Below are 72,089 nucleotides of genomic sequence, written 5' to 3'. Positions count from 1 at the left end.
GGTGTGCTCCGCCAGGCGGTGATGGGAAAGCAGTAGGTCTGGGAGGAAGCTGGCGCCTAGCGGTGAGTGAATACCGCCAGGCGGTCTAGAATAGTTTCGCCTGGCGGCGTGTGGGCCGAGCCAGGCGGAAATGTTGTTGTTCTCTGCCTTCTGGTGTGTTGTTTTAACTGACGATGATACTTTGCTTGGATCGGGAGATGCTATGCCATGAGCGGGTAGGTTCATGGATGGTGATTGACATGTGATGATATGAGCGGGGAGGTTCATATCAAGTTACTCTCACGTGGGGATACGAGCGAGGTAGGTTCGTATGTTCCGTGCTCACGTTGAGAGATGCCACGTGCGGGGAGGTACGGGGGCTGGTGGATCACATGTGTTGGACTACGGGCGGGCAGGTCCGTAGAGCAGGACTACGAGCGGGGAGGTTCGTAGAGGCAGGACCACGAGCGGGCAGGTTCGTGTGAGCATCATGTTCCCGAGTCCAAGGCTAACCAATTGTATGATTTGAAGACTGATAAGTCTTGGGGTTAAGGTCTTGGCCAAGAATTATATATAATGAATAAAATGGGTATATGATTTATCTTGTGTTTTATATGCTTGTTATTTTATTTTCTCAGCTCACCCTTTCTGTTTGTGTGTGGCGATGATCGTGTAATTCGTTACACGGGAACAGATGTTGATACAGGTGGTGCTGAGGATGTTCAGATGGCGGAGTGAGGGCTAGCCTGGGATTAGATCTAGGATTTTCTCCTACATGTATTATTTTCAGTTTTTATTATGCACACGAATAATGGGAACTTGTAACCATTGACTAATTATGATATAAGTTTTGGCGCGCGTTTTCATGAAATTAAATATTCCCGCGTTGGGATTTTTATCGAGACGACTACTAATATAATTATTTTCTTTTATTATTTATTTTTAAGTAATATTCCCTAGGGATGTTACACCATCCACAAAAAAGACCTAACTTTGACTACGGTTGATTATATCTAAAATGGTCTTGAAGGCAATGAGTTGGTCATAATTCAATCTGTGTACATTGTGAACATCTTCATTAGGTATCTGTATTGATAATTCTTGTATAATTCTTAGTACTGAAATAGTTTCCAAAGCATCATAAGATAAAGGTGGAAAATCAAAATCTTTGATTATTTTACCATGCTGAATTAAAATGTCATTTAAATCCCTCAATAACATAGGAATCAAGTTCTCATTGACAAAAGTGTTGGTTGAAGTATAATCTTCTAGCGTAAAGGTGTGGAACTAATTCCAAAGGCTTATAACATCAGTTGGTTTATAAAAAAATAATATGGTCACAAATAGTCTTTGTAAAGCATATGACATTTGTAAAGTTGATGCTTCAACTAAGCATTCATGAATACTATTGTCACTTTCTAAGAATCCCCATTTCTCAGCCGCCTTTTTAAATGTGTGACAAATGTTTCATTTGGTGATAATAGATATTCCCAACTGGTTGGTCCTCTTATGTGAGAAAGAAAAACCCGCAAGAAAAACTTATCTCCTTCAGGAGGAGATACAATATAAATTCGACCGATAACTTTCTTGTTTGAGTTTCTTAGGTACCATTCCTTGTGTCTATTATTCCAACAATAATGCTTTGGAATTTCTCGATACAAAAATGTTCTAGATTGGGGATCTCTTTGATTAAGGGCAAAAAATTGTGTGAGCATGATTTTGGAGTTGTTATCATCATTCATCACGTCATTGATGTTTTTGTTGCTTATAAAATTGCATTTGCTGTTGATTTGGTAAATGAATTTGCAATCTTTCAACAGCTGGATTCATTCGATAGATTGTAAATCTGAAGATTTTTCGTAAAGCCTCAAGAGCACAAATTCATCTAGCATCGAGATATTGTTGGACTTCATCTATAATAAGTCCTTTATGAATCTCCATTGCTACTCGATCTTGCCCTTTGTAAACATACTTATACAAATATTTAATACTTTTGATGCTGCTGCAGACCTCAACATTTATATGACAGTCGTATTTTAAGAGTAACCAAGGGGTATAAGGAACCATCCATCTATTGTCAACAGTCACATTTCTATTTATGGAAATTGGTTCATCAAAACATCTTCTGTATTCAGGATATGAATCATTACCTTGTCGTGTTTCTTCCAAATAAATATAAATAAGACATTATTACATTTATTTTAATTAGTATGTTTAAAAGAATAAGCAACACTTAAAAAATTGTTTTATCATACTAACGGTAAAAGTGTTGCCTATTGTTATTATAGGCAACCATTTTTTCATTATTTCCTATTGTCATATTTTAGGCATTGGTTTTAAATTTTGTAGCCTAAGTGAAAAAAATTGTTGTCTATAGTATAGCCAATGACCACATAGACAATGACTCAATTTTTTTTTCAATTCATTGCCTAAAGTTTAGGCAACAGTTTTTTCGCTTTAGGTCGTAGTTTTTTCACGATTGCCTAAGTGATTTTTGTTGTAGTGATATATTGTAAAGATCAAATTTGTATATTTGTAAAGTTTCTTTTTGTATTTTTGTAAATTCTAACTTTCCTTTTTCTATTTTGCTCTCACTCAAATCTCAAACAAGAAGTAAGTTCAAGAGTTACAATTTTTCTTGTTTAGAATTTTGTATTTTTTGTTTTTGAGAGGAAATTTCTCTACAGAAAATTTGATTTTTCATCAGGATATAGAATAGTTGAAAAGGAGAATCATGAGAAAGACAAAGAATCATATAAAAGGGAAGGTTTTCTTCAACAAGAAAGATGTTGGATCAAATAAATAAAGGAGATAATAAATTCATCAATCCTCTAAACAGAAAGGACATAAAACTGACGTGAATAAAACTTCCATAAAACTGCATATGCATAACAATTTGCAAATTTCTACGTTGGCGCTGAGCATCACCAAAGGATTGTTGGACGCCAACTTGCGAAATATATTCAAAGATCTTAAGGGTCTTAGTGTTTAGTGTCAACATTATGTTGCTACGCGATATCTCTATGCAACATAAGCACCTATTGTGGTGCTAAGAGGATGATTTGCAAGGGATTTGACTTCTAGTTATGTGAAATGTTTTCAAACACAGTGAAAAGAAAACACTCCTCTTTAAAGGTGTCAATTTGGCCCCTAGCCCATGGGCCAGCCCTAGCCCACTCTTCATAAAGCCCCATTTTAGGGGGCCCCCACATGAGGGGCCAAAGTAAAGCCCCAACCCCCAAAGCCCCCTCTCTAGTGGGTTAGGGCTAGGGCTAAGGTGGTTTAGCCCCCCAAAATAATACTACATTAAGCTAGAGTCAAAGATCAAGTCGAGCGACCCGGACGGGTCCGACGACCTGGACGGGTTCGACGACCCGAACGGGCCCGATAACCAGGATGAGCCCGATGACAAGGACGAGCTCGATGACCAGGATGGGTTCGACGACCATGACGGACATGAAGACACGGATGAGCCTGACGACACGAACGGGCCCGACGACCAAGACGAGACCGACAACACATACTAGCCCGATGCTACGGACGAGACCGATGACACGGACAAGTCCGACGACCCGAACGAGCACGACGACCCAGAATGCCCGATGACCCGGACGACCTACACGGGCTCGATGACCCGGACGACCTCGACGACTAGGACGAACCCGACGACTCAAACGAGCCTGACGACCCGGATGATCCCGACGACCTGGACGGGCTCGACGACCAGGACGAGCCCAATGACCAGAACGGGCTCGATGACAAGGACGAGCCCAACAACACGAACATGCCTGACAACCTGGACGGGCTCAACGACCAAAACAAGCCTGACAACACGGACCAGCCCAATGACACGGACAAGGCTGACGACCCGGACGGGTCCGACCACCCAGACATGCCCGACAACCCGAACAGGCCCAACGACCCCGACGACCCCGACGGGACTGACGACCTGGACGGTCCCAACGACCCTGACATAGAAGGAGTCCTTTTGTTTGTTTTGTCTCCAACTACAAGCTTCAATTGTTCATTGTTTCCAAGTTCTTCTACACTAATTCAACATTGGTATCATCAAGTAAGTATCTTTTAACCTGAAATTTATATTTGACACACTAAAGCTTATGGTTCATTCAAACAGGTGCGGTTGTTCCCCGTTCACAAACTTTGTTCATATTTGAAATGCATGTAGGTTGATGATGTTTCATTGATCAAATAATGCATTTCCTATATAGTAAGGGGACTTCAAATATGTTTTTGGTAGAAATAAAAAAAAAAAGGAAATATTTGTTCATGCATGCTCACTCTTATTATTAGTTCATCCAACATTAAATGAATTATATGTTCTGTCTTAATTTTAAATAAAATGTGATTGGGATGATTCACTAGCATGCATTATGCCCATTTATTAAGAAATATTGCAATATTGTAGTTGCACCATTGATCTCCTACATTGTTGGAAATCCTAGTGTTTAGGATAGTGAACATTACAACTACGAAAATTGAATACTACTTTGTATTTGCATTATCTTTTTTGTTTAGAACTTCAAAGTGCATATGACAGTGATTGAAATGAATTGTGAAATCACTTATGTAGTGTCAATATTTAAAATTATGGTTGCTCCTATTAGGCACCAAAGAAACACAATCATGAGATTCCACTTTCTAAAAAAAGGGAGGATGTCGCACCTCTAAGACATAAAAGGCAATCAAGCCCTATGCTACAAATATCATCTGAAGACACATCTATAGAAAGGACACCCTCTCCATCTCAAGCCATGGAAGACCTTACTGGTGAGGTCATATTGGATATGTGATAACATGTTTCAATGGCAACTACTGAAATAGATCCACCACAACACTTGGTCAAACAAAATAAAGATTTGAAATTATACAAGAGGCCAGTACTAAAACTGGCCAAGCAGATCAAGGAACTATAATTGTATCAGAGGCCAATACTAAAGTTAGTCAAACACATCAAAGAATTGAAATTGTACAAGAGTGGGCAAACAGATGAAAGATTAGAAGTTGTACAAGAGGAAGAGGATTATAAAGCTTCTGAATTTTAAGATGAAGATTTCTTTAACAAAATGATTCGCTCTAAGAGCTAGTAAGTGGAAGAACTTGATGGAGAGAAAGATTCCTCCAAAAATAGAGTTCTTTTTAAATGTTTGAACATTTTAATTTTTGCCTTCAATTTTAGTTTTTAATTTATGTTTTTGCTTTTATTTATAGAGATATGAATATGCATAGACTTTTGAGTGAATATTTTAAGAAGTAGCTGATATTTGGGGATTGCATGTTATATTCTTTTAGATCTTTGTTTGGAACAAGAATTAAAAGCATAAACTAGAAAAAACTTTTCTCTTGAAGCTATAGGGAGTTGCAAAATCAAGAAAAGTGGTTAGTCTTAGTGCTTGAAAGTTTAGTTGCATTACAAACAAAATTCACAGTTTGGAAATTGACAAAATGAGTGAATACACCTAACGAGAAGAGAGAGTCAAACACTAAATGTGAGATGAGTGAGGCATCTTTACTTAGTAATTTTACTGGTTTTGTGTTAGGTGTTTGATTTATACATTAAGCATGAGAAGCACGGAAAGGATCAATGCAAGTTCCTCGTTGAATATTTTTAGCCTAGAGTCAAACAACTATCCCAACACAAACTGAATTATCCTTCACACGCACACGCACACACATACACACACACACACTCCTTACCGATGAGGAAGATAGAACAAAATATGTGTGTTGTCTAAAGAAAAAGAGGGATTTGTTATGAAAAAAAAAAGGACCAAGGTGTTATCAACCAAGTGCAAGAAAATAACAAAATAATGAAAAATAATGAAATGTTCAATTGAAAATAGATAAGTGCAATAAAAAAGACTGAGTGAAAAAGTTGATACACTTGGAAGGTAGAGACGAACACACACACAGCCTAAAAAATGTGAACAAAATGTGTGTGTTGTCTAAAGAAAAAGAAGGAGTTGTTATGGAAAAAAAAAAGGGGCCAAGGGTTTATCAACCAAGTGCAAGAAAAGAACAAAATAATGAAAAATAATGAAATGTTCAATTGAAAATAGATTAGTGCAATAAAAAAGACTGGGTGAAAAATTTGATACACCTACAAGATAGAGAGGAAATATGCCAAACATGGCATGTGCTTATTGTCTTAATCTCCTTTGCCCATGAGCTTTGATTATCCTAAAAAAACTTGCTTTTCTTGATAGTCAAACCACATTACAACCCTTTCAAAGACCTTAGTGATCAATGCTAATTGTGTGTACATAGTGATTAGAAACAAAATACAAAAACTAAGTGGAATGTTAAAAGGTTGCCTATACTTAGTTCGGAGGATAATCTTTTACACTTAAATACCAATTTTCGGGAGAAAAATTATGTTAATTCAATGTCAAAATATTACATTTGTGTTTTGATATTTTGTACATATATAATTTAGTATTGTGAGCAATACCTTGAAATTTGATATTAGTTTTGAGCCAACCAATGTGAAATTGTTTAAAAGCATTCTCTAGAAACTGACTTTGTTGGTAGAGTTGATAAGTGTCTTTTTTACATAATTTGATATATATCTTTGACACTTAAATTGAATGAAATTTATTATTCATATATAGATTATCCTTCATTTAATTTATTATTTTTGTGTATGTATATTAATTATCATATTTATCATATTTAATGAGATTTCATATTAAACTTATAATTATATTTATTGTGATGTAATATTTTATATATATATATACTACAAAAATAATATGGAATATTGCGAGAATATTTATATTAATTTAATATTATTTTCCACTTTAAACCGGAGGAAAAATAGAAAATAATAATAATAATATTTTTAATTGTCTAATAAAAAATAAATGCTTGTAAGAGTATATCAGTGAGCATTGGTTGCATATGTAAACATCAGTGGCTTAACTTTTAAATGTGGTGTGTTAATTTTTGTTTAAATAAAAGAAAATTAGTTTTTGACAAACTATTTTTATAAACTTGACATTTTCATAAATATAATTAAATAGATTAAATTTTTATTTTTTAACCAAATAATAAAATAGTACCTTTTTTTTATCTAAAGAGGTCGTTTGTGAAAATTTGTCAAATTCTTTTTTATTAAACTATCATTTTTCTTAAAAATTATAAAAAACTTAAATGTTTATCTTCATACTTTATTGACATGATTGTATGAAAATGTTATAAGAAAAATGTATATGTGGAAAAGTTTGATAAGAGGAGAGAGTGGGGAATATTTAGGGTTTGAAGAATGATGGAAGTGTGAGTTGGTGGAAATCCCCCACTGCCCGAAATCTGGAAAGAAAGGATTGCGTATGAGAGTCGGTAGTGCTTAACTGCTGTGGATAAGTTCTTCCACTTTTTATCACACACTACTGTTTCTTCATCCTCAACTTTTTCTATCTAATCTAGATTTTCATTTTCATGAGATTTTCCTTTACATTTTTATCTTTTAAACAATTACAATTTTCTATTTAATTCTTAATATATATTTATATTTATCTCTATTACGATAATTTTTTTTCACTTAATACTAACTAGTTATGTTTAATATTCAATGCTTTAAAGATAGATATCTATCTAAGGTTTTTGTTTCTTAAAGGGCAACAATATTCATAAAAGAACTACGATACCCACACATATAATTATCACAGTCCATGAAACATATAAACTCAAACATAAGCATAAATCATGCCAAAAAAGAGAGCTTTGTTCTCTTATGATTTCTTTTTTTGAATTGGAATTCTCCACTTAAAATGAAAATTATACTTAAAAAACAAAAGGAGACGTGTCTCACATTTTTTTTTTTCTTGACGACGATTCCTTACAAGAAAAAATAACAATGAACTAAAATTTTTGTAGTAACCAAAACAAGTATCCCAAGACATTAAAATCAACTAAACAATTACGATATATAATAATAATAAAAAAAAAAATTGTTTCTAGACTTCATTGTTTATTCAAGACTCACGTTTAAAACAAACAGATTCTATTAACTCATTCTTAATTTTACCAATTTCGTAACTAAAAAATAACTTATACTTCAAAATCTGAATATTAATATTCTAAAACAAGTCATTCATATAGACCAATTTAACTTCGTAATAATAAAAAAATATATACAAGTTCTAACCTCAAACAACTATCAATATCTATTAGATTTTCATATTCTTAACTTTAACCAGAAAGCTAAATCATTTTAAATCAAGCAAACAATTAATTCCTTTAATATGATTGTATGATTCTAATAAGATAAGAAAGCAAATCGGATACGATATACATATTTTTCAAGTTTTTTATAATTCTCTCCAATACGATATACAATCACCGGAAACAACACTTTTAAACAGGGAGAGACTCAATTGGAAGAAAAAAAAAATGATACAAAACAAGAATTATAGCAATTATCAGATACTCTCAAGTAGGATGTGATAAGGGTATTTTCTATTATCATCGTACGTGGAGTTGTCAAAATGGATTGGAACCCGCGAGTCAACCCGGCTCACCACGAGTTCGGGTCGGGTTGGGTTGAAATATTTTTACAAATTTCAAACGGGTTGATTTTTAACCCGGCTCAACCTGGCTCATCAGGTTGAACTCGTGGTGAGCCGGGTTGGCTCACCAACCCGCAGATAAAAGGATTACACAAGTGTTTTTTATTTATTTTTTATTAAGTTGGGCTTTACATTTGGGTCTGTTAGGTTGTTTTTTTATCCAACACATAAATAATTTGTATTTTTTTATTTTGGTTTGTATTTGGATTGTATTTAAGTTTATTTAGATTTTAATTAGAATTACAATTTAGTTTTGATTAAAAGATATAAAAAAATGTATTTGTTTTTAATTGAGTGAACCCGTGAGCCAATCTGTTTAACCTGTCAACCCGTGGTGAAACGGGGCGAGTTCGAATTCTTTTGGCTCGCTAAAAGGTGAACCAGGTTGGATTGACTCACTAAATCATCAACCCGTAGTGGGTCGAGCCAGGTCGGGCCGGATTACCCTTTTTGACAGCTCTAATCGTACGTTTTAGCTTAGTCTTGTAGAGTTGGTGTTCATAAGATGATTGCTCATTATTTTCTTTTTCTTTTTTACAAGGGTTAGAACAATCCTATTACTCCATTTTTAATTCATATTTGTTATTATTGATAAAAAAATAAAAAATAAAAAACTCTCAAGTAGAAAAGGCTGAATAGAAAGAAGAACCAATATGTCCACTTGAATGAAGCCAACACCAACATATTATGAAAAGACCAAAATAGAAGAGTATAGCCACTTCCATAATAAATGCACTTAACTACCCATGGTTGTGTCTCTTTGTCTCTATGCCTCTCTATTTTATTTCTTCTTCTCCATGCATCACGTCACTTCTTCTTTTCTACTTCACCATATTAACACCACTTACCATTCTTCTCTATCAATCCTTCACTCATATATGTACCACAATTCATATACCATAACATAGCATAATACTAGTATTTCTGATCACATTAAAGTTAAATAAAAGAAAGAGTAGAGTAATAAACTTACTGCTACTGAACAGAATAATTGGTTATTTATTGCCTAAAGATACAATCAATTATATGTATAAAAAACAGATTTATTGATATCTCTAGAATAACCAACTACCTCATCATGTCATTGATTACTTCAGCTACAAAAGTAATCAAAAGCTAATTTATTAGCTGATCTGTTAGCTATTGTTATTATATGAGTAACTTTTAATTAAAACTCTTGCACTAAATTGCTCAACTTTTTCTATTTTTATGATCTTATGGTTTGTCTTGCTTCGTCAGCCACATAATCTGTTGAACGTATACTTTAGTTTGATAATTATTTTATGGTCATTCTTACATTCAGTTTCATATGCGATCTTTGAAGAGATTGATGTTACAGAAAACAAGTGACAAAAAGACTACACCAACTCCTGCTTTAAAATGGGACTGAGGATATGAGACAACATAGTCCTGTTGATTGTGGTTAGATTCTTCTGTTTTTTACCTAATGTATTTTGTGCTGCTCAACTTCTCAACTTATGTACTTAGCTGTTATTTATTTCAACTTGCACCATACTATAAATAGAAATTGAAAAGGTGGTCAAATGTGTAGACGGCACTTTGTAATATAAAGTCTGCATTTTCATTTGCTTAAAATCTTCACTCATTACTTTAGGTCATTCTATCATTTTATAATCTAGGGGCATTTAGAAGAATTCACTAAATAAATACAATATAGGTAAAAGATTTTACTACAAGAAAATGTTTCATCATTAACAAAGTTTAGTGATCAAAAGTTTAGTCACTATAGTACTCAATTTAAAAAATAAAAAAAATTATTAATTATTAAAATAGTCACTAAATTGGTTAGTAATTAATTAGAGATAAATTTATAAACTAAGTCAATTTGGTAGCTAAAATCTAGATAGCTAATTTTTAGTGATCAATTTTTTTTGGTAGCCAAAACCATGGTAACTAATTTTAAAAACTAATTATATTTTTTTATTCATAATAGTGATTATTTGAGTAGCCAATAATTCTTTACTTTGTGAATTGGTATCAAAATTGCTCACTATAATGACTAACAATTTTTTGTCATTAAAATTGGTTACTAAAGAAATATTTTTTTGTAGTGTTTACACCAATTCTAACATAAAACCTTAAAACATTGATTTTATTGTTGGAAGTCCCACATCGACTAGAAATAAAGCAATTTCATAGTATATAAGTGAGTGCAAATCTCATTTTATAAGCTGATTTTGTGACGTTGAATTAGATTTAAAGTTCACTTTTTAACATTTATAGATATTTTTCTTCAACTATTTTCGTCTCTATCTAATATGAGATTTAAACATTTATAGTGTGATATGTGACGTTGTATAGAATTAGACATTGCAAATGCATAATGCATAGTAGCTATATTGCTATAAAGTACACAGACTTAGGATAAGTTATTAATGTAAGAATGTATAGTTATTATAAGTCCTACTAAAAGGAAGCATGATGGATGTAGCTTAGGGCATTGTAGTGGGTATTAATTTGAATAGGGAAGACTTAGTATTGGTGGATGAGGAGCAGAAGAAAAGTCAAAATAGTGAGAAGCGTTATTGAAGGATATGAAAAGAACAGAATACAGAGTGAGTAGTCTTTGTTCCCTTCAAAATGGGTAATTGTTGCCAACACAAACCAAACAAACATTATGAAAACAGATAGCTGTGGCGCCTTGTCTGACGCATAGACTAGGACAAATAATAGCTCGACATAGTGTTGCATGTGCACAAAACATGATGTTTCTTTTGAAAGATTTGGGGAGAAAGAAAATGAAAGTTCATTATGAATGAAAAAGAGAGAGTAGAAGATGAGTAAGACAGGAGTTTGTGACATAAACATCCATCATACGGTACAAGGAAGGGAGTGGAAACCAAGGATCCTTCCTCTGCTTTCGAAAGGAACTAGGGAGACAACAACAACTCCTTTCATTTTAGTAAAACTGTATAATCTTATGCATTCAAAAATTCTTCCTGCACCCTAATCCCAAGTAAAAAATAAATTTTAGATTCTATAATTAGGGAGTCATTTTATCTTTTGGATTATATAATCTGCAAGTTAAAATTACTTTCAAACTGTACAATTCAATATTTCTCTTCTTCAAAACAATAGTTTTTAAATTATACAATCCAAAAGTTATTTGGCTTCCAAATTGCATAATCAAAAAATTATTTCTGACTTTTAAATTGCACAATTCGAAAGTCAATTTTAACTTTAAGAATGTAGGGTCTAGAAGAGATAAAATGAGAAAAATATTTTGAGGGTGCAAGACAAAAGTTTTGGAGGTGCAGGAAGAAGCTGCCTAATTTACGGCATCATTGACCTGTTTCATTTTTGTACCCCTATAGTTTGTTGCTGCAGTCATGTGGGTGTCTAAAAGACCAAACTGTTTCTCTTATTGTCATCCCTTCCTGCTGCTGCCACTCCCCTGCCATTGTGGTAAAACATTTGAATTCTACTTTAGCAATCTCCTTCAGGTTATGTAATTCAGAAGATACTTCTATGTTACACAATTAAAAGGTCTTTTTCTATGCAAAAGATAACCTCTACTTATCCAATTTGAAAGTATTTTTTGGATTTCGTAATCCAAAATCTCTTATTTTATAAAAAAATAAAAAAAAATTTTGAATTGTATAAATCTAAAAATATATTCTAGGGCACAGTCTATATTCATTTTTTCAAGAAAAAAGCTTCCAAACAAATTACTATACTAGATTATATAATATAATGTATGTTTTTAGGTAGATTATTCAAATCAAAAAGATTTCTAAATTGCAAAATTCGAAAGTAACTTTAAACCATTTGTGGAGAGATAAAGAAGAAAAGCACGGTGGTGCAAAAAGGAAATTCTCCGTTTGATCTTTATGATTATGTATCTTGATTTAGTCGCAAGCCCAAATATAGAGACCGGTTCCCCATAGTAAAAGTGAGTCAAATAGATAAAATTTAGCTGTGATATGATTAGTGGATTGACATTATTTCTTGTTAAAATTGAACTTTTATTCAATTTCTACATATGGTGAAAGTAAATAGTCAGATATAATTCTTATTCCCATTTCCAAAAGTTCATTACCAGATTGAAATTTTGGGACTAGTTGTTTAGTCTTCTGTAATAAAACTGTCAAGACAAAAAGAAACATAAAATATTACTCTTTTTCTAATTTATACCATCCAAATTTATTTGTAAAGCACAAATTAAAAGTCAACCCGAATTTAATTTGGGGCCTTCTGGGCCATTGTTATGCTAAAATTAGGGTACTTTCTTCTTCTTACACACCCATAAGTTTCTTCTCGCACTTTTATTGGTGAAAACTTTCGGAAATCAAAAATAACTTTTGATATAAGTTTTTGAATTGGGCGATTTAGAAGTAAAAGATACTTCTGAATTCTATAATTTCATTTTTTTTTTCTAAAAGGATGATTTTTAGATTACACAATTCAATGACTTTCAGACTGTGTAATCGAAAAATAAAAACTGACTTCCAAAATTTGAGAGTACTTGGATTATGCAATTTAGAAGTTCTTTTAATAGAAAAAGTGGTTTCTAGATTACACAATTCAATTTTGACTTCTGGATTACACAATTTAAAAGTCAAAAAATGAGTTCCAAAAATATGCAAACTGAGAAGAGTTGTTTACCAAAGATATTTGTATGAACTAAAATTCCCATAGACATGATATATTATAAAACTTAATCTAGTTTGGGTGGAAAATGGGCAGGAACAGATTTTTCAAGAATGTGTGACTTTGTATATTATGCATATGTAATATATGAGAAGAAGCATCCTAAATACTTCGATTATAAATATATAATATAATTTGCTGATAGAAAAAGAAAAGTATGTGAACCTAACCTTTTCTTTTTCATAACGTAGTCCTAATACTAATATTAACAATAACAATCATGAGGATATAAAATGACTGAGGCTAGAAATTGAAAAACAATTACATTATTACCTGCTCATATTTTAAAATGATTGACTATGATGAATTTCATCAGTTAAAAGAATAGAAGGTAAAATATTGATAAACTACAGTGAATAAATCATTAACCTTCGTCTAAGAGATGATGATCAGAAGGAATTTGACCAAAAATGTCAGGACATGAGTTCCAATTTCCTTGTTCTCGAGCCTCCCAATACCCTCCCAAGTAGCGGTAGGAACCGCTCTCTTTATCCTTACAAAACCACCGTGGTTCCCAACCGCTCTCTTGCATTTTCCGAGCCTGAATCCCATTCAAACAAATATCAATTTTCTTAATCATTGGTTACCAATTTATTTTTCAAACTCTACTTCTCGCTTACTTTGGAAATTCAAATATATAACTGCAAATCCACTACATTTATTTTAACAATCTCCTCTCCCACAAAGTCAAGGATTGAAAATTTTATAACCTTGTCTGTTTGGACAAACTTCTCCATGAACTTTTCGGAAAAAATAAAATTAACTTTTTCACAATTTAAAATTAATTTATAAACAAGTTACAAGAAGAAGTTTTGAAGAAAATATATGGAAATGTTGTACGAGTAGGTAGATTATGCAAAAATAAATTTTAACTTAGGAAGAAGTTAATTTCACTTTTTTCTTCATATTTTTTTCATCTAAAAGCCAGATTGAAAAATAAAGAAGTCATCGAAACATACCATAGAGCTCATCCTTTACACATCTCATTTAGTTATCGTGAAAACAAAAAGTGTTAATACCATAGCACTGAGAGAGGTTGCACGATCAAAATAGGGAAAAGATCAACTTGCACAAAATGATACTAGGCCAGATAAGTGATCGCACATTCAGAGCAACTCGGTAAAAAATGTTTCTATTAAAAAGTAAAACAGTTAGTGCTACTTTATGAGCAATAGCTATCACTATTAAGGCTTTTTTCCACAAGTAGTTGTATTTGATGAATAGTCAGATTTAAGGCATTCTAACAAGCAAGTGAAGTACTAAGGTATCTTTGGATGAAATTCTTTGTAAGGGATTTATTGAAAAAAAATTTATACTAATTTTCCTATAAATAAAAATAATTTATGCATAAGCTAATTTGTGAAAGTTATCTTAATTTTTCTAAATTCTTATTTTTAAATATGTATAATCTAATTTTAACTTAAGAAACCTTGTTTTTTTTTCTTCTAAGTTCTTATGCAGAAAGTTGTCTAATCGTACCTTAAATAATCTACTCTCACCCTTGGTAGCATTTGACAGTTGACCAACCAACATCAGATGAAATTTGACAGATAAGTTCGGTTCTATTTTGTATTCTATTTTCACCCTTATCACAACTAAGATCTACTTAACATATATATTAAGATTAGCTTGCAAAGGTTAAAAATTGTAACTTTTAAAGAAGTTAATATGATATAAGTCCACTCATGTTTTAATCCCGTTTCAATTTTGTTCTAAACCAAAATATATAACACTCCATATCATGTTCCCACTCTAAAACATATCTATTCAATGTACTCCCTGTGAAGCCAACAAAGGAAACACCACAAAGTAGAATGACATAATTACCTGACGTTGACGCTGTTCAAGTCGCAATTTTTCTGAATTTGCCATCTCATACTCGCCATTTTCCAAATGCCTTTGGTCAGGTCTTAACCTGGAATCAGTTGGTGGCAGCTTATCCTATGTATGCACAAATAAGTGATAATAGATGAGTACAAGTACTCATAATATGCAAAATAATAATATGGATACTTCGGTCCTTTAATGTTAAATTTCAATTATTTCATACTTCATAGCTCTTTCATGATATATAAATGATCACAACATGTCCTTACTGAACGCAACACTCATAATGGGGTTACCGAGTTGGAAAATACGGACTATTTTTATACTATAAAGAAAAAGAATAGGAAGATAAACTGGCTATACAAGAGAAAGTATGAGTTAAAAAAGGGACCTTTAATCCAGGGGTGAGTTCATTTAATGTGATGGCAAACCGAGTGAAGCTATATCTAGTGGGGAACTTGGGTGGCTTGCTCCGCTTCCATATTAAATGGGCATCTGACATTGATTCATAACCTTTTCCCTTCCCACTATAGTCTCCATTTATATAATACATGCTGTCATCCCATTTTCCGAGCAAAGTAGACAATATTTTCCCATTTCTGTCCTGAACAATACCATGAACCTGAGAGAAGTTCACATGTCAAGTACTATATTAGAACAAATTTAATGCCAATCATAAAGTAAAGACAATCAAGATGGACTCCGTGAAACAGATATTGGGCACCTGGTGAGGGTTTCGATCAATTATAGACTGTTCCTTGAATTTCAGTTTACATGAGTAATCTTGATTTCCCTGTATCCGCATTGTACCGTAATGATCACAATACAGCTTTCCCAATATGAGATTGTATATTGATGTAGTAACCTGAACGAAAAGTTCCATATCAGTTTAGAACCAAATCTGCACACAGCATTTTCTTTGAGGCCATTGGATGCATGGTAGTGTGGAAGTAGTTAAAAATACCTTACTCCACTGGAATACTTCACCATCATCAAATTCCAAAGTCAAAATGCCAACAGGATCAAGCTGAATTGACCGACCCCAAAATTTACTCTTTAAGTTGCTATCTCCCCAAAATTTCCAACCTGTACCCTCACAGTGACATGCAACTATCATTGGGTGATGACTGACCTGAGAGAAAGAAGAAATATAATAATTTCAAAATGGAAACAGATATATTAAAAAGGCATAATCATATCCTTTGTTTCAAATTGTACTGCCTTTCATCAAGTTATACATAATTTAAGCACTCAATCACATCAATTGTCATTCATCAAATTAAGAAAGCAGTAGTTTTAAGATTATACTCGAGTTTTTCCTTCAAACCGTGCTTTGGAAACTTTTTTTCCTTTTAATCCAGAAGCAGGAAGTTCTAAGGACTTCAAATAATCATCATTAATGAATACTGATATGTAGGATTTAAACAAACAATAAGTTCAGATCAAAACAGTCACATTTCACACACACAAACACACACCCCTTGTAATTCTCACAGGTGGCCTTTCAATGATAGGTTTATAGGTAAGTCTAGCACTAAGCACTTGCTAGCCTTTACATTCCCAACATTTTTATACCAAAATGCTAATTTGATGCTTTTCACCTTCTTTGTGCAGCATTGCATGATAAAATACATACATACAGACAAATATATATATATATATATATATGATAAAATAATCAAGAAAAAGATCAACTATTCGATAATATCCATGTCAAGCATTAGCTTGGACCTTCTCTGAGAAAAATCGAAAGCCTTTATCCGGAAAGTCAGCCTCATATGTTTCCCCTAGTAATGGGTTAAATGGTTTACAGATTCTTCCTTCAGTCGAAGCATAGGCAGATACAGCAAAAGCAGCAACATTGAGAATTCTCATGAGGCTATTACCCTGCATAACATCATCAACGAACTAAAAGACTTAGAGCATTGCACCGAGAAATACAAATTGAAGAACTAACAGCAAAGTTAAAAACCGGGCAACATGACTTGGGATGCCATATTTAGACTTACCCTTCTTCCCCATTCATATGCTCGGTCTAGAAGATATGAGTATTCCATTTCTTCACAGCATTTTTGCAAAGAGGAGAGAGGCTCATTAAAATAAACAGGAAGGCAAACTTTTGTTAGATCCTTCCCAATATTATCCTTAATCATTGACCAAAGACTGACACCTTTCTCCTTTTCAACAGGATCAGGTAATTTCTTTCGTCGCTTAACGTAAGGATAGTTGAATCCAACAGATTTAATGGAAGGATCTATATCCTCCTCTGATTCAACAGCATAGAGTCCTTCATCGTCAGAAGAGAAAGAGGAGACTCTAATATCAGAAGCATTACTTTTAAAAGAATTCGACGATGACAGAAAATCCCGAGTGTCAAAAAAGGCAGTATCTTCATCATCTGTTTCTTCCTCAGCTGCATCATTTCTCTCATTGTCATCCTCCGACTCAGTTCCACTTTCTTCTGGATCAAAAAGTTTAAATGCAAAAGAAAATGGAAATAATTCATAATAAAACAGGGTATCAAAGATAATAGCATTCATTTAAGTACTTCTATTTTCAACAAAATGCACAACCAAAAACCACGCAATGAAAAGATCTTAATTAAATGAAAGGGTCAACATTCAAGCACTTACCACTAGATTTTTCCTGCCCTAATCCAGAGGAAACCTCTTGATCATTAACCTGTCTTTGGCTTTCGTCAACCACAGTATTCTCCAGATCAACCTTTTCTGTCTACAATAATGAAGTACAGAGAAATTTTTTTACTTCACATGGAGAACAAAATGCTAACCGTAATCAATATATCAACAAGTAAAAAGAAGCAATTAAAACTAAAGATCAAACGGAAACTCTCCACAGTCCGAAGAAAAATATTTTGTTTAAGCTATTGAAATATAGTAATTCAATGGATGGACTCTAGTATTAGAGATCACAAACCTTACCAATAAATATTGAAATAATTTCTGTTTCAAAGTTAACCATGTCCACTGACTCTCTCCGAATGAAAATAAAAATTGCAATTTGGAATTAAAAGGGGGGATGAGTACAATCACAGGAAGGCACATTTGTAAAAACATTAATGCAGAAAACATGGCGATCTATTATTATTTACCTTTGGAAATTTTTGCTTATACATTAAGGTAAACAGGCTAATTGGATGAACAAAAATATAAGAACAGTAAAACTTAGGTATAGCATTTTATGAATACTCAATCTGCTGCGCTCTTGCATGCAGGGCTATTAACTGGTTGAAAACTTCTACAGCCCAGAAATATATCTCGTTAGTGTCTCATTTCCAATTATACAATTTTTTTTTATAAAGAACATTCAGCTGTGCATGTATGATATAAGTTCAACCGTCCAATGATTTATTTCTAACAGAACTCTGCTAGTAATATGATCGAAATTCATTTCAAGTCAAAGAATAAAAAGAGCCTCAAGACCTACTAACCACAACTTATATCCTTTTCGGATTTAAGATTTATAACTTAGACACTATACAATCATACCAAACCCCTACTTGAGGCATCTAACTGGTTAAAGAAAGACTCAATACGAGATAAGGAACTAATAGTCCATTACAAACCAATTCAATACGAAAAGGAAAGAATTTGACAGAAGAACACTGAATATTATTAATTGCTGTAGCACCTATGACAAATGAACTCATGAACACACCATTAGACTTAGCAGTAGATTGTGTACAGCAGTAGAAGAAAAAGCATGGGAAAACTAGAGAAATTACACATATGACATTTGACAGGAAGATAATACACAATTCTCTATTTTCTTTTAAACGAGAAGGAGAAAGACATGGCCCCCTCCTTTCTTTGCCCCTAATCTTAAGAGTACTAAGAATGACCAGCTTTCTGTGCAGTAGTAGAAATCCACCAAGAATAACCAGTTTGATTGGCTTCAAGTTTTCTACTTTTCATTAAAGGTACCTCTAATTGCCGCAAAGTGTCGATTAGAGCCACCTGTTTTTGTTTAAGCAGCAGAAGCTGGTTTTGGAGCGCAGCATACTCATTTTTCATTATCTGTTCACTGTCCCGGATGGCTTCCTCACTCACTCCTTCCTCCATAAGCCGAAGCCTCAGTTTCTCAGTCGAAACAGCCACATTGTCCACTGGAGCCATTAAATCACTGTTTGATATCCGGGGAAACATATCTTTCACTGTCTGCAAGGCCTCCATCCACGCCACCCGATCATCAGAAGTCTCTGCCCTCAAATGGAGTCTCTTAGTCCCAGTGAAGACAGAGAATCGCTTGTCATCGGACCTGCTCTCACGAATAGTCGAAACCTACACAAAAACACCGAGATGAACATAACAAACACAATCCGCCACTCACAACCCCAAGAGAAAGAAAACCGTCACGCCACCCACCACATTGAAGTTTCTATATATAAACTGACATCCCATCTTATAAATTAATAAGCAATGTTTCAAAACGGCCAAAGGGTTTACAATCTCTATGCCAGCAATAGCAGCCACATATGTCTTCATTCCAAACTCACAATTCAAAACTTTCTTTTGATACAAAACCACATGTATCCTCCAGAGAAAGCACTCCGAATAGGATCACATTATAAACTACAAATCTGTGAGGAGTGCATTTTAAAGCTTTATTAATAACTAATTCCATAGATCATCACTTAAAAACTCATCACATAAAGCGGATGTTCAGATTCATATACATACATGTAGAGGCTCAGTAATTACAACTTCTGAATTTTCAATTTCGTAACTGGTACTCTCCCAGAGTCGTAACTCAAACTGAACCGAAATTAAAAGGGGAAAAATACAAATGGAAGAGAATAAAAAAAAAAAACAAATGATGAAACTGACCTTAAGATGGATTTCGCCAATGGGCTTTCTGCGACGATCGACGTGATTCGAATTGCGGTTACGAGAGATCAGTCGCGCAGATTCCTCGCCAATGACCTTCGATCCCTTCTCGGTTTCGGAGTTTACGATGATCTTGTCGGGTCCATGAATCTTGTAGTAGGAGAGGACACCGTCTTGAAGCACGAACCAGCGCGTTCTCCATCCTTTGCCATAGTTCACCCACTTGTGCAGAATCCCGGAGATTCCGTTCCCCACAAGGTCTTTGATCCTGACATCCACCACGGCCGGAACCGGCAGGGGGTGCGCGCGGCCGCTTTCGCCACCGTTGGTGACAGAGTGAAGGGCTTGTCCTGGCCGGTGAGCGGGGTCGGATCTGGGTGCGGCAGGGATAGGGGGCATGTCGAGGGTGATCGGAGAAGAGTGGTCGGAGACGACGGAGACACAGCAGAAAGGATGCATTAAGTGGGAATGAGGGTAGTGGCGATTAAAGAAAGGGTCATGGTATGCGTGTGGTGCTTTGTTGGTGATGATTGAGAATTGGGAGAAGGCAAAGATTGAAGAGTCAAGACGAAGAGGGAGAGGGAGTGCAAGTTCGCGTGAAGGATCCGGAGATTAAAAAACGGTTACGTTTGAAGTGCTTTAACTAAAATAATTATATTTGTTCCTTTCTATTTTATTCATTTCCTTACATATATTTAATCCATAAACAAACACTGGAGTGCACCATAAATGACTTTTATATTCTTATTCAACTTCAAATACAAATTACTATACATATATTGACTTTTATATATATTATAATATATTATAAAAAATTTAACTATTTTTTCTTAACATGAAAAATACAAATAAAGCGCGAGGATCGGATTGAAATTGAGATCGGAAGTGGAATCCTATTTTATATATATATATATATATATATATATATATATATATATATATTTGTTTAGTTTATTTATTTTTAAAATGTTTATTTTAAATTCAAAGTGACTAAATATGTCAATATGCACGTTTTGGTAAATTTTTGCAAAGAATAAGAGGAAAGGAAAGTATAAAACTTTCATCAAGTTTTTGTAAATCCTTTTAGTTATTTTTTACAGTTAATATTTTTAACCAATATTATTGTTTATCCCTGGGCATGTTTATTTAAAGGATTTTATACATGATAAAGTCATATTTTAACTATATCATAAATTGTATATAATAGGTAAATTAAAACTTAGAGAATTATTGTAAAAATATTTGCAACTTAATACTTTTATTTTAAGTAAAATTGGCAATTAGGATTTACGAATTTCAAAAGGAAAATTACACATACCAAATGAAAATATACATACTGACAGCCATATATTTAATTTTCTTATCATTTTTAATAAATAATTATCTCCTTTAAAGTCATACTAAATCATATTTTAAAATGTCAAAATAGTTTCAACTTGTGAGTCAATCTGGCTCATCACCAGATTGAGTGGAATTGGAAAGAATTTTTTTTTTAAATGTGAATCAAGTTGACATGACTCACTTAATCTACGGATTAAACAGATTCCAATAAAGTTGAAGGTGAGTTAATTCACAACCTACCAACAACAACTCTTTATTAATATTTTATCATTTTTCACAATTCTTTTTATTATAATTATTCACTACTTCTAATTGTGTAAATTGACAATTTGATCTTTTGAATAATAGAATGATGTTCATAATGTTTCAATACCCTTTATGTTTAATTTCTTTATTTACCAAATTATGTAAGTTGATACTTTAATCTTCAATTATTATCTTTATAATAATGTTTGATAAAATAGATGAACACTTTAATTGCATTGCTATAAAATAATAAGTCAAGTAAATATATAAAATAATTTAGAAAAAAAAAACATTCTTAAGTGAGTCAATTGTCTAGCCCACCAATTTGTAGTAGGTCAAGTTAGATTACAAAATTTTAAACTCACAAAAAAGTGAATCGGATTAAGCAAATTCATTTTTAACCAAGGTCATGGTGAGCCAACTTGTGTAAGTCGCATTGACTAATTTTGACATCTCTATTCCACTCACATTCTTCTTGATTTTAAAATAAATATTTGTCATTTTCATATTAGATGAAATGACATCTAATTTTTAAATTTATATTTACTTTCTTAATGTTCTTGATAGATTACATTTAGTTATTTATATTACTTAATATTCATTTATCTTATTCTACTTATTGTTAATTAAAATTTTATTTATAAAATTTTCTTTAATATTTATATTTTAAAACTTTAATTTTTAATATTTATATTATTTATATTTTAAAATTTTAAAATTATAAAATTAATAAATTGTAAAATTTTAAAATAATGTGACATAATTAAATAAAATGATGAACAAGATAAGAGACACATAATTCAATTAACACTCATATTACAATTAACATAAAAATTAAACGACAAAAATTTAATTAAAAAATAAGATTTCTCAGTACATAATTGTATTTAATAAAATTATATTTTTAATGACCTTTTAAAAAAATTATCAACATGAGAACATGAAAACTTTACTTTTCACGTACATTTCATACTAAAATTTACACGGGTTAAAAGTAAGTATAATTTTGGATATAATAATTAGTTATAATGCAACTCACTCTTTTTAAATGTTCTAGTTAATATGCAAAACTAAAAACAAATTAACAAATACTTATATACAATAAAAAAATTGATAACTACCTTCTTTAGTGTTTCAAGGCTTCCAAAAATTTAAACCAAACTTCATAAGGGTAGTCATGGATTGGATTTCTAATGATTTAATTTACGTCCATTTTAGATCCAAATAATTGGATTAAATTTTCAATCCAAATTTGTTTTTTCAGCAAAATTAGTTTGAATTTTTTTAAAATCCAAATCCAATATTTGAATCAAGATTTAAATCCAATCCAAATATTTGGATTAAGTTCAAAATCCATAATCCATTTTTTATAAAAGAAATTAAATTGAATTTTCTAAAATTTGTATCTTTAGGGCAAACACAATACAATTTGGCTAGAGTCGTCAATTTGGCTCAGCCCACAAGGCTAAGCCCTAACCCACGTAGGCTAGGTCAGAGTCTAGCCCTATGGGTTAAGGCCCGCTCATGGACTTTCTTCTTAAACATGAAAAAAAAATTATTTTTTAAAATAAATTATTAAATTTTATGTCATCGACCCATGGTCAAAAGGTTTAGGACCCGTCCAGGTCGTCAGGCTAGGCCAAGTCGACCCGTCTAGGTTGTCGGGCCGGCCTGGTCTGTCTGACTCGTTGTGCCAACCTGACACGGTCAAGTTGTCGTGTTGGCCCAGCCCGACGCGCTTGGGTTGTCGGGCCTGCTTGGTCCATCAGGGTTGTTAGGCTTGCCTAGTTCGTACGGGTCATTGAGCCTAACCCGTCCGAGTTGTAGAGTCAACTTAGTTTGTCCGGGTCGTCGGGCACGGCCAGTCGGAGTAGTCAGGCCGACTCAGCTTGTCCGGGTCATTGAGTCGACTTAGTCTCTCTGAGTCGCCGGGCTCGCCTAACCCATCAAGGTCTTCGAGCCTTCCTAGTCTGTACAGGTCGTTGGGCATGACCCATCCGAGTCGTTGAGTTGGCCCAGCCCGTCTGGGTCTTCGAGCCTGCCTCGCCCATTGGGGTCGTCGGTCCCGACCGACTTGTTCGAGTCTTCAAGCCTGACCGACTCATCCGGGTCGTTGAGCCCGCCTAACCTATTTGTGTCTTTAGGCCCACTCGACCCGTTTAGGTCATCCGACCCGATCGATTCGTCCAGGTCGTCGAGCCCACCCAGCCCTTCAGGGTCGTCGGGCCTGCCCGGTCCATACAAGTTGTTAGGCATGACCCATCCAACCTTTAGCCTAGTCCATCTCAACCTTTAGCCTAATCCAACAAAAATTTTAAATGGAAAATTAGGATTGGATTTTTTTGGATTATCCATATTTGAAAATCTTAATTTAGAGAATGGATATTCAGTCCATAAAATATATAAAATGTAGATTAGATTGAAATCCAGATCCGTTAAAATGGATTTTAAATGGATTGGATTTTAAATAAAATGGATTTTAAATGATTTGGATTGAAGCAAAAGTGGATCGAATTAAGAAAATTAGATTTTTGCCCACCCCTAAAACTTCGTAATAAAGTTTTTTTCCACTCAAATTATTGGAGTATCAAGGTTTTCATCACTTAGTAAATTCAAACTTGAAAGAGAAAAAGATATATTTACACTGAGTTAAAATATTTCAAACATCATAAAGATATAGAAAGAAAGAAACATTTATCATGTTAAAAGTAGCTCTCTTAAATTTATCCACTTTTCTACATTCATGGTTAAACATAATTTTGATGCAATTCATAGTCTTCCTGCAAGGACAATAATGTGAAATCATGAAACTGGAATCTTATCTTACCCCAACTTGAGAATCTCTTGGATGGCTACTTTTCCATTTTATTCGGCTTGTTTTCATGTTCTTTTGTTGAGTATAACATTTTTTAGGTTACTTGCAAAAAGGACTCCAACGATTAAGTCAGTGAGAACTCTCAAGTCAAATATCAATTTCTAGTATTAATGAATCGCGTACCTTTAATTTTTGGGGTCCACATGTATTTGGAGAATATTAATCACAAATTACCAAGCTTGTGGGTTCATAGAATACTCAATCTTGTTGGTCTTATCCTCCTAGTATAGTACATCAATCCCCCAGCCTTTGGCGGAATATGTCGTGCCAAAGGTTTTTCTATGTTCTGGTTCTGCAAGAAAAAAATCCTCTTTTCTTGGTATTCTTGGTATGTCCCTACGGTAGTCCCCTAGCCTAGAGGAGTGGAAACAACGCTAAGGCTATGTCAGAAATGAGACAGGTAAGATGAAGAGACAAGGGGTGTCAGGGGTCGTGTTAGGAGAAGCTAAACAATCATCTTAATTATGAAGGTTTCAATCTTCATTAGTGTTATTTGAGTGGTAAAACTTTTTTGAGGGTTGGGTTTTACCTTATAAATAAGAATTGGGGTAAAGGTTATGCACATATTATCTCATTTGCTTACTGTGAGAGAATTGTATGGTTTCTGGTAAAGTGTGTCCAATATATATTCCCTTTCTCTTTATGTCGTCTACTTTCTACATATAAGGTATGTCTAGTGATAGTTCTTCTGTATCAGATTCAGGTAGTAGGGATAATGATTCAGTGAGTGGGTCTAGTGGTTCTATGTTTGGTGAGGGAGGGGTCCAAATGAAGGTTATTTTTGACGTTAGGGAGGATCCCGCTGAGGAAGTGGCTGAGAATAGTATACCGACAAAGACCAGGTACAAGTGGGTGGCTCCGAATGTGAGGACTTAGTACTCCTTGTTCAGATGGTCCCGATTACTTAATTTGTGGATGGGTTGTATCCGTTTTTTTTATAAGGATACTTCTCTAGATATCGTCTCTCTAGAACGGGATAACGTCGTTGAATGTGTATGCCATGATCAAGGGGAGGCTGAAAAAGGGTTCTTTTATATGTATATGCGCCACTTCTCTCAATTGCATATACGAATTCCCTTCAATGATTTCACCATGGGCGTATTACAGCTATTGAATGTTGCACCAACCCAGTACATCCCAATAGTTGGGGATACCTGCAAGCGTTCAGGGTGTTATGCTGATCATTATACATGCATCTTTCTCCTGAATGCTTTTTGTACTTTTATGATACGCGTCTAAGAAATCTGGTTACTTGGTTGTCCTTGGTCAGCCGACCAGGAATAAGTATGTTGGATACTTTTTCTCAATCCTTCAAGCATTTTAAGGACAACTTCTTTAAAGTTATTGTGAAAGAACCAGGTCGTTCTGTATTTTATAACGAGGATGGTTGTACTAAGTTCCCATTCAGCTAGACAAATAATCCTCGGCGTTATAAGGGGATGAAGAAGGAGGAGTTGTCAATGGATGACAAACGAGTAATAGAAGTTTTGGGGAGATTTAGCGATAAGTTGTCCATTAAGGGCTTAGTTAGATTTTATTTATTAGTGCATCCACTTGTTGATTTGGAAGATATCATTTTTTATTTTTTTTCCGTTATGTTTGGTGTAAGAAAGATAACCAAGTGTGTGTTTGTGTTGCAGAACACATGGCTTAGTTGGGAAAAAAGAATCTGAACCTTTTTAGGACTTTGCGTAAAGAGAAGCTGAGAAATAAAAAAATGCGGGAAAACTGAAGTTTCCAATATGCAAGAGCCACTAGTGGAAGTTCGAGTTCATGGCAACTCAAAAAGGAAGGCGCTAGTTCTTGTTTAGAAGGGAATCGTGAAAGATATGAAGATGGTAAGGGCTAAATTGCTAGGGTTGGGTTCAACCTTGGGACTTGAAGCTTGCTTAATATAGTTGTCGGAAACATCTATCCGTCGTGATATTGACATTAATTTGGCGGAAGTTGTGCTATCTTCTATAGATAATATGGAGCCTAATGTGATGATGAAGGCTATGTTGGAGTTTAACAGCAAAGCCTTAATTCTAAGCCAGAGAGAAGGTAGCCTTCTGCAGAGGGAGATCAAAGAAGGAGGAAAAGCAAAGCTAGAGGAAGTTCATGAGGAATTGAAGACTTTGCAGGCTAAGCATGAGGAGGACAGGGCTTCCTGGGATAAGAAAGGGAGGAGTGGGTGGCTGAAAGAAAACGGCTAGGTTTGTGGAAGGTTAAGTGCTTGGACTCGGAGAAGAAAATGAAACAAAAAATTAAAGACTTGGACAAAGATAATGAAGAGTTGAAAGAAAAATATGTTGGTATGGAGAACGAGTTGGAAGATTTGAAGAAATAAATAATCCAAGAACACATCAACGACTTCAACAAAGGCTTGAGGCAGGCAACTTTTTTTTGTAAGGAGGAGCAATGGCAGAACTTCGACCAAAATTTTAGGGAGGCCAATTATATTTTTTATATATAAATAATTTTTTTGTATTAAAAAAATATATTTTCTCACATCATTTTCTCTATTCAAAACAAACACATATGATAATAGAATCCAAAAAAAAAAATATGATAATAATATATATGAAAGTGTAACATAAAGTTTATTATCAACAATCATATATTAAAAAAATTCAAAAGTTATCTTTAGTCATAGTGTTTTTCCATGACTTAAAATCTTAAATAATTGAATCAGAAATGAAGTTTGTTGCAATATCCCTTGCAATATAGATTATCATAGTGTTTGCTATAAAAACTTTTAAAACCTAAATCAACTCAATGCCAATTAGAATTCAATGAAAATAAACTTAATTACATGTAACAATGAAAACATTTGAGTTAGGTCGTCCGCTTGGTTTTTTACTAAAAAAATAGCACGATAAATAATATGCAACATCTTTTAATGGTGAATACCGAATACTCTAACCATGAAGGAAATAAGTTAAATCATGTGTATTGAAATCTTCTTGGATAACCATCTTTACTAGACAACGAATAATTTTCTAGATGCATTTGTTATCGACCCCATTTTAGATAAGTCCTCCGTACCTCATCAATTTGATTTGGTAGGTATTGCCAAATTTGAGGACGTTTCTCTGGATCACATTCTAAAGCACTTTTAAATTAATTATACGTAACTCTAGAAATTTTAGAGAGTTGTTTTTCATTTTCTTCAATTTTTGGATTATTGTGAAGTTTCTCAAGTTTAGATGACGTAAATGCATTTTTTCATCTTCATCACAAACATTTCTCTTGAAAAAAGAATCAATTCTTCTACTCTTTATCATAATTTTTCTAATATAAATTTGTCATCTCTCACCTATTTAGGAAAAGATAAAATTATGAATACCCCAAATTAAATCTCACTTATCTTTTGTATCTATTAAGCCAACCAAGGATAAAGAGAATAAATAAATAAATCTACAACAGTAATGTGCATGAAGCAAAATAGAATAATTTACCGCCAAGAGAACAAAAGAATAATCATATGGTAAAAATATACTTCAAAATTTTCAGCATACCTTTGTCCTCAATTTTTTTCCCAATGACTACATATAAAATGAGGTTAATTGCATGAAAACAAAAAGAGACCATTCATTTCCCAATTACAGAAATGGTTTTTATCTAGAAACTAAGAAACAAATCAATCTTAAGATTATCAATTACAACTTTTTCCTTCGATTGTCATCTTACCAAACCCCTAATCATTTTCCCTTAAATTAGATGTATCAAATTAGTCATGTCATCAAGTTTGGTTTTTAAAAGGAAATGGCAGACCAAGAGAAAAGTATAAGGCAAATCTTATGAGAAGCCTAACATAGTTATAGTACAGGGGTTAATGTGCATGTGGGTCTCAAATTGTACTTGATGCTATGAACTTTCAAACAACTTTTAAGTTATGTTAGTAGTTGAGTGTTGCCTAGTTGAACTAACTCTCTTTGGAACTAGCACCAAACTAGTTGAATTGTTCCTTGACAAAGGAGGTGAATAACCTAGCCACTTTCATCTCACCCTGTTCAATACCAACTCCTTTCCATAATGAAGATAACACAAGGCCTCATCCTTGTCTCCTTTTTCTTTTCTAGAAAAGAAAAAATTAAAAGAGGAAGAAATTGTTGCCCTATTCCTCCTATCTTTCCATAACAACCCCATTAATTGGTTTTCCCAATCAAATTATATATGACTTTCCCAATAGGTAAAGAAGGAAATTAACATAGGAAAATAACATGTTTCAGGTCCAACATTTACACAGTTGTGCATCATTAAAAGTAATATGTTTATGATGCAAACCACTAAGAACATGCCAAATTAGTGACGTGTCCTTCTCCATGCAGAGAAGCAACACCCTAAGCAACCTTCTCGTAGTGCTAAATTGGTCAAGACCATTAAGGTTGGTTTGCTTGGAAGACCTTGGCAAGTGTTATTGAATGAAAGCCTTCAAATTCTTAGCAGTCACCCACTATACTCCACTAAAGAACCTATTTTGTAAGACCCGTGGAATTTAATTAATTAATTAAATAATTAGTTAATAAATGCGGGTGGGCAAATCATTTATGACATTAAATTATAGTTGGTATGATGTGGAAAAGTACTAGCTCAAATGGTTGAGAGTACTTTGATTGTGTGTGAGGACTTGGGTTCGAGTCTAATGTATGTTAACTTTTGTTATTGTTTTATTATTTAAATTTGTGTAGTCATGTTGTGGAATGATATGATGTTTGAATTGGGTTGTTAAGCATGAAATACGATTAGTTGAATTGGTTATACTATGAAATGGTGATTGAGTGGTCATGGATTCAAACCTTGGAAAATCAAAACTAAAATCTTAATTTTTTTAGTGTTTATGCTTTGAATTGAATATGAAAGGTTGGGGAGAAAACCCTAGAGTGGACAGCAAAGAGGTGGTTGGAAAATGGCCATAAGGAGGTGGTAAATTACATTTAACAAAATTATGACTTAATTTTCGGGTATGGTAATTAACATAGTTTTAGACACCCTTTAAAAAGAAGGATTTGGCTTAAAGTTAGAGTTTTTGCAAAACTGAGGTTATACCAGAAAGTTAGGCACGAAAATCAGAGAGATTGGTGAGATGGAGTGAGGTTCTAAAGTCAAGTGAGAGCACACCAATAGAGGAGGGAACGTGGTGATCATTGGAGTTCTTTAAGCAAACCAATTCTTAGCAAAAGGATTCAGGTTAGGGGAGCTAGACTCCTTAATTTTATGCTTATTATTAATAATGCGTGATGTATGGTATATTGGATGGCTGTGCACTGTTAATTCTTTGAATTTCTGCGTTTCTGGAATTTTTCCAAAAACCGCCTGGCAGGTGATGAACCACCGTCAGGCGACTCATGCATTTTTATGTGTTATGGGTTTCTAGAAGAGGAACCGCCTGGCGGCACACTCTCGGCCGCCAGGCGACGCAAGGCGTCTTAAACAATTTCTGGGTTGGCTGATGAAACACTTGGCGGGATTGGTTGAATCGCCAGGCAGCGCGGGGCAATCTAACTCGTTCTGGGTTTTCTGGAATTCTTGGTTGAATCTGATCGGGGCAAAAGTCAGTGGTAATTCTTATAGAGTAATATTGATGACCAACGACGGGTATAATCACGTAATTAAGGGCTTAAATGAAGGGAACAATGTATATAAGTTTAGGGTTGAATGTGTGATATCTTCATTTACGATTTAAACTGGGTTACCGTGAATTGGACATAGGAATAGTTGATCAATGTAATTAAATATTGAATTGTTATGATTGTGCTTGGATGGGGATTGCATGTAGTGGGAATTCACAAAGATGGAAAAATGGTTGGGTTTTGGGTGCGGGGAAAATCTGAAAAAAAATGTCTAGATGGTAAGCACCGCCTGGCGGCACGGGGACTAGCCGCCAGGCGCTAGCGCAGTGGCAGTGCTGCTACAGGTTGAAGCGTCGTGCGCTGAGGTTGGATTCTGTTCCCGTTGGGTTAGGATCAGTAGATGGAATTTTTGTGATAGTTGTGAAGGTTTGATGATGGAGTTCGTGTATGAACTACAAGGGTGAGAATTACCTTAGGAGGTAGTGATATCAGATATTAGAGGTTTTCCTATATTATGGCGTAGTAGAGATTCTGGATACTGGATAGGTTGGGTGCAAGGGGGTTTAGAGAATTGACCAATTATTGTGAATGAGAGTTCAAACAGTGTAATAGGCTTGGCAACAACTTAATGGTAAAGAATCTAAGAGTACTAATATGTTAAGAAGGAAGGAGCTTAATGTTATAATATAATGTGTCCTGTTATCAAGCTAGGGAGTGAGGATTGAACCTCACCATTGTTAGTAACCATTTAAGTTAGATGATACCAGGGATTGATCATATGGAAATTAGGTAAGAAACTGTGCTAGACTTGAGCAGAAAAACCAGTACGCACAGTACTGTCATGGCACCTGGCGATGGGACGCGAACTGCCAAGCGGTAGCGGGATCACAGTGGGGTCTCAAGGCTTGGTGCGCCTGGCGGCGGGGGCAGTCCCGCCAGGCGATCCCTACAGCGAGAGGGATTTTAAGGCATTGTGCGCCTGGCGGTACGCGACACCCGCCAGGCGGTCTGAGAGCTGGTAGCGCCTGGCGGCACGTGTCCCCCGCTAGGCGATTTGTACTGTTGCAGCTTGAAATTTTGGTTGTGTAATCGTGATCTACAAGGCGTCTAGCGGTGCTTTAAAGGTGGGTTTGCTGGTGTTCCTTGAATTGTGGCTCGGAACGTATCCCTTGAGTTGTGGCTCGGGATAGGGATTAAGCACGTGGTATTCCTTGAGTTGTGGCTCGGGATAGGGGTTAAGCACGTGGTATTCCTTGAGTTGTGGCTCAGAATAGCATCTCTTGAGTTGTGGCTCGGGATGGCGGATGAACACGAGGAACCCTTGAGTTGTGGCTCGGGTAGACGAGTGTTGCCTGTGTGAGTGTGCTAGTTGTGGCCAGTACAGATGGGTCCAGATAGATTGCCCTCCTCAGTTGTTGGCTGACGAGTTTGGTAGTCTTGGGACGATACAGACTATGTTCGTATATGGGAACTCTACTTGGTGTTACGGTGTATGATCCGTAGCATTGTTTCCTGCACGTGCTCTATCGGTCGTGGCCGATAGGTATGGCAGTAAGTCACCTTGAAGTAATCATTAAACGATGTAGAACACGAATAATCTGATTGGGGGTCAGATGGTAGGAATTAAAGTATAGAACATTGTGGGATGCTAAGTTATGTATAGTGATATGTGTGTATGTAGATATATATATCTGTAACATTATATATGTTTTATCTGTTAAGCTCACCCTATCTGCATGTGTTTGGCGATGATCGTGTACGCGGTACACGGGAGCAGATGTTGTTGATGCAGGTGGCTCAGGTGAAGCTTAGTCGCGGAGAGGGGAATAGACTCGGGGAAATCTTATGTTTTCTTTTATTTGCTTTTGGAATCAGTTGTAAACCCTGATGGGTGATTTTATAACATTGGGTTTTTGGTTTTTATAACTGATGGTTATAAACATTATTTTGCTCATTTAATAAATTTTAAATTTTCCCGCGTTTTGGGAAAATGAGGTATTATTAAATGCGTTGTTATTTATTTACTTCTTTTATTTTATTTATAAATCCGTAATATCCTGACGGATGTTACATATTTCATTCTCCTTGTAAGAAAAAAATAAAAATCCTAGGAGCTTTTTTGTGGATATATGACAAGCTCTTTACACAATGAGACTTCCTTATCACAGTTAATGCTTCAAACATGTGACACAAAATAGATATATAAGCCATGCTAACTTCAAAAATTTAATAAAATAGGATCATGGCTATACGTGACTTTAGACACACTTAGATGTCATATCTAGATAAGTTATCTGAAAATTACGGCTAACTTAACATGTGTACATAGGGGTGTCAAGCCAACACTGTCAGGTGATTCCAATTATTTTCAAAAGTTCTAAAATTTAATGACGAACATAATTAACAAAATATTTCTTAAACTATAACCAAATATATTCATGTTTGCAGGTACCAAAAATATATCCAAGACAATTAAAAGTTAAGTAAAAACCTTTGAACTCCCTATAATGTACTAGCAACCTCCTCCATAGTGGACTCAAAGTTTGGATATTCTTGGATGCACTTATAGGTCTATAGGACAACAAAATCCAAGCAACTTTTTCAACCTCACCCAATCAAAGAAGAAAACTCGCAAGAACATATACCATCATCCCATTATTAGTTTGCAGTCAAAGTTAAAATTTCCCTTAGCCAACTCCTCAGAAGAAGAAAATTCATCAAACAAAATTGAATACTGTAATAATAAAAGTCAAAATCTGATAAGAAAACGTAAGAAGAGATTTTGCATGTTGATAAATAGAAACAAGATGGGGTAGAATTTGACGAACCCGTATAGGCAAGGATCAAATGGATTTAGGCAATAGGTTAAGGAGAAAACGTCATTAAGGTCAATCTTGCAATTTCTGGAAGCACATATACAACTTGAAGATGATGGAGAAAAGAAGAAAAAGGAGTCCACCACACTCGAAGATGAGGAAGGAGGTGAGCCCCTTCACGCAGTCGTGGAAGAGTGAATGATCGAGAAGAAACGAGTTTTAATCGAAAGAAATGGAAGAGAGAGAACAAATTGATTTAGTTTTAGGGCCAACTCCACCATAACCTTGTCCCAACCCAGTTTACATGGGGTTTGAAGGGTTGGGACTTTAGAAAAGTCTCTTTTGAGTGGACTAAAAATATAAGGTTTAGTTTTAGAGGAGAACAAGACTAACCCATGGATAAAGGACTCAAATGACATCTCTAGATGAAATTATTGAACTAAAAAATTTAATTAATATAATATAATAAATATTGACATATTTAATTCTTAATATAATAAAAAAATTATAATTTCAAGATAGTAATTTTCATTAGATTAATTTTATTTTAATTTCATTAATTATTAATATAATTAAATACATATTTAAATTTTTAATAATTGTTATTATGTTTATTAAAAAAATTAACATGAATATAAAAATATTAAAAATTTGGACTTTATAATACAAAAAGAAAAAAATAATGAAAGGCTCTTTTCAACTTTAACTGTATATAAATGTAAATTTTATATTTAATGAATACATATAATAATTATTGAATATGAAATATATATTTATTTTAACTACTAACAAAATTTAAATAAAACTAACTGAATTAAAAATTTTGTATTAATATTATAATTTTGTTTATTATACTAATAACAAAATGTGTGAATATTTATTGTATTAAATCTCATTATATATCTTAAAAAAAAATCACATCTTTTTGCACGAAACACATATAGGAAATCAGAATGGTTGTAGCATCTTATAAAATGGGAGAAAAAAAAAGTGGATCTCTCCTTTCCAATTCGTGAGTATCAATGAAATGCTTATTTAACCTTTAATTATAACCTTCCTCCCACTTTGATAATACCATAATGCAAATCTGTGGGAGTTCACAAATTGATGTGAGTTTGGAAAAGGAGTGTACGGAAGTGTGATTGAGGATTTTGAGAGTGAAAACTATGGGAAACCAACAAGAAAGATTAATATGTATACAAAATATAGAGTGGGAGAAGAAAGTTAATTACTAAAGGTGGTTAAAGAGATGAAAGAAAGAAGATTGAGACTACAACAATAAATTAGCCATTTTGTTGCGTTTCAGAAAAATGTATGGTTGCGTTTAGGGTTAGATGTGATGTTTTTAGTATATATTTTGGATAAAAGAAAAACACATCCTTTTATAGATTTTGTTTTGAATAATCAATATAGTGTTCTAGTAGCTGACAAAATCACGAACCAAAATAAATTCCTGAGGCGTGTAGATTCACCGTCCTTAAGGATTTATCCGCAGTGTATTGTGCAAGTCTCCAAGATACAACAGGAACTTCTCGGATTTTTTGAGGATCTAAAAAACGAGCAAGATAACTCTTAAAAAGAGTAAATAAATAAACCCAGAATGAGAGAAGAAATATAAGAGAGAAAGGAGAAGAGAACTGGGGAGAATGAATCAAAGTATGGAAGTGTGTGTTTGAGGGAGGAGAATGATCCTCTATTTATAGATGGTGGGTGGGGGCATAAATGGGTCAAATCCATGGCTTGCAAGAGAGAAAAAAAATATCCACAACAACCCCAACGTTTAAAATATATGGTTGCAACAATGCACCATATTTGCATCCGAAAATAAGGGAAAAAATCACGTTCTCGGTGCAACGAACGACTTGCAATATTGTTATTGTTAACTCCTAATTTTGTCTGAGTGAATAAATTTATTTTCAAAAAAATAAAAATAAAAAAATAAATAAAGAATGTTTTTAGTTAATGGTAAATAAAAAGGTGAAATAATTTTTCTTCAAAGATTTTCAAACTTTTAGCAAAAAAAAAAGTAAGAGCTCAATTTAATTTTAATTATCACATACCTTTTCATAAGCCCAATAACCCAAGGTACCCTTTGTTCCTGGTAAAGAAATTTGTGATATGATTCTAATCATTAGAAGTAATATCTCTTCAAATGGTAAGAATCAATATTACTAATTGTGATTGATTTTGTGCTCTGATTTGTTAATGGTTAGAATCAATATTACTGATCTTGATTGATATTGTGCTATGATTTGCTGCGATTTGATTCTCATAATGTACTGCTATCATGACCAATTCCTTCCTTATATTGTTCATTACAATTAAGGCTCAAATTGCACTGATATTGCAAGGTGTGAGTATAAATACACGCTCTGTCATATGAAAAAAAAAAAAAAAAGAAAATATTCTCTACACTCTCTCTTTCTTTCTCATTACCACCCATACCCACATAGACACATATCATTTCTATCTCTCTCGGAAAAATTAACAAAAATATTAGAAAATGAGGCAAGAAAAAGAAGAAAGAAAAGGTGAGGACATATTGAAAATATTTGACGGTACGTCACTCTCAATTCTTTCATCTTTAGATTTAGTTTTTCCAATTTTCATTCTTTTTTTTAATCATAAAAAATATTTTTTCCCTTTCTTTAATGTCTGCTGCTGGTCGCTCGCGTCGCATGAAAAAAAAAATACATATACTTGATCTACAACTAAAAAAATTAACTTTCTTTGTTTATTTTTTGATATCTATCTGATTGCTCACGTAGCAATGACATCCACACCCACTTTTAAATAACTTTTAAAAAATATATATTAAAAATTTTTAAATTTAAAAAAATGAAAAAATAAAAGATTAAAAAAAAGAATTTATTTCAAGTGTTTGTCCGCCCGCTCGCGTCATGTGACACCAATTTTAAATTATTCAAAATACGAAAAATTTAAATAAAAAGGTTTTCAAAAATATCAAAAATTTCAAATCATTTTCTAAATAGTTTTTTAAAGAACTACGTAACTCTAATTCTCCATTGTGAATAGAGATACGTAGGAGCGATGATTAATCCTCGTTGGCCCCAAAAAACCAAAAAAAATATTTTGTTTCTTTTGTAAATTCATTTACTATTAATTTTGGGGAAAATAAATATTTTGAAAATCCACATAACTTTTCACATTTAATTAAAGGTATCGTTTTAGGACGAACGTTGTGAGGTGCTAATACCTTCCCCACGCGTAACCGACTCTCGGACCCAAAATCTGGTTTTTTAGCAGACCTTGTCTTATCTTTTTTTTTGTTTTTCCGTAGCAGACCTTGTCTTATCTTTTTTTTTTGTAGTTTTCTAGAATAAACTATGGTGGCGACTCCAAACTCTGTTTTTTCAAATTTTATTTTTAGTTCGCTGTCCCGTTGCGATTTCGGTTGCGAAAGTATATATATATATATATATATATATATATATATATATTATATACATGTGTATATATATATATATACATGTATATATCTATGTATATACATGTATATACATATATATACATAGATATATACATGTATATATATATATATATATATATATATATATATATATATATGTGTGTGTATATATGTATATATATGTGTGTGTGTGTGTGTGTATATATATATATATATATATATATATATATATATATCCTCGGTTTCATGTAGAATGTAATGCATCAGAGCTGGTATAACAAGCTATATGAACCAGTTTTAGATTAGGAAACTTAACACATAGTGTAGTTGGTATAACAAGCTATATGAACCAAGGACACTTGATGTGTGTTAGCGGTTCATCAATCATAATACACCCCCATAATTATTTGTTGTTATCATTGTGTTGCGCTTACTAGGCCATGCACGTGCCCGATGTTCATGAGTGCTCTAGAGATCACGCCAAGATCTCATACAAGCAGCCCCACTTGACACTCATATAGGTGATTTCATCAAGTGTATACTGCAAATCATACACCACCTGTAAAGGATATGAAAATCATTAAAACTTTGTTTAAACTAAAATTCTTACACCACAAAGAATTTTAATCACAAACTTTAACCTCTAAAAATGCAATTTCTAGCACTTTCACACACACCATAGGAATGGACATAATTGATTTAAAATCAATTTAGTGCTATCAGAACTAACAAGTGACTTGTTTTTACCCATATGAACCTTATTCATGGGATCTCCAATCACAAAGGTTGGGTTGCCATCACTTGTTTGTTTGCAAGTGGCTTAAGTCTCATTCCCCTTGATGTTTCTGATATCATGTTTCCTCCCAAGGGTTTAGTCAGAGGATCTGCTAGATTTTGTTCTGACCTCACATAATCAATGGAAATAATTCCACTCTTTAGTAGCTGCTTAACCAAATTATGCCTCAATTGAATATGTTTTTTCTTCCCATTGTAGTTTTTGTTTTTAGCTATAGCTATTGCCGATTGGCAATCACAATGAATTGAAACACATGGGGTTGGTTTTTCATTCCTAGAGGAATGTTTGCTAAGAAGTTTTTCAACCACTCAGCCTCACTACCAGCCATTTCGAGAGCAACAAACTCAGATTCCATTGTTGATCTTGAAATAATTGTTTGCCTGGCTGATCTCCATGTAATCGTACCACCCCCAAGTATGAATACATAACCACTAGTGGATTTTGTCTCATCTGAATCAGAGATCCAGTTAGCATTAATGTACCCTTCTAGTACAGTAGGAAATCCACTATATTCAATGACATAATCCATTGAACCTCGTAAGTATTTAATAAGTCTTGAAAGTGCATCCTAATGTTCCTGATTAGGACATTGAGTGTACCTACTCGGTCTACCTACTACACAAGCAATATCAAGTGTTGAAAAGCTCATTAAGTGCAGTAAGCTCCCAATTATCTGGGCATACTGAGGTTGAGAAACAAATTCTCCTCTATTTCTCATTAATTTAGAGTTAGCATCATAAGGGTTACTCACTACTTTGAACTAATAATATCCAAACTTCCTAAGAAGTTTCTCAATGTATTGTTCTTGGGATAGTGATATACTATCTCCCTTCCTTATGATTCTAACCCCTGAAATCAGATTGGCTTCACCCATGTCTTTCATTTCAAAATTAGATCCTAGAAACAATTTAGTTCTAGAAACTATATCAATGCATGTACCAAATATTAACATGTCATCCACATACAAACTTATAATGACATATTCACCATTTTCAGATTTAGAATACACACATTTATCAGCATCATTAGGTAAGAAACCATCACATCGTAAGACACTATCTAGTTTTTCATGCCATTATTTAGGTGTTTGTTTTAACCCATACAAAGATTTTAAAAGCTTGCATACCTTATTTTCTTGACCATGGACAACACACCCCTTAAGTTGAGTCATATAGATTTCCTCCTCTAACTCACCATTTAGAAAATCAGTCTTAACATCCATTTGATGTATCACTAGCTTATGGGTAGCTGCTAAGGCTAACAAAACTCGAATTGAGGAGATCCTAGTCACAGGGGCAAAGGTGTCAAAGTAATCTATGTTGGGTTTTTGAGTAAAACCTTTTGCTACTAACCTTGCTTTATACTTATCTATGGATCCATCTGGGTGATACTTTTTCTTAAATATCCACTTACAACCAATGGGTTTTGCTCCTTTAGGCAAATCTACTAAGGTCCAAGTACTATTTTTTTTGAATTGATTCAATTTCAGTCCTAATGGCTTTATCCCACTGTTTTGCATCAGAAACTCTAGTAGCCTCTAGAAAGCTTGTTGGATCATTTTCAACCAGATAGGTATAAAAGTCATCTCCAAAAGAAGTTTCCGTCCTTTGTCTTTTACTTCTTCTCAAAACCTCACACATGGCATCACTATTATTATCTATAGACTGTTCAGGTGTCTCACTAACCTTTAAAGGAAATATATGTTCAAAGAACTGAACATTTTTTGTCTCCACAATAGTATTATGTTCAATTACATCACTTTTAAGAACAAGAAACCTATAGGCAACACTATGTTCGACATAGCCTAAAAACATACAATCAGAGGTTTTAGAGCTTATTTTTCTTTCCTTAGGATCGAGTAACACTACCTTAGCAAGGCACCCCCACACTCTTAGATATTTAAGATTAGGTTGATAACCTCTCCACAACTCATAAGGTATTTTACCAGTTTTCTTATGAGGTATCCTATTTTGTAGAAAACATGCAGCAAGAATAGCTTCTCCATAAAGGTTATCAGGTGCACTAGAACTAATAAGCATGGCATTCATCATTTCCTTAAGAGTTTTATTCTTTCTCTCAGCTACTTCATTAGACTCAGGGGAATATGATGGGGTTACTTCATGGATGATACATTCTCTAACACAATATTCATTAAACAAAACATATTCACCACCACTATCTGATCTAATCCTTTTAATTTTCTTATTCAATTGATTTTCTACTTCTTCCTTATAGTTTAAAAACACATCGAAAGCTTCATCTTTATGCTTGATTAAGTACACTTTAGTGTATCTAGAATAATCATATATAAAGGTTACAAAATAATTTTTACCACCTCTAGACATAGTCTGTTTTAAGTTGGCTAGATAAGAATGAATTAACCCTAATAATTCAGATTGACATTCTACAGGATAACAAGTTTTCTTTGTTACTTTAGATTCTACATATATATCACATTTACCACTTTGTTTATCATGCATATTAATTAATCATAGTCGTTGTAATGTCATAACATACAGAGAATTCACATGTCCTAATCTAGCATGCCACATATCATACGAGTCAACGATATAAGCAGAAGAAGATTCATTAATAATTTATGAAATATTGAGTACAAAGAGACCTTGATCACAATATCCCTTTCCCATAAAACATTATTTTTTGTCATTACAATCTTGTCAGATTCAAATGACACTTTAACCCCAAATTTTCCCAGTAGTGCCCTAGGAAACGACCGCAACTATAGTATCTTCCCCTTAAGTTATATTTGCCCTAGGAGGATTGTCATTTCTTTCTCTACGTCGGCACTGAGCTGTATGATGGCCAAGCTTCCCACGTACGAAGCAATTTCCCTTTTTCTTAAAGATGGGATAAGATCCTTTGGGACGGGAATTTCGAAAATTATTTTTCTTATTGTGATCAGGTTTATTCTCGTACCTTTTTTGTGCAAGTTTTTCTTCTACAATGTTAGCTTTTGTAGATAATGCTTTGACCTTTGCAGTAGCACATTCCTGCATGTTGGTATCTTCGACTATGATGTGTGTAATAAGCTCTTGAAGCAACATCTTCTTGTGTCTGTGTTTCAGTTGTTGTTTATAGTCAGTCCAAGATGACGATAGTTTCTCGATCAGGAGTTCTGAAACAAACTCATCAGGAAGGACTATGTTCTCTGCTTTGATATCTTCAAGCAACTTGTGATATTCGTTGATTTGGATCTTAATGTCCTTATCTTCAATCATCTCCCAGCGGTAGTAGTTTCCTATGATGAATATTTGTCTGACTATGTCTTCAACAGTATATTTGAGGGTCAATGAATCCTAAATTTCTTTCGCTTTCTTGTATGAACAATACACATCGATCATGTCATTAGACAATGCACTAAGTAAAGTGTGTCGGCATACCTTATTTGCATGAATCCAATCTTCAATTTGTTTTGAAGGGATATTGGAGTTGGGCTTTGAGGATGTGAGAGCAGTAGCAACTCCATACATGTCTAAAAGGGTAGACACACGTTCTTGTCAGCGCCGAAAGTTTTGTCTAGAGAATACCTCGATTTTTGACACATCCGGAAAAGGTTTCGCAAAGACTGATTGAGCTCCGGAAACAGTATTTGGATTCTCCGTAGAGGATGTGTTGTTGTTGTTGTCAGCCATAAGTCCTTAAGATTGTTCTAGTAGCTAACAAAATCACAAACCAAAAAGAATTCCCGAGGCATGTAGATTCACTACCCTTAAGGACTTATCCGCGGTGTATTGCGCAAGCCCCCAGGATACAACAAGAACTTCTCAGAATTTCCAAGGATCTCAGAATTAGCAAGATAACTCTTAAAAAGAGTAAATAAATAAACCCACAATGAGAGAGGAAATATAAGAGAGAAAGGAGGAGAGAACTAGAGAAAATGAACGAGAGTATGAAAGTGTGTGTTTGAGGGAGGAGAATGATGCTCTATTTATATATGGTGGATGGGGGCATAAATGGGTCAAATCCATAACCTGCAAGAAAGAAAAAAAATATACATAACAACCCCAACGTTTAAAATATATCATTGCAACAATGCACCATATTTATATACAAAAATGAGAGAAAAAATCACTTTCTCAGGACAACGAACGACTTTTGATATATATATATATATATATATATATATATATATATATATATATATATAACATATATATAGTTGGAATTTGGTTATCCATTAATTATTTACTTTTGAACATTAAACCGATGAGATCATTTCTTTACATTGTTCGATTTAAGGATTGGTAAGGTGGAGTGTGGGCAAAAACATGTTATCAATTATTAAAGCATTTAATCACATTTACACACACTTCAAAAATATAAATTATAAATTTAGTCAAATAGTTACTCAGTGCAATTTTAATAAAATAAAAATAAAAAGTACTGGCAGTGGTTACATAATAAATGTCTTTTTTAGAATAGTGTGAATAAATTTGTGCGAGAGAAATGATAAAGGTAGTTTACACTCTCCTGAATAAAAACAACTGTAATTTATTCTAATGTAATTTTTTGTTTATTTATTGTGATATTATATGAACAGTTACTTTTATTATATTAGTAATTTATGTTTTCTTTTATTTTTTATTTAAAATATAATTAATAGTATAATAAGAATATGAAATATATCTATGTTATTATATAAAGGAATTTTCACGACATTTTTATTTTTATTTTATCTTTCAAGTAATTATTTTTTTAAATTAAAATAATTACATGTTAATTTCAATTTAACCGTTTTGTTTTTTTCTTACAATTATATCTTTTAGGTAATATTTTTCAAATTGAAATAATTATCTTATTGTTTTTATAGTAACCGTTAATTTAAATTTAACTATTTTTTAAATTAAAATAACAAATTTATCATTTTTATGCAAACATTTTCTTTGTCTTAGTAACCAAACCTCTTCTCTCTATTCCTTTCTTATTTCTCCTTTCCATATCTCACGTGTTTCTAAATATGATCACTCAATGAGCACCTTAATATCATTTATGCTTGATAAAAAAATCAAATAGAATAAGTTTTTATATAGTTTCCTTCTTTTTTTATTTTTGAATGGTTTTAGTCATCGATCTTAGTGAGGTCAACTGAGATAAGAGATTTTCTCAACTTGTTTTACCATGTATTGGACTTTTGTCATGTTTGGATACCTTGCTCTAGGTCTTTAGTTTAGAGTTATCTTGTTTCTTGAATTGTGGGATTTAGCTATGAAGAAAGTTATTCTCAAGTAAGGGAAGTTAGCAAAAGTTATATTACTATTGATTCAAATTATGATGATGATGATGTTGATGATAAGATTGTGATAAATAAATGAAATACTAAATTTTGTTTATTGAGTAGTTATTTACGTTGTAAATTGAGTTAGTCTGCACAATTTGATTAAATTGATTTATGACTAGCATTAACTTTGTTCTAATATAGTACTTGACATGTGAACCTCTCTCATGTTCATGGTAATTTTCAGGACAAAAATGGGAAAATCTTGCCTACTTTGCGCAGAAAATGGGATAACATCATGTATTATATAAATGAAGACTATAGTGGAAGGGAAAATGTTATGAATCAATGTCAGATGCCCATACCATTTAATATGGAAACAGAGCAAGCCGCTTATGTTCCCCATTAGATACAACTTCACTCGGTTTGCCATCACATGAAATGAACTTACCCCTAGATTAAAGGTCCCTTTTTTTAACTCATTTTATCTTGTATAGGTAGTTTATCTTCATATTCTTTTTCTTTATAGTGGAAGAATAGTCTGTATTTTCAACTCTTTAACCCCATTATGAGAGTTGTGTTCAGTAAGGACTTCTTGTGATCATTTTTGTATCATGGAAGAGCTATAAAGTATGAAACATTTGAAATTTAACATTAAAGGTTCCATGATTTGGATGATCGAATCCATGGCATTCATGATCTACTAACCTCGTACCACAATAGAGACAATAATCAAGATGACTTATTGGGTTGGCTTTAGGATCATGCATTACATCTTTGGTGCTGCATTTCTATTTTATGAGTTCTACCAATATTTTAGTCAGTTGTTTTTAAATATAAGCATGTTGATTGTATCATTTTTAAAGTTTTTATCTTTTTTATTGTTGGTTCTAATTCCCTGTTCGTGGTTTTCATTAATAAAATTTAGTTATTAATCTAGTTCTTGTCTGCTTTAATTTTATTTGATGAACCAAAGAGGGAGAAAAAGTAAGAAAAGTAAGGATTTGGAAAGCTAACATAAGACAAATTAAGGAATTGGAGGAGAAAAATTAATGAACTATATTCTGATATAACAAACCATACTAGTAATAGGTGAAGTATGTGTATATGTGTGTTTGTTATCTTGTGTGCACTATTTTTATTGTATATTTTAGATTCACAAGCTTGACAACAATGGAAGACCTTTTCACCAAAATGGATGTTGCTTCGTCAATTCAATGGATATTGGCTTCATCACATCAATGGGAGATTGTTAGTACAAATGACTTTGATGCATGGATATTACATGAAGATATTGCATAGTAACTTGATGAAGATATTGCATAGTAAATTGATGAAGACTTGGTAAATTGATGAAGACTTGATAGATTGATGAAGACTTTAAGAAATGTTGTGTTGATCAAGCTTGATATGTGCTTAATCTAGCTTACACGTGAAGTGTAAGACTCGGGAAATAAAATAATTATAATTCTAAGGTGATATTGGACGTGAGGAATATTAATTGAATTAATACGTAAGGTCATAAACAAAAGTGAAGTGTAACACAATTGGTTAGAGCCTTGTCGTAGGTTGGTAGTCAAGGGTTCAATTCCTAATATGTGTATTTAGAACAATTTTATTTTTTTTAAATATTGTTTTGTCTTAGGGTGGAGGTGCTTAGGTGTGTTTAGGAATGTATTGAATGTGTGGATATACTGTAATGTTGATGTGCGTGTTAAATGACAAGAAAAAATGATGGCTGATATGGTTTGGAGTCTTGCTCGAGTTTTGGGGGTTGTGTGTTCTAACCTTGGCTAGAGCAAAAAAGGTTGAAATTGTTTGTTTTTTTGGTACATTCGTGGTGCTAAAATTGGGGTTTGGGGGAGAGAGAGAGGAAAAGGCAACATATGGAAAGGAGAGAGTAGAAATATTTTGTAAGTGAAGTTATTTCTTTTTATTTGTGGTGGGAAAGGTGGTAAAATGATGTTTCTTTTCCTTGTGGATCGTCAATCTTGATGGATTGGAGAAATTTTAAGAATATAATTTGGTTGGTGTGCGGGCGAATGCATGGTGTATTTTGAGATTAAAATTTTTTTATCGTCTTGTATTGTGTTATTGTGGTGGAGACTATAGTATGATTGGTTTCTCATAACCTTTTTTTGGAACTATGATATTTGCAGTGGAGACGAAGGCCATTGAGAGGTAAGTTGGTTGGTTTGATTATAGTTATGGTGTGTTGATTTTCGGATTTTAAAAGAGAAGCAAGAAAATCACATGGAGCATGTTGGTGTAAATTTTTATAGTAGGAATTTGATGGCTTTGAACTTTCGCATATGGACATCGAAAATACTCTTAATAAGTTCTATTAAAGAATTTTTTTTTAGAGAAATTATGCATGAGAAAAAATGGCTTTTATGGTGTATGGTATTGAGTTTGAGTTGGAAGAGATTTGAGGTTAGTGTGTGCAATGGTCTCGTTGTTTTGGTGCAGTAAAATATGCAGTGACACTAAGAAGTCATGAGGTTGTGTTAATGTTTTGAGTGAATGTAGTGTTTAATTGCATTGGGGGTGTTGTGTTGGTGAATTAAGGGTATGAAATGGAAGGTTGGAAGGTAAGGAATAGAATATTGTGAAGTTTTATGCATAGTGAATGTACTTTTGGTAAATTATGTATGTTTTGGGTGCCTTTGAAATGAAAAAAACTTGTGTTTCACACTATTTTTTCATTTTTCTTGGTAGGTTTGCTAGAAGTCTGGCGTTGAGCGCTGGTTCGGGGCATTAAGCATTCTATTTTACGAGAGGTTTGGCCCTAAGCATTAGCTTTGGTGTTGAGCGATGAGTTTATGAGGCGTTGGGCGCTGAACGCTGGCCTTCTAGCGTTGGGCAGTGGTTTTTACGAGGCAAATTGTGTTGAGCGCTAACACTGAGTGTTGGGTTGTCTACTTGTACTATTTTGCTTGGTTTGAATGATATTGCATACTCTAAGGTGTTAATGCATATATATTATGGTTGGTGTGATGCTTTGTGAGGAATATGTGTCATGACATGATGATAATGCGTGGTTACTTATATGATTATAAGAATTATATGAACTTAAGTATGGTATGGTATGAGGTGATATGATTGATGTATGAGCATGATGAGACATTGTTATACTTGGATATGAATGTAATGGAAGGTAACCCTATGTGATTGTATTGAGGGTGCACTTGGTCAGGGCTCTCGATACGAGTAATGAGAAGTTATATACTTTATTGGGGCTCGACAAAAGTAATGGGAGATTATATATCTTGCCTAGGCTTTTGACGTGAGTAATGGAAAGTGATATACTTCAACGAGGCTCGCTATGAGAGTAATGGGAAGTGACATCTTTGGTAAATTGCGTAAGAGAATTGGTTGGTGGTTAATTATGAGATAATACCATTCTGTTAAATATTACTTGGTGGTAATATGTGGATGAGTATATGTTGTGGTTTTGAGAACGTGTGACAGTTGATAGTTGATTGAGGTATAAAATGTTGTGGTATTGCTAGGCGAGTTGTATGTTAATGTACATTGTTATGTGATATGTTACGTGGTTAGCTCACCCTTGCATGTTTGTGGTTATGGTTTCCACCTGCGATGGTCATATAACTTGTGTTATACGAGAGTAGATGGTGATGTAGATACAGTTGAAGGAGCCTAAGTTGTGAGGAGCTTGTAGGGATGCTTTGGGAGTTTTTTTATTTATTTGAAATTGTTCTTTCGAATAAAAATGTAATCGTTAATCGTTTAAGTTTGGACTTGAAAGACTTTGTCTTAAGTTTCAATGTTTTTTTTACCCAGATGGTGGTTGAACAATGGTTGTTTTAGAGAATAAAATGTTTCATCGAAACTTTTGACAGGTATTATTTTGAGATAAAATAATTGTGAAAATTTCTATCTAATATGATGGTATCAGTGGTTGTATTAGAAGTTTTGGGAAAAAAATTGCACATGTGGCATCTCGAAAGGGGTGTTACATGAAGTCACTGAAGCTTAGAGATTGGAGCTTAACATCAAGACAATTTCACATAAAATAGGTGTTTTGTGTTTGGTTGTAGTCTTTTAGCTTGTTAAACGAATTTTTAACAGGTTAATTGGTTGGCTACTATAGTTTTATTATTAACATTGTCAATAAGTTGAATTATCATTCAATAAGCTAATTTCACTTTGGTCTAGATACATTTATAGTTGTAGCTCTTGAGAGGTAGGAATGAGTTATATATGACAGGTGCAATGTCTCTAGTCTACTCAGTACACAAGTGCTTTGGAGGTAGAATCAAATGTTTATGTTATGAGTGAACCATAAGAGTTGAGTCAAGAGTATTCTGAATTTGAGTTCATGATTGTATATTGCAGGTTAAATGTGAGCAAAAGATGATGTAGGTGATGGTTGTGAACAACAATGGGGTTGCAAACTTTTCTTTTTTTTACTAATTAGTTAGATTTTATATATATATATATATATATATATATATATATATATATATATATATATATATGCGTGCATTATAATAAAACGATGTTAGCTAGTGATACAGAAAAAATTGATTATTAGTTACAAAAAATAATAATATTTGAATCAATGGCGGGTAAGAGAAAGAAGAAAACGTTTAATATTTTTACGTTATAAATTAACATGATATATTTTATTTACTTTTATAAGAATTATTTAAAAAATATATTTATTGGCAGAACTTTTTATATTATCAATATAGATGATTGAACTCGATTGCTTATTCTTTTGAAAGAACTCTACTATTTGTTAGTGAGTATAAATTTAAAAAAGTTTAAGTGATCTAACTTTTCAAAGTGTAATGTTTTCATACCTTCTTCTAAAATATGATCAATATTAATCTGAATATACGGTGGTTTTTTATTTAATAAATCATCGAGTAATTATAATTTAAAATTAAAAGTTGGTATTTAATCCTTATTAATAAATAAAAATATTTTCACATTGTTTAGTCTTATTATTAAAAAAATGAAAATTAGACATGTGCATGTTTAAGTTGTGAAGAAAAGCGTGAAAAGGAAAAAAATGAAAATAACATATCATGCATGCAAGGTGTTTGAAGTGTTGGTGTGTTCTTGTACGTGCCCCCACAAAGCTTTCCCCTCACGTGATTACATAAAGGATCTTTGACCAATCTTTTTCCCATTAATCATGTGTTGTTATGATTCACACACTTCCATTCTCACTACTGTACACATCCTCTGCTTTCTCTTTCTCCTTCATTTCACTGCCATCAAAACCATTTCCACAATTCTTTATTATATATACTATCCAATTTATTTAATTATTAATTAATTATTTTTTAGGTGAAGTTTGTGAGGAGTAATTCTTCCATGCACGAACCTAACATCTCACATGTTTACATATACTATAAACACATGTACAAATATAAGTTAAAATTATTTAATACTTCTTATTTTATCTCATTTCTATTTTGGTGAATGGGTTCAAATAATTAATGTTAACATGGATGTTACAAGGCACAGGCACGCTTGACGTAACAGTTGAGTATCTGATCGTGACATGTAACAACCATTTTAAAATTTAATTTATTTTCAAGAATAGTAATAATATATATTATTTATTAAGATGCGTTTTAAGTAATATATTATTTGTATCAGTTTTAAACAAAATATTAACTTGGTTTATCTCCTGAGTAAATTAAAAATAAAATAATTCATTTTTATTATGATTGAAAAAAATATGTTACTAAAAGGAACTAAATGGGACTGAGTACATGGAAACAATTAATGGCTAATTGCTATAATTAACATCAAATAACGCAGTTTTGTTTATTTTGTGTGGTGGGAGTGCTCCAAAGGAACAGGGGATGGGCTTAGATGATTTTATTTGTTATTTTTAATATGAAGGAATTCAACCTTATAACAATTATTAGATTTTTCTTTTTGGAGATAATGTCTTGTGAGTATGTGGCTTATTTTAAAAATAAAAATTCCCATCTATATATACAGGCTGGTTTTCTTTTTAATAACATTTTTACAATTTTTTTCGAAAAAGTAAAAGTTAGATTATTTATTTAATATTATTAAAACCAGTCTTGCAAAACTTCTCTTAAAAATTAGTTTAAAATGTTTAAGGCTCTTATAAATATAGTGCTAAAAAGTTAGTTTTAAATGGGGACAATATAAATCATGAGTTTAAAGTCTATTATCTAATTATTATCAACTTACTTCATTCCTTATCATCGTTAGATTCTACTAGGTCATCGTCATCGGAGCTCACGCCTACACCACTCCGTTCGACATTTCTATACACCATCGTGAGTGATCCTTACACTCACCTTTCGTCATCAAACCCTCGCTGCAAGCATTCGATTTTTAGTGGATTTAATTTTTGTTTGTTCTATGATTGAGCACCTTTGAAATAAAAAAAAATGTAATGAAAGATATTAGGGCTCAAGGCTCACATTCTCAATGTTTCCCTAACACCTTAAAATAAAGAAAAAGTAGAGCATGATGACATAGACACACAAACGATGATGAGAATGACATGTAGAGGCAGCACCAAGGCACGACGGCGACAAAACAGTGAGTAGAGGGTAGCCCCAAGGCACGATGGCTACAGCAGCTCGAGGGTACGAAAACTAAGCAAGACAAATGCAAGAAAGAGGAAGAACTCTAAGCGTAGTGAGTGTGAAGTGAATGTTGCGCAAAGGTGGGAAGAGAAAAATTCAAGATATTATGTCAATTATAAGGTTCAACCGGCATAATATCTATTTTTAAATTAAAAATAATATCATAAAGTTGTATTTTATTACAAAATTATGACTGCACCAAATTTCTGTCAATTCTAGGCATAACTAACATAAAAAATCTTTTAATTTATTAAAAAATTATCACTGCTCCAACTTTCTATACATATTATAGCTAGAATTGATATAGAAAAGTCATATATTTTATTACAAATTTGTTATCACATCAACTTTCTATGTCGATTCTAGTTACTAGCATATAAAGTCTTATATTTGTAGTTTTGTCGCTACGTCATTTATTATGTCGGATGGATTATAACTGATAAAAATTTATGTTTACGTAGTGTCAACATATATTTAGACAAAAATAAAGATACAATAAAATATTTTATTAAGAGATTGAAAATGTTTGTATTTATAAAATAAAATATTTAAAGTTTAATTAGATTTTCTGAAAATAATATTAGATTAGATATGTTGAATAATTTTGTAAAGATGTGTTGAAGGGTTGGAGAAAGAGAGCGTGGTATACATGGTGATGTAGCATGGTTTTAGGGCATGGATCCACACTTATCGGTTAATGATTTTGCTGAAACTAAGGTAGGCGTTCCATCACTTCATTGTCTGGTTGAAGATGATGTGATGATTTGTTGAACAGTAATTGTATCAAATAAAGACACACATCGTGAAACAAAAAGGGCAACCATACCCAACCACACAACATCACAACAATTTTCCCCTTCCCCCGCCAAATCCTTGTTCCCTCCTTATACCCCATCAAAAATCAAACTTCCATGCTTCACTAAATCCATATATTATTTAAATTAAACACCATTAAATATTCAATCAACATCGTCTTTCAATAATTTCATATATCTCATTAACACATTAAGTACTATATGCAAATAAATAAATATAAAATAAGTATCTTTACAAACGAATAAATATTGATAATCTAATGTGGATCCATTAGAAATAAAACTTATTAATAATATATAAGTGAATTGTAATTATTATTATGTATCTTAATTTTGTTCAATTAAGTTAAACATACTCTTATTTTTTAAAATTATATCATAATCTTTTAGAATTTAGTTTAAATATATCAATTTTATAAGATTGAGTTAAATATAAATGTTAAAAATCTTATATTTATTAGAAATAATATCAATTTAGAGTTTCATCTAAGTTGATTTTTTGAAAACGAATTTGTCCTAAACTCATTTTTTATGATGGTATCAAAGCATAAAATATAAATAATCCTCGTTTAATAGATTCATTTTATACCGAAAAAGTAGACTTAACTTATTTCTTAATAACAAACTCACTTATTAAGAAAGAATAAGAAGAAAATACATAGTTTAAATAAAAAGGAATTTGGTGATGATAGCATAAATGAGGAGAATTTGATGAAAGTGAAGTGACCTCCTAATAACAGAATAACAATAATATGATAAGTTGGTGCAGTCAACACAATATGATGAGTATCTAATTGAATTGAATACAGTTTATTTAGAAGCAAAGAGAAAAAATCAGCACAACATTAGTGAATCATTAAAAATGATATTCGAAATCATTGAATAGCTGTCGAACATAGAACAATGATAGAGGCTATTTTTGATTGAAGGAAGCAAATGATGAAGTATAGGGTCCTAGCTAGAGATGGAAAACGACGGATACTAATGCTAAGATTGTTTTGTTTGCACTAAAAAACCCAATCACAATACTTAATAAACTCAATTATTTTTTTATTATGCCAAGTTTATTGGTGAACAGTGTAAGTTTGGTAGCTTCCAACCTTTTCATGTCTAAAATAACATGTAAATGATAAATATGTACGTTTGTTGCGTGGCCCTTCCAGTAAAAGAACTAATCAAATGCCATAAAGTCATACAAAATGCAATGCATCTTTTCTCTCCTTCAATATTTTCAAATTTTAAAAATCAAACCTCATCATGCAAATTCTTCATGCCAACTTCCATATGTTGAATATAGTCCACCCAAATAACACTTTAAAATTTATCTAAATAGTATACTCTACCAAATATTAATACATGTAATAAAGTTTTTTTTCTTCGAATTCTGAATTGTATATTATTATTATTATATGATTGGAGAATGACCTCTTCCAACTGCAACTTCACTTTCAAATTCAAAAGCATGAAGTTTTGAAGCACACCTTGTTGCATCGGTGCTTGAATATTAAATCTATGGTCAGAAAGAGACCGTTTCTTAGAGTATCAAGTTGCAAATATTATATGATGATGATAGATATATAAGGTCAGAAATATAATCATTGAGAGAGGAAGAAATAGACAATCTTAATTATTCCGAGGATGGAGCTTCCAGGTTTGATTGTCATCACCGACAACTCAAAAGTGTACTAAAAAAATTAAATTATACATTTTTATAACACTTCCACCAACAGTATACACAAAAATCAACTTAAATGCAATTAAAGGGGATTTGGAATGGAAATTGAAATACCCACTGAATAGGAAAGGATTAGAGCAGCAGATAACATTTTTTATTTTTCTTCCTCTTTTTTATCTTTTAATATTTATGATAGTTATATCAATTTCTTAAATATAAACATCTTTAATTCAGTCAAATCAAACAAATATACTTGGCATATACTTGAAAACCCCTTAGTTCTTAAGTTTATACTTTCATCGTTTGATGTTCTTAATTTTATATTTAAAAAAGTCTTTATCAATATCACAGACCAAACCTACTTGTGATCTATATGTCCAAAAAGGAATTGGTCTCTGATTCTTCATCTAAATAATTGGGGTGGGAGGGTGAATCGACTATGAAGATATATTTTTATGATCAATTTTATTTCTTCATTATTTGTATATATGTTTTATTAGAGTTGAATAGTTGCGAGTATTTAATCGAAAAGTTCATATTTTTATACATTTCAAAAAAATATGTCTCATTGATTTTAATTTGGATTAATATTGATGAAATACTCTACCAGGACATTATTTTTAAACTTTTTTATCCTTTTTACAAGGTTCTATTGTCTCTTGCATTAACTTTCTTTCTTTCTTTTCTTTTTTCCTTTTTGCTAAAATATTTGTAATTATTTTAGTTCACAAATATTATACATAGTCTCTTTCTCTCTTTTATGAAAATTGGAGAATTGCAGGATTTAATTTTAAAATTAAAATTCCGCTATCATTGTTCTGTCTATATAACTATTTAAGACTAATTTTGAAGAAAAAAGGTTTCAATTACAAAAAGCTTAAAAAGGCTAATTAACTAAGTTTGTAATAAATGTGAAATAATTAAATAAATTATTTGTTATGGACAATAACAAATATGTTAAAAAGGGATAATTGGTTATCCCAATCTATATAAAAATAAAATAGTGATATATACTTTTATATATATATATATATATATATATATATATATATATATATATATATATATAAATATAAGTTATTTTTTATTGACAATAACAAATATGTCAAAAAGGGATAATTGGTTATCCCAATCTATATAAAAACAAAATAGTGATTTATACTTATATTTATATATATATATATATATATATATATATATATAAAAGGATTTTTTTATTTCCAAACTTATTTCTTTAAATAAAATTTCTTTTAAATTAAAATAATTATTTTTTTACTGTTTCTTTAAATTTAACTATTTTTTTTTTAGATTGGCTGTTTTTGAAACTTAATTATTACTTTTAATTATAAAACTATCCATACAATAAATAAAATTATTTACAATAAAATTACTAAAATTATTTATATTTAACTTCATAATTATAATTATAATAATAATAATAATTTTATTATTTTTATTATCATAAAAAAAGTGAATATACATTCGCTTAACGAATGTGTTTCCATCTGTGATGCATACTTTACTAATACTAATTATTAATGAAATATTTAATATATAAACTAGTAATACTTTTATGATGATAATAATTAATATCTATTATTTTGACAACGTTTTATACATATAATTTTAATTTGGATTCACACAATAACAATCATATATTTATCATGTTTTTAAGAAATATTGTATATTTTTCAATATGCATCTATCACTTATCGTATTCTATTATTTCCAGGGTTAAATATGTTTTTGGTCCTTCAACTTTGAGTGAAAACTGGAATTAGTCCCTCTTGGAACCCTTGAACCAATCTAGTCCCTAGTCCCTCAATTTTGTAAATGCGTGAATTTAGTCCTTTTAACAAAATTTTGTTAAGTTTATTTGACGTTTCAAACACATTTCATTAATAGTATATTAATTTGTTTATATCGTTTGACACATGGTTGCTTCAATTTTAGTTGAGAAACACGCTTGAAACGTCAAATAAACTTAAAATAATTTGGTTTAAAAGACTGAATCCACACATTTATCATCATTAGATTCTAAGTCACTGTCATCGGAGCTCGTGCCTGCATGACTCCATTCGACATTCCTATACACGACCGTGAGTGCTCCTCACACTCACCTTTCGTCTTCAAACCCTCGTTGCAAACATTCGATTTTTATTGGATTTAATTTTTGTTTGTTCTATGGTTGAGCACCTTTGAAATCAAAAAATGTAATGAAAGATATTAGGGCTCAAGGCTCACATTCTCAATGTTTCCCTAACACCTTAAAATAAAGAAAAAGTAGAGCATGATGACAGAGACACACACACGAAATGGTTGTGCACGAAATGGAGGTACAACACTAGCGAAGGCGACGCCGCAACGGTGGCAGGAGGAGCGTGGTGGTAGCGATGGTGGAGCGTGGTGGTAGCGACGGTGGAGCGTGGAGGCAACGATGGTGGAGTGTGGTGGCAGGGAGAGTGACGAGAGAGAGACGACGCAGGAAATGGAGGTGCAGCACCACTGGAGGCGACACAGCGATAGTGGCCGGAGGGTGTGGTGGTTATGGTGGCAGCAGAGAGAGACGAGAGAGTGTTGTTGCAGAGGCACGAGGAAGAAGAAGAGAAAGGGGATTCGCGAAATTGAGCCATAAATAAACCCTATGGCCTCGGTTCAATTAAAAACCAAGGCATATAAGACTATTTGGCACCGGTTAAGTGCCACTCGAGGCCAAACACCTAACGGCTAGTGGCATTTTTGAAAAATACACCCCCGTTTTTGGCTTCGGGTGTTTGGAACCGAAGCATATAACAACTTTTGGCATCGGTTTTTGGCGAACCGAAGCCTATAACTCTCTTTTGCTTCGGGTTTTAGCTGAACTGAGACATAAAAGTTGCCTAGAATTGCAAAAATGCCACTGGGCCATTATATACTTCAGTTTCTAGCCAACCGAGGCATATAAGGCGAGGTAAAAAGCAAAATCTGCACTAGTGTGGACTAAATTGGTTCAAGGTTTTCAAGAGGGACTAATTCTAATTTTTACTATTCCAGATAAAGTAATTATCACTGTATTAGGTTCCCTTATATAGATATATTGATTCCAACCTTTGTCTTTCCCTCTATCTTATGCACTATATTACTAGACTAAAATTGTTTCTCTTACAACACATAATATAGTCTTCTTTCCTTGACTATTACAATTGCAAAGCGTGGAGTGGTGCGTCAGTAGCAAAGACCGCAGTGTTAGACATAGGCTTGATATTTTGGCTAAATGATATGGACATGGTTACTTTGATACTTGCTGATTTCTTTTACAAATACAAACAATACTCGTGATTATCATGCAATTGCTAAATTGTTATTGTTGGTTTGATTTAAGGGTGGATATGAATTGGATTTTTTTGATATATAGTGTAGTTTCAATTAAGATATAATAAAATGGATTGAATTTATAATTCAAATCTAGTTAATCTAGTTAATCTAGTTGAAATGGATATGGAATAAAATTCATATTCATTTCAACTAGATTAATTAAATTTAAATTTTTGTTTCAATCCAATTTAAATTGGACTAAAACTAGATTGAATCCACTTTATCAATGTTATTAAATTCACTGAGATTGATCTAATATACCTACTATTAGGTCCATTAGATATGGGTTGAGCTAATTCTACTCGACCTTAGGCCAACCCAGCTTGAATATTAGGTCCTGATCGACTTGACTCAACCTTCAACTAAAGTCGACCTAAGTCTAGCTTCGGTCGAAACTGACTCGGACTAAGCTTCGACTAGGATTGATCGATTGAACATAAACTTAGATTGACTTGTCCGATCTTCAGTCGGACTAACTCGTCTGATGGTTAGCTAGGCCGACTTGGTCGATCTTCGGTTGAGACAAATCGACTGATGTTCGGTCGGGCCAACTCGATCAAACTATGGTTGACCTTCAGCCTAGGGTCGTCTCAGTTGAGCTTTGGCATGGAATGACTCAATCGACCTCTGGCCGAGCAGACTCGGTTGACCATCAATCGAGTCAACTCAACCGATATTTGACCAGGCTGATCCAGTCAAATTTTAGTTGACCTTTTGCATGGATAAACCAGTCGAATTTCAGCCGGGAATGGCTTGGACGACCTTAACTAGAGTTGACTCAATCGACTTCAGCTGAGCAAACTTAGTCAACCATCGACTATGCCAACGCGGTCGATCTTTGACCATACCAACTAGGTTGAACTTCGTTCAAGAACGACATGCGTTGAATTGGGATTGACTCAACTTACTTTCGATCGAAGTCGACTCATGCAAACCTTCAACCTGGTCTTTAGCACCCTTGGCTTCACCTAGAGGCACCCATATTTTGGATTTACGAAATCCAACAAATGATCCGATATAAATCCAATCCAAATCTAATTAAGTGGATTCAACTTTAGATTTTCAAAATCTAAAAAATATTCAATTCAAATCCAATTGAGTGGATTTCCAAAAATATAGATTTGGATTTGGAATAAATTCATTTAAATAGACTTAAAACAATATGAATTTGGATTATTATATAGATTGGATCTCAAAATTTGAATCTTTTGGCCACCTTAATTTCACTTATTATTGCAACTTGCAAAATCATTCACCAGCAACATTCGAATGACAATATATTTTCTGCTAACCATAATAATAAATCTTTTAAAATTTAAAGCAGAGACACAGTGTAGGCCAACATATAGAATTAATTATTAGCCCACCTCACTAAATATAGCAATTAGTGTGATCAATATTCAATCATATCAATTAGAATATACTAAACTTCATTACCTACTCATAAGTACATTATTTCTATGCATGTAATAGCGTTTAAACACTAGTTTAAAATTGAGAATGTTGAATTTGGATATTTGGTTATTATCTATGACCACGATTTGATTTGTGCAAGGGTAAATTTTTTCAGAACATCATGTTTAGAATTCTTAAATATGGTATTATTCATTTGAGACCAAATATTCCATATGATGATTACCCACGTACATTTCCACACATTATTACGTTTATTGCTAATGTATGCAGATTTTGCCATTTCTACTTTTGTTTCATCTTCCTTCCATTTCCATTCATATTTCCTAACCCTAAATAGGTTTATATTAATATAAGATTTTGAAGAACAATTGATATAACATATTGAAAAGTAAGTTATTGATTTATTTCTTTCTACACCATAACTAAGTCACATGTGTAGTATATCTCTAGCAGTCTCAAGCACATAAAATGCAAATAAAGTAAGCTAAACCCATAATGTACAGAAAATAATGATAAAGCAGCGAACAACTTGCAAGTATTCTTTACTACCCTGTGTTTATTACATGCACTATGCAACTGAATTTCATGGGTTTGAAAGCAAGAAATTGGTAAAAATCCTACACTTCCCATAATTTCAACTTGCACCTGAGAAATTTTTGTATTTTGAAATTCAAAATTTAATATTTTACATTTTCAATTGTACATTCTGAATTATAAAATAAAAATATATTATGAATTGTATATTTTGAAATATAATTTTTATATTTCGAATTGAAATAGAAGAATTTATAAGGAAGAAATTTACGGTGGTGCAGAAAGATACTGCCTGAAATACATTTCTCACTCATAAAAAATAACCAAAGTGAAGAAAGTGGATCCGCAAATCGGCAATGGCCTGAAATAGTGTGAAGAAAAAGGGATCAAGACAAGGTTTTTTCTTTCTGCACACTCGAAGTTTCTTCTTATACCTCCTTATGTTTTAAATTTCTCATTTTGTACTTATTTATTTATACGACTCTTTGGTTTTAATTTTTTTTCCTGATTACGTAGTTTAGAATAGTAGTCGTTAAGTTATGGATTATACTGTCTAAAAGAAAACACCAAATACATATATATTTTCCTATGGATTGCTCAACCCGAAAAGAACTTCAAATCAAATACTTATAAAAACAACAAAGGACGAAATGGTAAATTTAAAAATATGAAGGTGTAAAAAGATATTATGGTAGTGCAGAAAAAAAAATACAATCAATACGTATGAGGGAAGCAGGCTCAGAAGAATCTTTAGAAGAGAGTAAATTCATTCACCAATAGATCATATTTTGTAGTTGCAATCTTCCGAATTTAGCATATTAGAGCTATATAAATACATTAAGATTCTATTCTAGTTCTCAAAATAGGTAAATTAGAGTGTCATATCGACAAAGTGGAGTTTTTATAATCTAAAAGTTCCTAATTAATATATAGTATTTTAATTTTTCTTTAATTATAAATTATGTTTAAAATAAGAAATGTAATATTTCAAAATAACTAAATAATATGCATTTTTTAAATAATTTACTCATAATTAATCAATTGATTTTAATTTCTTTTTAAAATTTTCATTTAATATTATTTAAATGAATTATTTGTACTTTATTTAAAATTTATTAATTTATCGATGATTTTGTATTAGTTTTTTGTTTTTAAAAAAAGAAAGGTTTAGAAAACTTCATTATTTCCATTTAAGATGCTTGAACAAATACTAAATGTTATCGTCAATCACAAATTATCAATCCGTCAAAAACATTTAACAAAATTTATACTTTACTTTCAACCTCAACTTCAGTTGACACTTTATATTTCAATTTGTTACTTTTGTCTATGTTGTTCTTTTCTTTATACGGAATAGTTCAAGAAAAAAGTTACATTTTTATATTTTTATTTCTTTGACATTATTGTTTCCTTTTTATTGTCTTTTTTGAACTTCCAAAAATGAAATTTGAACTATGAGTTTAATTGCAATACAATTTGTTGGACCATTACCCCTTCTAAAACTTACCAAGAATTACAACAATCTTATTATCTAACTTAATTAGTTTTTATAAAATACTTAAAGTAATCTCGTACATTACCAGGATAGAAATAATGATCTTATACATATGTGTTTTATACTTGTCTAACATAATTAATTTAATCATTATATATATATATATGGTTAAAATACCGTTTTGGTTCCAATTTTCGTTAAGTTTTTTCAAATAAGTCTTAATTTTGGTTTTGTGTTCAAATAGATCCCAATTTTCGTCAATTTTGTTCAATTGGGTTCTTTATTGCTAACACCGTTTAAATCATTAACGGCCATGAACAGTGACTGCCACGTGACACTTCGTGGTTTTTTTGAATTTTTTTATTTTTTGAATTTTTTTGAATTTTTTTGAATTTTGAATTTTTATTTTAAAATGTATACGTGTCAACCCAGGAGCGTGCCACGTGTCACTTCGTGGTTTTTTGGAATTTTTTATTTTATTTTTTTGAATTTTTTTTAAATGTCCACGTGTCAACCCAGTAGTGTGCCACGTGTCAAAGCCAATATTCTATATTCAATTTGGTCCCTATATTTGTTATTTTTGTTCAATTAGGTCCCAATTTTTATTAACATTAACCAATTTGGTCCCTATTGAAGATGTGACCAAATTTAATTTTTATATCAAAGTTATAGTGATGTGAATTTTAATATATTATATAAAAATATTTAATAAAAAATGTGAATTTTAATATAAAAATTAAAGTTGGTTTTAATTTGGAGAGGGACCAAATTGGTTAATGTTAATAAAAATTGGGACCTAACTAAACAAAAATAACAAATATAGGGACCAAATTGAATTTAGAACATTGACTTTGACACGTGGCACGCTACTGGGTTGACACGTGAACATTTAAAAAAATTTAAAAAAAATTCAAAAAAAAATTCAAAAAAAATTCAAAAAAACCACGAAGTGACACGTGGCACACTCCTGGGTTGACACGTGTACATTTAAAAAAAATTAAAAATAAATAAAAATAAAAATAAAAATTCAAAAAAATCACGAAGTGACACGTGGCAGTCACTGTTCATGGCCGTTAATGATTTAAACGGTGTTAGCAAAAAAGGACCCAATTGAACAAAATTGACGAAAATTGGGACCTATTTGAACACAAAACCAAAATTAGGACTTATTTGAAAAAACTTCACGAAAATTGGGACCAAAAAGGTATTTTAACTGGGGATACGGCCAGCCACTCCTCAAATGTGTCACAGCCGAACAAACTTAGTACATAATAAAAGAATTGCATGAAGGTATATGCAAATATTACTCTGACGCGCGAACCATGACCACCAGAATCCTCCGCACCGGCTACTTTTGGCCAACCATGGAGGCAGACTGCCACACCTTTGTCAAAAAGTGCATACCTTGCCAGAAGCATGACAACCTCATCCATAAAAAACAAGAACAGTTCCACTTCATACTCTTCCCATGGCCCTTCGCAAAGTGGGGAATGGACATTCTCGGCCCCTTTTCCCCAAGAAAAGGCCAAGTGAAATTCCTTATAGTAGCCATCAACTACTTCACTAAATGGATAGATGCAAAACCATTAGCCACCATCACAACTCAACAAGTCCAGCAGTTCGTCTGGAAAGATATCATATGCCGATATGACCTCCCACATACGATCATAACCGACAATGACCGAGAGTTCATAGACAAAGAACTCGCCAAGTTCTACACCGGCCTCGACATCAAACATGTAACCAGCTCTGCCGAACATCCGCAAATCAATGGGCAGGCTGAAGCAGCCAACAAAATTATATTAGTAGAGTTACGCAAACAATTGAATAGCGCCAAGGGCCGATAGCCAGAAGAATTAGTAGAAGTGTTATGGGCCTACAGGTGTACCCCCAATCAGCAATAAATGAATCTCCTTTTAGCCTTGTATACGGCGCATAGGCCATGATTCTGGTGGAAATTAGCGAACCATTTCTACACCGAGAACTATACGACTTGGATCAAAACCACCAAAATATGTGCACCCACCTCGACCTCCTATCTGAACTAAGAGACAAAGCGCAAATACGCAACTTAGAAGCTAAACAAAGAGCAGCCAAAAAATACAACGCCAACTTATGCCCGCGATCATTCGCTAAAGGAGACCTAGTTTGGAGGATAGCCAGCAGTGCAAGAAAGAAGGATGACAAGTTCTCCGCCAATTGGAACGACCCGTTCCGAATTCGTGAGGATGTTGGAGGTGGCGCTTACAAGCTTGAGCAGTTATTAGGCGAAGAGATACCAAATACGTGAAACGTGTCCCATCTCAAATTTTACTTCTGTTAGAATACTTACTGTTCCGAATACTTGTAACCCTGGGTGTACTCTTTTTCTTCACCTGGCATTTTTCCCTAAGGAGGGTTTTGGCCAAGGAGTTTTTAACGAGGCACCCCAAAAATTATGAATAAAACAAAGGGTTCTTGTTTACACGCAGCGACCTAGGTCGAACACCCTTAACTTAATTTCACATCGTTTAAGTTCCCCACCCTTACCACAACTAAGTGGCCTGGGTCGAACACCCTTAACGTCATTTTAAATCGTTTAAGTTCACCACCCTTACCACAAGTAAGCGGCTTGGGTCGAACAACCTTAACTTAATTCCACATTGTTTAAGTTCCCCACCATTACCACAAGTAAGCAGCCTAGGTCGAACACCCTTAACATAATTTTAAGTCGTTTAAGTTCCCCACCCTTACCAACAGTAAGCGGCCTGGGTCGAACACCCGTAAGCTAATTTTAAATCGTTTAAGTTCCCCACCCTTACCACAAGTAAGCGGCCTGGGTCGAACACCCTTAACCTAATTCCGCATCATTTAAGTTTTCCACCCTTACCACAAGTAAGCAGCATGGGTCAAACACCCTTAACCTAATTTTAAATCGTTTAAGTTCCCCACCCTTACCACAAGTAAGCGGCTTGGGTCGAACACCCTTAACTTAATTCCACATTGTTTAAGTTCCCCACCCTTACCACAAGTAAGCAACCTAGGTCGAACACCCTTAACCTAATTTTAAGTCTTTTAAGTTCCCCACCCTTACCAATAGTAATCGGCATAGGTCGAACACCCTTAACCTAATTTTAAATCGTTTAAGTTCCCTACCCTTACCACAAGTAAGCGGCCTGGGTCGAACACCCTTAACCTAATTTCGCATTGTTTAAGTTCCCCACCCTTACCACAAGTAAGCAGCCTGGGTCGAACACCCTTAACTTAATTTTAAATCGTTTAAGTTCCCCACCCTTACCACAAGTAAGCGGCCTGGGTCGGACACCCTTAACCTAATTTCGCATCGTTTAAGTTCCACACCATTACCACAAGTAAGTAACATGGGTCGAACACCCTTAATCTAATTTTAAATCGTTTAAGTTCCCCACCCTTACCACAAGTAAGCGGCCTGGGTCGAACACCCTTAACCTAATTTCACATCGTTTAAGTTCCCCATCCTTACCACAAGTAAGTAGCATGGGTCGAACACCCTTAATCTAATTTTAAATCGTTTAAGTTCCCCACCCTTACCACAAGTAAGCGGCCTGGGTCGAACACCCATAACCTAATTTCGCATCGTTTAAGTTCCCTACCCTTACCAAATGTAAGCGACATGGGTCGAACACCCTTAACCTGATTTTAAATCGTTTAAGTTCCCCACCCTTACCACAAGTAAGCGGCCTAGGTCGAACACCTTTAACTTAATTTCGCATCGTTTAAGTTCCCCACCCTTACCACAAGTAAGCGGCCTGGGTCGAACACCCTTAACCTAATTTTAAATCGTTTAAGTTCCCCACCCTTACCACAAGTAAGCGACCTGGGTCGATCACACTTAACCTAATTTTAAATCGTTTAAGTTCTCCATCTCTACCACAAGTAAGTGGCCTAGGTCGAACACCCTTAACCTAATTTTAAATCGTTTAAGGTCCCAACAAATAACGCATACAATAAACGAACTAAGTACATAACGTCATTCAAACAAGCGTGCTTCTACTACATGCTATCGTCCTCAATCAAACATCAGATATAATACACAATATGCATCACATTAACATACAAAGAAAAATATTGTACCAGTTATTACAAACTTAGAATAAATTGAAAAACAAAAGCATCAAGAAACTTCATCCTAAGTCTGCTCATCACCACTCATCATGACTTCTTCTTTCTTCTCGTCCTCACCCACTACTTTCTCTCCTTCCCTCTCAGGACTCGACTCAACCTCATTGACAAGCTATCCATCCACCACGTCCTTATTTACATCAAACCTCAGATCCGCCACATCAATATCCTTACAAAAAAATGCCTCCTGTCTCAAACCTTTCTAGAACCCATTAATATGTTCTTGAATAATGCATCCCTTAAGATTCTCCAGTTCCACCTCCAAGCCCTCATGCTTTTCCTTTAACTCATCATAATCAGCCTCAAGGTCAACAACCTTGGCCTTAAATTTTTCTACAGAATCCAAGCACATAACCCTCCACGTCCCCAGCCTTTTTTTCTCTCCCTTCCACTCTTCCCTTCCTTCTCCTATGCTTCCTTCTCCTCCGTAAACTTGTCGACTTAACTTTGCATTTCCTCTAGCTTTTCCCGATTCGCCTCCTTCAATTCCTATTGATACAACGACCCAACATGATGCCCCTATATCAGTGCCTTGCTGCTGAACTCCACCATAGTCCTCACAGAGCATTAGGCTCCATGCTATTAATTGAATTGATCAGTGTTTCCAGCACATTGATTTCAATGTCTCGCCGAACAACCGTCTCCGGCAACTCAATCAATCTAGCTTCAGGCCCCTTACCACCAGTGGATGATCCTGGCCCTAACAGCGCGACCCAGACCTTTTTCACATCCTTTCCCTTACCAGGCCTAGCCGATTGTAACACCCCCGGATCCTCTTGGGCTTACCAGGCATCCCACCTGCCACCCTCAAACCGGTTGTGTTAGGTCCGCAGCCCAATACACCCCAACCCATCACCTCTAGCACCAACTAGCAGGTAGGTTATTCCTAGGGAGGATCGAACCCCAGACCTGAGCTTTAACACCCCTCAATCACTAAGAGATGCCACCAGTTGTTACAGCCTAGAATTGATGTAAACAAAAATGGTAGCATCTGCTGGTGAGCCAGAGGTGTTAAAGGTCAGGTTAGGGGTTCGATCCCCACTGGCAACAACCCACCCAGTGTGAATGGACGGAGAAGGGTGAGGGGTTGGGGTGCATCGGGCTGTAGTAACCTGACATGGTCTGGGCGAGCCAGGGATGTTACACCGACAACTCTGCTTTCCTCTTGCTACCCCCGTGCACGTGTACTTCCATGAGGGATTCTTGCAAATTCGGAACTTCAGTGCTCCCAACAGCCTTTTCCCTCGCCGCCTTCTCCTTACTTAGTGTCTGAAAAAGGGTCAAATTCTTCTTCCCAAGTTGTGCCATATGTCCTACATTATTCACACCAAATGCCAGTTAGTTCACTTAGACACATTAAAACATTTGAAATTATAAAAAGATACCTTCAATACTAATAATCGGATGAACCAAATTATAAACCCTAACTAAGCCCTTAGTGGGCCACCTATCAGTAAACTTCATCAGCACCTCCACCACCTCCTTAACCGCCACCGACAACTCATCAGGCTTCATGTCCTTATATCGCCATGGGTTATCCGTCCAACTAAAAGGAAATTTAGTACTCCCATCATCATTGAAGAAATACGGCCTCCCACCCTCTTTCACCACCACTTTGAAAAATTCATCTTTGAAATGTTTGAACGATTGGGTAAACGTATCCAGCCTACTTATACTCGGCCTGCTCACCAAAGATAACCAAGTTGTTAGTTGTCGTGGCCTTGTGTCGTAGAAATACAAAAAGGCATGTGGAGAAGGTTGCAGGTATAACGAGCGGCAAAGAACGCAAAAAGCTTGCAAGTATGCCTAGTTGTTCGGATGTAGTTGGGTAGGAGCAACATTCAATAGACGGAGTACCCCCATGGTGAAGTCGTCTAACGGTAGCCTCACATGTAATTGTGAAAAATGACACATATACATGTAGAAAAATTTATCAGCCACTCCTTCCTGACTGTGGCAGACACGTTCAACAACGCTCACCCGCTCCAGGGACACTATATCACGGCTTACGTCCCTCCCTATGGCAGGAGTACAGTTCAGCCATGAGTTAAGCAGCCTTGACCATCTGAAGAGCGAAGATTGGTTTCGAACATCAACAACAACCCATTCATAACCGGTCTTTGCCGGTCAACTACTCTCCGCTATCTCCTGTAGAGGGTCTTCCCTCACTTCGATTATCGTCTCCATATGGATTCGTCCTGTCCCAACCAAGGGACTACCACTCCCCTTATCATATTGTCTACCTATATCTTCTCTAGACCGCCCACTTCCAATACTCGATGTAGATAACGACACACTATCACTAGTACTAGACATACCTTTTTAAGTAAGAAAGATGGCAGTAGGAACAAAGAACTAATCAGACAACTCTAACGCACGCAAATTACTGATCTCAGAATTCTTACAAATGAGCCAACAAAAACACATTCTCAATAGCACCCTCATTTATAAACGTCGATCCGAAACGCCACAACTCCTTCTCGCCAAAAGTCACAAAGCATGCGAAACGTCACAATGCACTCAAAAAGTCATAAAACTCCAAACGGCGGCACAAAACCCTTTTTTATTAGACCCCTGCCCTATACACCTTTTCATCTACCACAACCTTTCCAAACTTTAAGCCTTAATATTGTTCACCACTATTAAAGGCTGGGAACTGGTGTACTACACCTAGGCGGCCTAACAAAACACACTAACACTTCTCATCCTTTGTCGCTATAGATACACCAGTACAGGCTGGGGGGACTGGTGTACTACACCTAGGCAGCCTAACCTGACTACAACCATGAGATTCGCCTACATAACCCCTCAAGGACGCAAGCGACCATCATGTATGTCGAACAAGCAAGAGTAAACGACCTAAGCCGCTAACTTAAGAAAATCAAATGAGAACTTGATAGACCTAAAACACTACTAACCAGGCCATTGGTACCCGCAATAATCAAACTGTGGGGCCTAAGCTTGGCCCAAGCCCATTTGCGGCCCAATGAAAAGCCCAACCCATGACGTGGCCAAACATAAATACTAATCTATAAATATGCATGGACCCCACGAATTAAAGGTACGCATTCATTAATCCCTTAATCACAAGATTTGACTTTCTGAGAATTCTTAGCTGACCTGAGCGTCGGAGTCTCCTTCGTAGGTAACCCCTCCCAGGTCCAAATCGGTCCAAGCCGGGACACCAACACATAAGATATGCAAGCTGGAAGAAAGCTTACTAGAGAGATTATGGATTGAGGTAAGGTGATATTCGTGTCTGACATCTCTTATTTGTTCTTCGCAGGAACAATTTATATCATATATTTTACAGCTTGCATTTTTCTAATATTAGAAAAGAAGAAAATGTTATTTATTTATTTATTTATTTTACTTGGATAATGTACCTATCCAGAAATATCATGGTGACATGTAGAGATATAAAATTATGTCATCATAAAGTCGAGGTAAGATTGATGACATATAGAGATATAGAGTTATGTTGTCATAAAGCCGATGTAAGATTGATGACATATAGAGATATAGAGTTATGTCGCCATAAAACCGATGTAAGATTGATGACATACAAAGATATAGAGTTATGTCACCATAAAGCCAAGGTAAGATTGATGACATACAAAGATATAGAGTTATGTCGCCATAAAGTCAAGGTAAGATTGATGGCATGCAGAGATATAGCGTTATGTCGTGATAAAGCCAACACAAGACTAACGATATGCAGAAATGTAGAGTGGCATCGCTAGAAACTCGAGGGCGGAATAATGATAAATTGAAGTTGTCGGTAGAATTGGTGAGGATGTCGCTCCAAGATTGATGTTGGAAGAATCTTATGTAAAGGGAATATCCTAGTTTAGATTTTGTAAATGATACATCTTAGTTATTATTTAAGAAGATTTTATAAGAAGCTTTTTCAATTGTTATTTAGTAGATTATCTTTTAGAAGTATTATCAAAAATATTTGTAATAGTTGTAACCAATTTTAAACCCTATAAATAAGAAGGTTACTCCCATGGTCAAGGAACGAAATTATTTTGGCCTAAGTGAATCACTAGCTGAGGTTAAAATACTTCTTTCTTTTTTTTTGGCTAAAGGTTATTTTACGTCTTTTTTGACCGGAACATTGTCGCCCGCCGTGGGGTTCGGTAAAACTCGATCCCAACTCCACCAAATATAAACAAAGAAATACGTCAGCAAGAAGAAAAGATGAATCGAAACACAGCTTGGAAGGGACCTACACGTTAGCATATTATGCAGAGCATCTTAGAGTTGCAACAACAAAATGAAGAAATCAAATTGAAAGCTGAGGCTAACCAGGCACGCCTACAACTGTTGAGGGAGGAAACACTCAAAGAGAGAGACTTCGGAAAGAGGCCGAGGATACCCATCATCGATTGGAAGAAGCCCTTCGTCAATAGGAGCAACTACAAAAAGCAAATGAGGACATGCAACAGCAAATCGCCCAATGGGGGTATAGACACTTTACTCAAAATAATGCCGACGTCGCCGAAACGCATCTGCTTTCCAAGGAAATCATGGACTTGTCGATCCCCCAAAATTTCGTGATACCAAAGATTACTCCTTTTACGGGAACCTCAGATCAAGAATTACATTTAAAATTTTTTCAAGCACAGATGCTAATATTGGGAAAAACCGATGTTGTGCAGTGCAAAATGTTCGTTGGGACACTGACGGAGATAGCTTCGGAATAGTTTAGTACATTGCCCAATGCATCAATCAAATTGTTTGCTGATTTTTCATGAGCCTTCTTAGAGAGGTTCTCGGCTAACAAAGTAAAGCCATTGGAGATGGTCAACATGTTCGATGTAAGGCATAATGTAGACGAATCTCTAAAACAATTTCTCAATCGCTTCAACAATGTAAGCATGAAGATAGTGGATCCTAATAAGGGTTTGTTGGTGAAAGCCTTCGTGAAGGGACTTAATGCTAGTTCTTTCAGCAAATCATTATATTAGTTTCCACCCAAGACCTCAATTGAAATAAGGCAAAGAGCAGCAGTTAATATAGAAACCGAGGACGCCATGAAGCACAAAAGAGTAGGGGACAAGAGGTTGACAACCAGTTCAAAAACCGACAAGGAAGTCAAGCCATTTCGATGAGAAAGGACACCTCCCAGGGGGAGATCAAACCAAAAATTCATTCCATGCGTGGCATAAAAGAGAGGAGAAGATTACAAAGGAGAAAGAATACGCAGGATGCCAAGTTTTAACACTGCTTTATTTGAAATACTAAAAGACGAGGAAGTATATAAGCACTTGCATCGTCCCAACATTACCAGCAGTGTCCTCGATCTACGACCGAACGCCTGGTGCAAGTTTCATCTGGCAGTGGGGCATGATACCGACAATTGGCATACATTGGTTGATCAACTAGCAACATTGTCGATCAGGGGTTTATTGAAGAAATATGTCAGGATTGTGAAGGATGGGGAACAAACAAGACAACCCTCGGTAACCAAGCCTCATAAGGTTCCTATCTTGGGATATTTTAACACGATCGCTGAAAGTTTTTCAGGAGGAGGTATGAAACACTCGTCCAGGAAAAGGTATGTAAGAAGTATCATGACAACTGCTAAGATAGAACGATCTACGAAGACTCCAGACATTGTCTTTTTCAATGAAGATTTGAAGGGACTCGTTGATGAGTGCGTAATTTTACCCTCATTCAGTGTTTAATTCTGGGTATTTAATTGAATTTGTATGCTTAAAGAGTGATTTAATTGACAGTTCTAATAATTAGGCTATTTGAGCTTGTGTGATAAAAATGTCTTAAAAAGTGATTTTTAGCTGCATAAATTATTTTTGGATATTTTAACGTTTGTTGATGCAGCTGAAGTTAAGATTAAGCTCATTCAAGGTGGGAAAATAAATTGATTGAAGTTACAGAACACCTTTAAATAAGGTTGAAATTAGCAAGTTCTAGAAAAATCACTTATGCACCCTAGTTTTTACTTATACACTCTCCTCTTTCTAAATGGGTCTCACCAAAAACCTTTTTTTGCACCCCCTAATATGTCTATTTACACCCCTCCTACCACTTAAACCCAACTCACTCAGATCATGCCATGTGGCAATCCTCCACTTATTAAACTAACCAATCAGAGAATGACATGTGTCATGATCCAACAAATCAAAATTTAGCCAATGAAGTAGTGCCACATCATCATCATCATCTTCTTCCCTCAAACCCCAGGCACCTTCATCCAGCAACAGCCTTGCACCATGCAGCACCATGAAACCACAACGGAGCAACAGCAAAACGCAATCCAGATCCACGCACAACCTACAACAGTCGTGCCCACCATCATCAACGCCAACAACAACTTTCACGCACTATGATGCAACACCACCACCGCCTCTACACCGTGAGCCACAAGCCGTCGTTGCACCTCTCTACAGCCAAAGTGTGAGAGTGAAACCCTAATTCTGGAGAGAGTAAATGCATTGCCACGTGTTAGCTTCAAATTGCACAATCAAATTGGTCAACATGTCAACTGGTCAGACTCTGGTCAAACTTTGGTCAAACTCTAGTCAATATTGTAAAAATGGTTAAATAAGAGGGACAAATTTGGAAATTGGACAGATATTAAGTTGCTAATTAATTAAATAAAAATAAAATATTTCAGCAACAGAACAAATAAAGCCCGAATGCAGTCGAAGTCCTATATAAAGAGACCAAGGGGGGAAGCAGAGAAAAAAGTTCGGGACTTTGAAGTTTTGGAACCCTTAGGGGGGCCTAATTTCGTTTCCTTTCTTTCTCTCTATTCTTCTTCTATTTTTATTTTGCATTCATGGATTGCTAATGTTCCTGCAAAACAAATAAGATAAGTTAGGCACAAGTTTTACCTTACCAAGTAGTCTGCTATCTCTTCAGTTGGTCTCTCTCTCTGATCGACACATGTCAGCTTGAACCCAGGAGGGGTTACCTGCAGAAGAATCTCCTAAGCTCAAGTAAGTCAAAGTTCTCAAAGAGTCAAATCAATGATTAATGAATGCGTACCTTTAAATGATGGGTCCACGTGTATTTATAGAGCATTAATGATGTTTGACCATTCCATGGGCTGGGCCTTGACTTGGGCTCTAGGTGGGGCTTGTGAGTGGGCTAGGGCCCTAACCCAGGCCCTTAAGGTTTATTGGGCGCGGACGCTTCCATTATGTTGAGTTCATTAGAGTGGTCGGCCTAGGTTCTAAACTTAGTGGATATGATGGAGTAGTCGGTCTAGGCCGGCTATTTGTCTTGATGGCTTATGCTGGTGTAGGTTGTCCCTTTAGATGTTTAGTTTAGGTCAAGACTGGTATAAGTTAGGTTAAGTCGGCCTAGGCCGGATACTTGGCTGCCTTGATGTGTACATTGTTTGCTTATTTGGTCGAGTTTGGCTAGGTGTGATACACTAGTCCCCCAGCCTTATCCGATATGAGTTGTCGGTGAAGGGTGATATGTGTTAATATGCTAGCGGAACCGGCTAGGTGTGATACACCAGTCCCCAAGCCTTTAAGTGTGGTGAATAGTGTTAAGGCTAAGAAGTTGTAACTGTCAGAAGGTAGGTGAAGGGGTGTCAGTTGGTCAAATCGAAAAAGTTTTGGCGCCGTCGTTTTGAAGCGTCATATCCTTCATGATGATGGTGTTAATTGGTCTGGGGTATTACTTTGGCGGGAAGATTTTCGTCGTTTGGGATCGTGGACTATAAATGTGGGTTTGAAAACAGATGGGGGGTTACTTGTTTCATTTGCGAGAATTCTGAATCCAGAGATCTTGTGCACGTAATATTGTCCGACTAGTCCTCACTTTCGATCGACATCTTCTCGTAAAAATCAAAACCAGGTATGTCTAGTAGTGATAACATGTCTACGTTTAGTAGTAGCGAGAGTACTGAGTCAGATAGGCGGCTTGGTGACGAGGGTACGAGTTCTGTGGTTGGTACTAGTGGGATGTCAATGGAGGTTATGAGAGAGGTTCGGGAGGATCCCCCGAAGAGTTGGAGGAGAGCAACTGGCCGGCGAAAGGCGGCTACGGGTGGGTGGTGGGTGATGTTCGTGATCAGTCGTGTTTGTTCAGGTGGTCCCGCTTACTGAACTCTTGGTTGAATTGCACACCTATTATCTCCAAGGGTGTCAGTAGGGGCATTGTTTCTTTGGAGAGGGTCAGTGCTATCGACCGGGTATGCCACGGGCAGGAGGGGGCTACCGAAAAGTTTTTCTACATGTACATGTGCCACTTCTCTCAACTACATGTACGATTGCCGCTAGACGATTTTACTATGGGCGTGTTGCGGGCGCTGAATGTGGCACCCACACAGCTGCATCCGAACAGTTGGGCTTATTTGCAGGCCTTCCGCATCATGTGCCAGTCTTTATACTTGGAGCCCACCCCTTATGCTTTCTTGTATTTTTATGATACTAGACCTCGGCGGCCGGCTACTTGGCTATCCTTGATAAGGCGCCCTAGCATCAGTAAACTGGATGCCTTCTCCCAGTCTTTCAAGCATTTCAAGGATGGGTACTTCAAAGTCGTCAAGGAAGGGGGTAAATCTCACTTTTTGAATGCGGATGGGAGTACCAAGTTTCCCTTTAGCTGGACCAGCAATCCTTCTCGATATAAAGACATGGGAATGGAGGAGTTGTCGGCTAGTGATAAGGAGGTGGTGGGAAAGTTGTTGAAGTTTGTCGATAAGTTGCCCACTAAGGGTCTAGTTAGGGTTTATAATTCGGTGCACCCGATAATAGATATTGAAGGTATCTGTTTATTACTTAAGTTGTGTTAATGATGCTAAGTTGTTTTGATCCGAGTCGTGACGTGTTATTGTAGGGCATATGGCGCAATCCGGCAAGAAGAATTTGGCGCTCTTTCAATCATTGAGGAAGGAAATGGCCGCTAAGGCCAAGGCGGCTGTGAAAGCTGATGTTCCCAACCTACAGGAATCGGTGGTGGAGGTACACGTACATGGCGGAACGAAAAGGAAGGTTGAACTTCCGCCCCGCCCCGGGAAGGGCAAAGATGTGAAGAAGATAAGGGCGGCTCTTCTTGGAACGGCTAGTGGGGCGGGGTCGGCTAGTGGGGAGAAGGGGCTTGAAGCCGGGTTGATCGAATTACCGGAGATATCCGTTAGGAAGGATATTTCGATTACCCTCCCGGATACCGTTGTTAATTCTATCGACAACATGGACGCGAAGCATATTGTGAGAACAATGGTCGAGTTTGGGAGCAAGGCCTTAGTTCTGAGCCAATGTGTAGGGTCTCTTTATAGGAGGGAAGTAAAGGAGGTGGGGGAGTTGCAGAGTAAGGTGGACAAGCTAGAGGAGGAGAAGGTGACTTTGGAAAAAGAGAAAGAAGGCTGGGAAGCGGAGAGGAAAAGGCTGGCAACATGGAAGGTGCGTTGCTTGGATTCTAAGGAAAAGCTGAACAAGCGTATAGGGGAGTTGGAGGAGGACTATGAGGACTTGAGGGACAAGTACGATGGGGCTGTTGGGGAACTTGATGATCTGAAGAACAACATTATCCAGGAGCACATAAATGGTTTTGAGAAGGGGTTGCGGCAGGTGGCCTTCTTCCATCAAGATGTGGACGTCAAGGATTCCAAGTTCGATGTGAATAAGGACGTAGTTGACGGAAAGTTGGTGAAGGAGGACGAGGGGGATGATGAGGAGGTGGAAGAGAAGGCGGCAGAGGAAGAGAGCAAGGTGGATGATGTTGCAGAGGTGGCCCATGATTCAGCAAAATAGGACATTGATTTCTTAATGATGTAAAAGTATTATTGAGCCTGTGTCTGTATTAACTAGTACAATATGTTCGTTGCGTTGGTACATTTCTTCGCGTTTATGCTTAATGCG

The 72,089-nt window shown here is 34.5% G+C and overlaps 1 protein-coding gene across 2 annotated transcripts; it reads right to left on the bottom strand.

Moving 5' to 3' along the window:
• Nucleotides 1-13,485: 13,485 nt before the first annotated feature.
• LOC114194357 (oxysterol-binding protein-related protein 1C-like) lies at nt 13,486-20,534 on the bottom strand. 2 transcript variants are annotated; one of them, XM_028084524.1, is made up of 10 exons: nt 19,910-20,534; nt 19,007-19,363; nt 17,696-17,795; nt 17,072-17,523; nt 16,794-16,949; nt 16,027-16,194; nt 15,787-15,927; nt 15,454-15,684; nt 15,063-15,176; nt 13,486-13,776 (listed from the first exon to the last, which is right to left on the bottom strand). In XM_028084524.1, exons 1-10 carry the CDS (start codon nt 20,366-20,368, stop codon nt 13,600-13,602), a joined length of 2,355 nt encoding a protein of 784 aa, XP_027940325.1. In that variant the 5' UTR covers nt 20,369-20,534; the 3' UTR covers nt 13,486-13,599. The 2 variants fall into 2 exon arrangements, with proteins under 2 accessions (XP_027940325.1, XP_027940326.1); XM_028084525.1 differs by having other exon boundaries at nt 17,072-17,520.
• Nucleotides 20,535-72,089: the final 51,555 nt, after the last annotated feature.

The sequence above is a fragment of the Vigna unguiculata genome, chromosome 8, assembly GCF_004118075.2.
Source record: "Vigna unguiculata cultivar IT97K-499-35 chromosome 8, ASM411807v1, whole genome shotgun sequence".
Lineage (NCBI taxonomy): Eukaryota > Viridiplantae > Streptophyta > Magnoliopsida > Fabales > Fabaceae > Vigna > Vigna unguiculata.
The sequence above is the reverse complement of the archived record's forward strand: the minus strand, read 5'-3'. Positions and strand labels throughout refer to the sequence as shown.

What these genes read in the sequence shown, in the direction of transcription:
- LOC114194357 (XM_028084524.1), bottom strand. Translation starts at nt 20,368, where the DNA reads ATGCATCCTTTCTGCTGTGTCTCCGTCGTCTCCGACCACTCTTCTCCG. An exon ending in TTGGCGAAATCCATCTTAAG is followed by an intron (nt 19,364 to 19,909) that starts GTCAGTTTCATC and finishes GTTTTTGTGTAG; the next exon opens with GTTTCGACTATTCGTGAGAG. An exon ending in AGGGCAGGAAAAATCTAGTG is followed by an intron (nt 17,524 to 17,695) that starts GTAAGTGCTTGA and finishes TTTTTGATCCAG; the next exon opens with AAGAAAGTGGAACTGAGTCG.